Below are 72,089 nucleotides of genomic sequence, written 5' to 3'. Positions count from 1 at the left end.
ACTGACGGCCGGGATTTCTGACTAATAACATTATAGTTGATGCACACTTTTTAAACATTTTTGGCTTGCTTAAGTGACTTGAAAGTGACTTGAAAAGACTTGAATTTTCAAGTCAAGAGGGCTCAAGTCAAGTCAAGTCTCAAGTCTTTAGCGTTCAAGTCAAGTCAAGTCTCAAGTCTTTGGCATTCAAGTCCCAAGCAAGTCCAAGTCTATTTTTGATTTGGTCAAGCAAGTCTAAAGTCATCAAAATCGGGACTTCAAGTCAAGTCGAGTCTCGAGTCCCGAGTCCAAGTCCCCACCTCTGCCACCATCTCTTAAATAGTGTTAAATGAAAACAGTCACAGTTACCACTAGCTCACAGTTACCACCGGCTCTTAAAGCGTGTTAAATGAAAACAGTCACAGTTACCACCGGCTCTTAAAGCGTGTTAAATTATACAGTCACAGTTACCACCGGCTCTTAAAGCGTGTTAAATGAAAACAGTCACAGTTACCACCGGCTCTTAAAGCGTGTTAAATGAAAACAGTCACAGTTACCACCGGCTCTTAAAGCGTGTTAAATGAAAACAGTCACAGTTACCACCGGCTCTTAAAGAGTGTTAAATTAAAACAGTCACAGTTACCACCGGCTCTTAAAGCGTGTTAAATTAAAACAGTCACGGTTACCACCGACTCTTAAAGCGTGTTAAATTAAAACAGGCACGGTTATCACCGGCTCTTAAAGCGTGTTAAATTAAAACAGTCACAGTTACCACCGGCTCTTAAAGCGTGTTAAATTAAAACATTCACAGTTACCACCGGCTCTTAAAGCGTGTTAAATTATACAGTCACAGTTACCACCGGCTCTTAAAGCGTGTTAAATGAAAACAGTCAGAGTTACCACCGGCTCTTAAAGAGTGTTAAATGAAAACAGTCACGTTACCACCGGCTCTTAAAGCGTGTTAAATGAAAACAGTCACGGTTACCACCGGCTCTTAAAGAGTGTTAAATGAAAACAGTCACAGTTACCACCGGCTCTTAAAGCGTGTTAAATTAAAACAGTCTCAGTTACCACCGGCTCTTAAAGCGTGTTAAATTAAAACATTCACAGTTACCACCGACTCTTAAAGCGTGTTAAATTAAAACAGTCACAGTTACCACCGGCTCTTAAAGCATGTTAAATTAAAACAGTCACAGTTACCACCGGCTCTTAAAGCGTGTTAAATGAAAACAGTCACAGTTACCACCGGCTCTTAAAGCGTGTTAAATTAAAACAGTCACAGTTACCACCATCTCTTAAATAGTGTTAAATTAAAACAGTCACAGTTACCACTAGCTCACAGTTACCACCGGCTCTTAAAGCGTGTTAAATTAAAACAGTCACAGTTACCACCGGCTCTTAAAGACTGTTAAATTAAAACAGTCACAGTTACCACCGGCTCTTAAAGACTGTTAAATTAAAACAGTCACAGTTACCACCGGCTCTTAAAGCGTGTTAAATTAAAACAGTCACAGTTACCACCGTTTCTTAAAGCATGTTAAATGAAAACAGTCACAGTTACCACCGGCTCTTGAAGCGTGTTAAATTAAAACAGTCACAGTTACCACCGGCTCTTAAAGCGTGTTAAATTAAAACAGTCACAGTTACCACCGACTCTTAAAGAGTGTTAAATTAAAACAGTCACGGTTACCACCGGCTCTTAAAGAGTGTTAAATTAAAACAGTCACGGTTACCACCGGCTCTTAAAGAGTGTTAAATTAAAACAGTCACAGTTACCACCGGCTCTTAAAGAGTGTTAAATTAAAACAGTCACAGTTACCACCGGCTCTTAAAGCGTGTTAAATTAAAACAGTCACAGTTACCACGATCTCTTAAATAGTGTTAAATTAAAACAGTCACAGTTACCACTAGCTCACAGTTACCACCGGCTCTTAAAGCGTGTTAAATTAAAACAGTCACAGTTACCACCGGCTCTTAAAGAGTGTTAAATTAAAACAGTCACAGTTACCACCGGCTCTTAAAGACTGTTCAATTAAAACAGTCACAGTTACCACCGTTTCTTAAAGCATGTTAAATGAAAACAGTCACAGTTACCACCGGCTCTTGAAGCGTGTTAAATTAAAACAGTCACAGTTACCACCGGCTCTTAAAGAGTGTTAAATTAGAACAGTCACAGTTACCACCGGCTCTTAAAGCGTGTTAAATTAAAACAGTCACAGTTACCACCGGCTCTTAAAGCGTGTTGAATTAAAACAGTCACAGTTACCACTGGCTCTTAAAACGTTTTAAATTAAAACAGTCAAAGTTACCACCGACTCTTAAAGCGTGTTAAATTAAAACAGTCACAGTTACCACCGGCTCTTAAAGCGTGTTAAATGAAAACAGTCATAGTTACCACCGACTCTTAAAGCGTGTTAAATTAAAACAGTCACAGTTACCACCATCTCTTAAATAGTGTTAAATGAAAACAGTCACAGTTACCACTAGCTCACAGTTACCACCGGCTCTTAAAGCGTGTTAAATGAAAACAGTCACAGTTACCACCGGCTCTTAAAGCGTGTTAAATGAAAACAGTCACAGGTACCATCGGCTCTTAAAGCGTGTTAAATTAAAACAGTCACAGTTACCACCATCCAGAGGTGGGACAAAGTCCCTATGTTGCAAGTCCAAGTCGAGTCTCAAGTCTTTGCTCTCAAGTCCCAAGTCAAGTCCAAGTCCTCAGCTTTTTGTTTCGAGTCCCACACAAGTCCTCAGCTTTTTGTTTCGAGTCCCACACAAGTCCTCAGCTTTTTGTTTCGAGTCCCACACAAGTCCTCAGCTTTTTGTTTCGAGTCCCACACAAGTCCTCAGCTTTTTGTTTCGAGTCCCACACAAGTCCTTAGCTTTTTGTTTCGAGTCCCACACAAGTCCTAAGCATTTTGGTTCGAGTCCCACACAAGTCAAAATGTTAATTCAAGATATATAAAGATTTACATAAATCATGAGCATTTTTCACAATTTGCATTTGTTTTAAAACAAGGGTTCTTCCAGGCCAACAGAACGCAGATACTGTACTTTTAATTTCCTCCTTCAGGACAAGGTTTAAAAGGGCCCTTTTTAAGGAATATAATGTAATTTTGTACTACTTTTGTACTATTTTGTCTCCCTGCTCTTCTATTGAGACATTTAGATAATGTCAAAGGCCATGTCTCACCTAGACACAGGATCTGACACAAATTCAGTGTATCCTCTGATCAAGCAGGCAGGCTCTATTATCACGATGGTGAAATTTCAGCACTTGCACTGGAAACCGCGTTCAAATCCAGGGTAGAAGAGGAAATGTATATAGCGCTGAAGTGGTCAATGTATGTTTTGTATTAATAACCAAAATCTACAAAGTAATTGGTACCTAGAGTTTTCAAATAATTGTAGTGGAGTAAAAGTAGGCTAATATCTGCCTCTCATATGTAGTTGAGTAGAAGTGGGTAGCTGATATATTGCACTTTTACCTTAGCGCTAGGTATAGTTTTTCACCTGTCATGTACGTATGGGGGAAATAACAAAATGTGTGATAACCATGAAAAAGCTACTCCTGTGGAGAGGTTATCATATATTTATTTACTCGTATTGACCCTATGAACAATTTAATATAGGTTTGGTTTTGCCCACTCTTTCGATAATGAAATCTTGGCTCATGGACTACACCTTGTAATCTTTAAAACCGAAAGCTATAACTGCTGGAGTTGACATTTTATTCCACCTGGCTTCAGTTCCAGCAGCGACGGCAGGAGTGAAGCCGGTGTGTTGTTTGTTTGGTAACGTGCAACATGTGGGCCAGTGTTGCCAAGTATCGGGAGAGAAACAAGCGAACTGACTTCCAAAAACAAGCCAAAAACAAGCCAAATTTTGTCCAAAAGTTAGGGTAAATAAGCAGCTTTGGCAACACTACACTAGGTGTCACTGACGGCCGGGATTTCTGACTAATAACATTATAGTTGATGCACACTTTTTAAACATTTTTGGCTTGCTTAAGTGACTTGAAAGTGACTTGAAAAGACTTGAATTTTCAAGTCAAGAGGGCTCAAGTCAAGTCAAGTCTCAAGTCTTTAGCGTTCAAGTCAAGTCAAGTCTCAAGTCTTTGGCATTCAAGTCCCAAGCAAGTCCAAGTCTATTTTTGATTTGGTCAAGCAAGTCTAAAGTCATCAAAATCGGGACTTCAAGTCGAGTCTCGAGTCCCGAGTCCAAGTCCCCACCTCTGCCACCATCTCTTAAATAGTGTTAAATGAAAACAGTCACAGTTACCACTAGCTCACAGTTACCACCGGCTCTTAAAGCGTGTTAAATGAAAACAGTCACAGTTACCACCGGCTCTTAAAGCGTGTTAAATTATACAGTCACAGTTACCACCGGCTCTTAAAGCGTGTTAAATGAAAACAGTCACAGTTACCACCGGCTCTTAAAGCGTGTTAAATGAAAACAGTCACAGTTACCACCGGCTCTTAAAGCGTGTTAAATGAAAACAGTCACAGTTACCACCGGCTCTTAAAGAGTGTTAAATGAAAACAGTCACAGTTACCACCGGCTCTTAAAGCGTGTTAAATTAAAACAGTCACAGTTACCACCGGCTCTTAAAGAGTGTTAAATGAAAACAGTCACAGTTACCACCGGCTCTTAAAGCGTGTTAAATTAAAACAGTCACAGTTACCACCGGCTCTTAATGAGTGTTAAATTAAAACAGTCACGGTTACCACCGGCTCTTAAAGCGTGTTAAATTAAAACAGTCACGGTTACCACCGACTCTTAAAGCGTGTTAAATTAAAACAGGCACGGTTATCACCGGCTCTTAAAGCGTGTTAAATTAAAACAGTCACAGTTACCACCGGCTCTTAAAGCGTGTTAAATTAAAACATTCACAGTTACCACCGGCTCTTAAAGCGTGTTAAATTATACAGTCACAGTTACCACCGGCTCTTAAAGCGTGTTAAATGAAAACAGTCAGAGTTACCACCGGCTCTTAAAGAGTGTTAAATGAAAACAGTCACGTTACCACCGGCTCTTAAAGCGTGTTAAATGAAAACAGTCACGGTTACCACCGGCTCTTAAAGAGTGTTAAATGAAAACAGTCACAGTTACCACCGGCTCTTAAAGCGTGTTAAATTAAAACAGTCTCAGTTACCACCGGCTCTTAAAGCGTGTTAAATTAAAACAGTCACAGTTACCACCGGCTCTTAAAGCGTGTTAAATTAAAACATTCACAGTTACCACCGGCTCTTAAAGCGTGTTAAATTAAAACATTCACAGTTACCACCGACTCTTAAAGCGTGTTAAATTAAAACAGTCACAGTTACCACCGGCTCTTAAAGCATGTTAAATTAAAACAGTCACAGTTACCACCGGCTCTTAAAGCGTGTTAAATGAAAACAGTCACAGTTACCACCATCTCTTAAATAGTGTTAAATTAAAACAGTCACAGTTACCACTAGCTCACAGTTACCACCGGCTCTTAAAGCGTGTTAAATTAAAACAGTCACAGTTACCACCGGCTCTTAAAGACTGTTAAATTAAAACAGTCACAGTTACCACCGGCTCTTAAAGACTGTTAAATTAAAACAGTCACAGTTACCACCGGCTCTTAAAGCGTGTTAAATTAAAACAGTCACAGTTACCACCGTTTCTTAAAGCATGTTAAATGAAAACAGTCACAGTTACCACCGGCTCTTGAAGCGTGTTAAATTAAAACAGTCACAGTTACCACCGGCTCTTAAAGAGTGTTAAATTAGAACAGTCACAGTTACCACCGGCTCTTAAAGCGTGTTAAATTAAAACTGTCACAGTTACCACCGGCTCTTAAAGCGTGTTAAATTAAAACAGTCACAGTTACCACCGGCTCTTAAAGCGTGTTAAATTAAAACAGTCACAGTTACCACCGGCTCTTAAAGCGTGTTGAATTAAAACAGTCACAGTTACCACCGGCTCTTAAAGCGTGTTAAATTAAAACAGTCACAGTTACCACCGGCTCTTAAAGAGTGTTAAATTAAAACAGTCACAGTTACCACCGGCTCTTAAAGCGTGTTAAATTAAAACAGTCACAGTTACCACCGGCTCTTAAAGAGTGTTAAATTAAAACAGTCACAGTTACCACCGGCTCTTAAAGCGTGTTAAATTAAAACAGTCACAGTTACCACCGGCTCTTAAAGCATGTTAAATTAAAACAGTCACAGTTACCACCGACTCTTAAAGAGTGTTAAATTAAAACAGTCACGGTTACCACCGGCTCTTAAAGAGTGTTAAATTAAAACAGTCACGGTTACCACCGGCTCTTAAAGAGTGTTAAATTAAAACAGTTACAGTTACCACCGGCTCTTAAAGAGTGTTAAATTAAAACAGTCACGGTTACCACCGGCTCTTAAAGCGTGTTAAATTAAAACAGTCACAGTTATAGTCCAGTTCTATATGTCCAAAAAAGAAGGTTCGTTCAAAGTTTCGGGGGATTAGGAAAACTATACATTTTTGGAAACTTCAGAGTATAACAAATCAGAAAATCCATGATTCCATTTGCGCGGAAGCCAATATGGTGGCCATCTTGGATTTTGAAAAATGGCGACCTTTGAATATTCGTTTTTCAACATCTCGACTTCTAGATTACGTAGGATCTGGATTCTAGTGGCTAAATCTACATTTTTAGGGTCAGGAAATCCAATGGTGCTAATTGAAAAATATTTACAAATGATCAATGGCACAGATTTGGGTCATAATCCTTGATTTTAGGAAAAAAATGAAAAATGCAATATTCGTTTTTCCACTATTTTGACTTCTAGATTACATAGGATCATGATTCAAGTGGTTAAATCTACATTTTTCAGGAAATCCAATGGTGCTAATCAAAATCAGTGATCAATAGCACATATTTACATAACAATCTAGAATTGTAATATATGATTATCTGAAGAGACAGAGACAGATGATTTCTCTCATTGACACAAGGTTGCGTCATTTATTTAAACAAACACAAACTAGACCAGCCTATACATCATCCTCACTATCATCATTGCTGTCACTAGCCAATGTATCTTGACAGTCTTCATCATTTTGGCAGTCAGCAGTACACTGACATAGCTCCGTACAGGGTAGCCCCACTGATCTGCACGGACATCTAAGTGTAGAACAGTCTGCTTTACCATCTCAATGATTGCCTCTGGTGCTGGGGGGGGTTACATGTCGCCTTTCCGACATGTCGCCTTTCCGACGTTAACTAACCCTATACCTAACCCTAACCCTAACCTTAACCGCACGCGGAAGCCACTAGTCGGAGTGGTGAGATGTCGGAATGGAAGGAGCACCCCGCTGGGAGGGACTCAGTTGTAACTGGTTTCAGCTGGCCGTCCTTGTCCTTGTAGTAGCCATTGTTGAGTGGGTCAAGGAACTCCTGCTGAGCAATGTGTGCCTGACTCCACACTCTGGCCTGGATATGGACATGCTGCTTGAGAGCACCAAGGGTGGGTGGAAGCTTGTCCCCTTCTGCCATGTGTTTGCATAATAGATGCCATCTCAGCTCAGGGATGTTTTCGATTTTGATCCCCTTTGGTAAGTATGCAGTGCATACAAACTTAGCTACTGTAGTTAGTAGATCCTCTATCACATCACTGGTTTGAGAAAGCATCTTCAGAGCCTGGAGGACATCATCACCAGCTTTGAGGTAGCTGTTCCACCAGGTAGGTTTGCCTATCCTATCCCAGTGTTGTCTGCTCCTGTAAAGGCATGAAATGCAGGCAAAGCTTTGGCTCGGTCTGCACCCAGAATTTTCCACATTGATGCCACTTCCAAAATCCCAGATGTCAGATGTCAGTGTACTGCTGACTGCAAAAATGATGAAGACTGTCAAGATACTGTACATTGGCTAGTGACAGCAATGATGATAGTGAGTGATACTCTGCAAACACAAGGTAGAAGGGGACAAGCTTCCACCCACCCTTGGTGATCTCAAGCAGCATGTCCTAAGGATAAGGATAAGGATAATTCCTTTTAACAGGTCGTTCATGAAAGTCCTTGCGGTCTTGTTTCCAATGAGAACCTGTGAGCAATTAGGGGTTAAGAGTCTTGCTCAGGGACAAATTTCATTTCATCGACACATATGCTGACCTGGCCTGGAATCGAACTTGGGGCAACCAGGCCTCTGGCTCCCTAGGCGGGCTCACTAACCATTCAGCTATGGCCGCCCCATATATAAGAGTCCACATTGCTCAGCAGGAGCTCCTTGACCCACTCAACAATGGCTACTACAAGGACAAGGACGGCCAGCTGAAACCAGTTACAACTGAGTCCCTCCCAGCACCAGAGGCAATCATTGAGATGGTCAGATGTCACTGTAAAGCAGACTGTTCTTCACTTAGATGTTCATGCAGATCAGTGGGGGACTGCCCATAAGTCCGACATCCCCTTACTCCGACTACGTGGCTTCCGCGTGCGGTTAGGGTTAGGTATAGGGTTAGTAACCGTCGGAACAATGAGCCGTCGGAACAATGACACGGCACCGATCAGTGGGGCTACCCTGTATGGAGCTATGTCAGTGTATTGCTGACTGCCAAAATGATGAAGACTGTCAAGATACATTGGCTAGTGACAGCAATGATGATAGTGAGGATGATGTATAGACTGGTCTAGTTTGTGTTTGTGTAAATAAATGACGCAACCTTGTGTCAATGAGAGAAATCATCTGTCTCTGTCTCTTCAGATAATCAGATATTACAATTCGAGATTGTTATGTAAATATGTGCTATTGATCACGGATTTTAATTAGCACCATTGGATTTCCTGAAAAATGTAGATTTAACCACTTGAATCATGATCCTATGTAATCTAGAAGTCATAATAGTGGAAAAACTAATATTACATTGTTTCCCCCAAAATCAAGGATTATGACCAAATCTGTGCCATTGATCATTTGTAAAAAAATTTAATTAGCACCATTGGATTTCCTGACCCTAAAAATGTAGATTTAGCCACTAGAATCCAGATCCTACGTAATCAAGAAGTCGAGATATTGAAAAACGAATATTCAAAGGTCGCCATTTTTCAAAATCCAAGATGGCCACCATATTGGCTTCTGCGCAAATGGAATCATGGATTTTCTGATTTGTTATACTCTGAAGTTTCCAAAAATATATAGTTTTCCTAATCCCCCGAAAATTTGAATGAAATTACATATAGAACTGGACTATTACCACCGGCTCTTAAAGAGTGTTAAATTAAAACAGTCACAGTTACCACCGGCTCTTAAAGCGTGTTAAATTAAAAAAGTCACAGTTACCACCGGCTCTTAAAGCGTGTTAAATGAAAACAGTCACGGTTACCACCGGCTCTTAAAGAGTGTTAAATGAAAACAGTCACAGTTACCACCGCCTCTTAAAGCGTGTTAAATGAAAACAGGCACGGTTATCACCGGCTCTTAAAGCGTGTTAAATTAAAACAGTCACAGTTACCACCGGCTCTTAAAGCGTGTTAAATTAAAACATTCACAGTTACCACCGGCTCTTAAAGCGTGTTAAATTATACAGTCACAGTTACCACCGGCTCTTAAAGCGTGTTAAATGAAAACAGTCACAGTTACCACCGGCTCTTAAAGAGTGTTAAATGAAAACAGTCACGGTTACCACCGGCTCTTAAAGCGTGTTAAATGAAAACAGTCACGGTTACCACCGGCTCTTAAAGAGTGTTAAATTAAAACATTCACAGTTACCACCGGCTCTTAAAGCGTGTTAAATTAAAACATTCACAGTTACCACCGGCTCTTAAAGCGTGTTAAATTAAAACATTCACAGTTACCACCGACTCTTAAAGCGTGTTAAATTAAAACAGTCACAGTTACCACCGGCTCTTAAAGCATGTTAAATTAAAACAGTCACAGTTACCACCGGCTCTTAAAGCGTGTTAAATGAAAACAGTCACAGTTACCACCGGCTCTTAAAGCGTGTTAAATTAAAACAGTCACAGTTACCACCATCTCTTAAATAGTGTTAAATTAAAACAGTCACAGTTACCACTAGCTCACAGTTACCACCGGCTCTTAAAGCGTGTTAAATTAAAACAGTCACAGTTACCACCGGCTCTTAAAGCGTGTTAAATTAAAACAGTCACAGTTACCACCGGCTCTTAAAGCGTGTTAAATTAAAACAGTCACAGTTACCACCGGCTCTTAAAGCGTGTTAAATTAAAACAGTCACAGTTACCACCGTTTCTTAAAGCATGTTAAATGAAAACAGTCACAGTTACCACCGGCTCTTGAAGCGTGTTAAATTAAAACAGTCACAGTTACCACCGGCTCTTAAAGAGTGTTAAATTAGAACAGTCACAGTTACCACCGGCTCTTAAAGCGTGTTAAATTAAAACAGTCACAGTTACCACCGGCTCTTAAAGCGTGTTAAATTAAAACAGTCACAGTTACCACCGGCTCTTAAAGCGTGTTAAATTAAAACAGTCAAAGTTACCACCGACTCTTAAAGCGTGTTAAATTAAAACGGTCACAGTTACCACCGGCTGTTAAAGCATGTTAAATTAAAAAAGTCACAGTTACCACCGGCTCTTAAAGCGTGTTAAATGAAAACAGTCACTGTTACCACCGACTCTTAAAGCGTGTTAAATTAAAACAGTCACAGTTACCACCATCTCTTAAATAGTGTTAAATGAAAACAGTCACAGTTACCACTAGCTCACAGTTACCACCGGCTCTTAAAGCGTGTTAAATGAAAACAGTCACAGTTACCACCAGCTCTTAAAGCGTGTTAAATTATACAGTCACAGTTACCACCGGCTCTTAAAGCGTGTTAAATGAAAACAGTCACAGTTACCACCGGCTCTTAAAGCGTGTTAAATGAAAACAGTCACAGTTACCACCGGCTCTTAAAGCGTGTTAACTTAAAACAGTCACAGTTACCACCATCTCTTAAATAGTGTTAAATGAAAACAGTCACAGTTAACACTAGCTCACAGTTACCACCGGCTCTTAAAGCGTGTTAAATGAAAACAGTCACAGTTACCACCGGCTCTTAAAGCGTGTTAAATTATACAGTCACAGTTACAACCGGCTCTTAAAGCGTGTTAAATGAAAACAGTCACAGTTACCGCCGGCTCTTAAAGCGTGTTAAATGAAAACAGTCACAGTTACCACCGGCTCTTAAAGCGTGTTAAATGAAAACAGTCACAGTTACCACCGGCTCTTAAAGAGTGTTAAATGAAAACAGTCACAGTTACCACCGGCTCTTAAAGCGTGTTAAATTAAAACAGTCACAGTTACCACCGGCTCCTAATGAGTGTTAAATTAAAACAGTCACGGTTACCACCGGCTCTTAAAGCGTGTTAAATTAAAACAGTCACGGTTACCACCGACTCTTAAAGAGTGTTAAATTAAAACAGTCACGGTTACCACCGGCTCTTAAAGAGTGTTAAATTAAAACAGTCACGGTTACCACCGGCTCTTAAAGAGTGTTAAATTAAAACAGTTACAGTTACCACCGGCTCTTAAAGAGTGTTAAATTAAAACAGTCACGGTTACCACCGGCTCTTAAAGCGTGTTAAATTAAAACAGTCACAGTTACCACCGGCTCTTAAAGAGTGTTAAATTAAAACAGTCACAGTTACCACCGGCTCTTAAAGCGTGTTAAATTAAAACAGTCACAGTTACCACCGGCCCTTAACACATATACTGCCAATCCCGAGATATCTCGGGACATTAAATCCACCTGTTACCTGCGTATCCCGAGATATCTCGGGATCGTCTTTTTATGTGGTTTAATCACGAAAAAAAATTTTTTTGGTACCATCCTTGATTTTTTTTTTCCCCATGACGCTTCCGACCCATCCTATGAGAAAATTTCCGACAACCGTTTCCGGTTCGTTTTTTATCTTGAAAAAACAGTTATCCCTGGTTTTGGCTAAAGATCATGGTTTTCACACGGTTTAAAAAACGAATGGTAAGCTCCGGTTGTATTTTCTTTTCTTTGATCGACGAACAGTTATCCTCTTTGTGTTTAAAAACGATCTGATAGCCGATCGGAGGCTAAGCTAATCTAAGATGGCCGGTGGGGAAACGTCACAGCCACGTCACAGCCAAACGGATATGACGTTTGCAGCCTCTTTGGGCCGCTGATGTCACAGAAGAAGAAAAAGTAAAAAAAGTGTAAACATTATGAGGGCTCGTACGGCCGTCGTTGCTGTTTATAAAAACCATCCGATCGCGGATTTTAATGGATATAATTTTTTTGTGAACGGTTCAAAAGGCTATAAAACTCAAAAACGCTGGCAGTGGGTGAGTACCTTATGAATAAACTCACAGTCACGGTTACCACCGGCTCTTAAAGAGTGTTAAATGAAAACAGTCACAGTTACCACCGGCTCTTAAAGCGTGTTAAATGAAAACAGTCACAGTTACCACCGGCTCTTAAAGCGTGTTAAATGAAAACAGTCACAGTTACCACCGGCTCTTAAAGAGTGTTAAATGAAAACAGTCACGGTTACCACCGGCTCTTAAAGGGGCTACACCATGAATTAAAAAAATATATATTACATATAAATATTGCCCCCTAATACGTTTTAAACAGGTTGTAAGCCTAAAAAACATCCAGATATTTTTTCTCACAATCTGACTGTCTGTCATTCCAAGCTTTTTCAGCTGCAATACCAAAACGTCCTATTGGGCAGGGGGGAGCTACTGAGCAATTCTGTCTGGCCATCATCAATGCAAAATCAGGGCAAGTGACATCACTTGCCCTGCCATTCTGAAATGGCCTGTTCAGACACGCCCATTCAGGAAATCCATGAAATGAGCATGAATGACTGAATGTTAAAAAAAAATATTTTTTTGGGTACAAGAGACACTGGCGAGCCCAAAAAATACTAAAAACCTAAAAAAAAATGAAATTCATGGTGTAGCCCCTTTAAAGCGTGTTAAATGAAAACAGTCACGGTTACCACCGGCTCTTAAAGCGTGTTAAATGAAAACATTCACAGTTACCACCGGCTCTTAAAGCGTGTTAAATGAAAACATTCACAGTTACCACCGGCTCTTAAAGAGTGTTAAATGAAAACAGTCACAGTTACCACCGGCTCTTAAAGAGTGTTAAATTAAAACAGTCACAGTTACCACCGGCTCTTAAAGCGTGTTAAATGAAAACATTCACAGTTACCACCGGCTCTTAAAGCGTGTTAAATGAAAACATTCACAGTTACCACCGGCTCTTAAAGCGTGATAAATGAAAACAGTCACAGTTACCACCGGCTCTTAAAGCGTGTTAAATGAAAACAGTCACGGTTACCACTGGCTCTTAAAGCGTGTTAAATGAAAACAGTCACGGTTACCACCGGCTCTTAAAGCGTGTTAAATGAAAACAGTCACGGTTACCACCGGCTCTTAAAGCGTGTTAAATGAAAACAGTCACAGTTACCACCGGCTCTTAAAGCGTGTTAAATTAAAACAGTCACAGTTACCACCGGCTCTTAAAGCGTGTTCAATTAAAACAGTCACAGTTACCACCAGCTCTTAAAGCCTGTTAAATTAAAACAGTCACAGATACCACCGGCTCTTAAAGAGTGTTTTAAACAGTCACAATTACCACCGGCTCTTAAAGAGTGTTAAATTAAAACAGTTACAGTTACCACCGGCTCTTAAAGAGTGTTAAATTAGAACAGTCACAGTTACCACCGGCTCTTAAAGTGTGTTAAATTAAAACAGTCACAGTTACCACCGGCTCTTAAAGTGTGTTAAATTAAAACAGTCACAGTTACCACCGGCTCTTAAAGCGTGTTAAATTAAAACATTCACAGTTACCACCGGCTCTTAAAGCGTGTTAAATTAAAACATTCACAGTTACCACCGGCTCTTAAAGCGTGTTAAATGAAAACAGTCACAGTTACCACCGGCTCTTAAAGCGTGTTAAATGAAAACAGTCACAGTTACCACCGGCTCTTAAAGAGTGTTAAATGAAAACAGTCACGGTTATCACCGGCTCTTAAAGAGTGTTAAATGAAATGGTCACGGTTATCACCGGCTCTTAAAGCGTGTTAAATTAAAACATTCACAGTTACCACCGGCTCTTAAAGCGTGTTAAATTAAAACATTCACAGTTACCACCGGCTCTTAAAGAGTGTTAAATTAAAACAGTCACAGTTACCACCGGCTCTTAAAGCGTGTTAAATTAAAACAGTCACAGTTACCACCGGCTCTTAAAGCGTGTTAAATTAAAACAGTCACAGTTACCACCGGCTCTTAAAGAGTGTTAAATTAAAACAGTCACAGTTACCACCGGCTCTTAAAGCGTGTTAAATTAAAACAGTCACAGTTACCACCGGCTCTTAAAGCGTGTTAAATGAAAACAGTCACGGTTACCACCGGCTCTTAAAGCGTGTTAAATTAAAACAGTCACAGTTACCACCGGCTCTTAAAGAGGGGTGCATTTCTCCTTTCCGACATGTCGCCTTTCCGACGTTGACGAACCTTATACCCAACCCTAACCCTAACCCTAACCGCACGCGGAAGCCACTAGTCGGAGTGGTGAGATGTCGGAATGGAGAGTGAACACCCTTAAAGAGTGTTAAATGAAAACAGTCACGGTTACCACCGGCTCTTAAAGCGTGTTAAATGAAAACAGTCACGGTTATCACCAGCTCTTAAAGCGTGTTAAATGAAAACAGTCACAGTTACCACCGGCTCTTAAAGCGTGTTAAATGAAAACAGTCACAGTTACCACCGGCTCTTAAAGCGTGTTAAATGAAAACAGTCACAGTTACCACCGGCTCTTAAAGAGTGTTAAATGAAAACAGTCACAGTTACCACCGGCTCTTAAAGCGTGTTAAATTAAAACAGTCACAGTTACCACCGGCTCTTAAAGAGTGTTAAATTAAAACAGTCACAGTTACCACCGGCTCTTAATGAGTGTTAAATTAAAACAGTCACGGTTACCACCGGCTCTTAAAGCGTGTTAAATTAAAACAGTCACGGTTACCACCAGCTCTTAAAGAGTGTTAGATTAAAACAGTCACAGTTACCACCGGCTCTTAAAGCGTGTTAAATTATACAGTCACAGTTACCACCGGCTCTTAAAGCGTGTTAAATGAAAACAGTCACAGTTACCACCAGCTCTTAAAGCGTGTTAAATGAAAACAGTCACAGTTACCATCGGCTCTTAAAGCGTGTTAAATGAAAACAGTCACGGTTACCACCGGCTCTTAAAGAGTGTTAAATGACAACAGTCACAGTTATCACCGGCTCTTAAAGCGTGTTAAATTAAAACAGTCACAGTTACCACCGGCTCTTAAAGAGTGTTAAATTAAAACAGTCACAGTTACCACCGGCTCTTAAAGAGTGTTAAATTAAAACAGTCACAGTTACCACCGGCTTATTCTAGGAGCCACAAAGTAAGCCTTCATAGCCTACTGGGAATGCAGGGACGCGGAAGTGTGCACTCACACACGCGCACGCGCGCACACGCACACACACACACACACACACACACACACACACACACACACACACACACACACACACACAATCTTTAAATACACACTCCAAGGATTATGAGAAAATAGTCGTCAAGAAAACTAAGTATTTACTAAAAAGACAAATATAGATGTAATCTGAACATTGTTGGCTCTGTTTTTAAAAAATGCCCAAAATAGAGTCAAGATATGCTTAAGAATACCAATTTCATTCCTCGAGTCCAAATTGTATGGAATATGTGTTTGTATGTTGTATACTTCCAGATATTTGCTATGTTTCCCTTTTTGGGTGTAACATAGGGTTAAAAATGAATCCTGTGGGACATTATTTCAGTCTGGTACATGGCAGAATTTTAAATACACACGTCAAGGATTAAGAAAAAGCAGTTGGTAAGAACTATTTAGTAAAAACATAAATATATGATATGAACATTTTCAGCTCAGTTTTTTTGTGCTGTTTTTGTCCTGTAGCCTAATATAGAGTCAAGATGTGCTTGAATCTTAATAATAACCACTTTATTCCTTGGGTCCAAATTGTATGGGATTTATTTTATCTTGTCTCCGGATGTTTCCTTCAAAAGTTATGGCCGTGTGGCTCCTGGATTCTGACAGTCCAATGTTGGCAGCCCTGCAATTATGGCCTGATGATTCTGGTTTTACTTATGGATCTAGGCTGGCATCTATCCACGCGTTTCCTAGGGCGTTGTGGGCATCACTTCCTGTCGATTTCATTGGATATCATTGGATTTCGTTGCATCAAATCGACAGGAAGTGATGCCCACAACGCCCCAGGAAACTTGTGGATACACAATTGTCAAATTAATCACATGCACAGAATTACTTCAAATGATTATGAATATCCAGTTATAAATTGGTCATTGTAACCTACCTGGTGTATATAATTCTATGAGCAACAAAAACACACTTGAAAGAGGATATTTCTGTGTTGGAAATTGGGATAATGCATCTCTCCAATATGCCTAATAGTCCAGGGGCCAACACTGATATTTTCACAAATTGGTACCACCTGAGGTGGCCGTAAAGTTTTTGTATTTTTGTATTCCTACATGTCTCTAGTTTATATTTTGGTATGATACATCTTCCAATTCAGTAGCTTAATGGCAGTTATCACTACCTACCGGCTAATGTATCCGGTAGGAGACACAAAGTAGAATCTTTGTGTCTCCTACCGGAAATACACCCGGGCATCAAATTATTGCGACAAAAACCAAAATATATCCATGTATTCAAGGCTTCATGGGGTGTGCAATTGATAACTTCTCAGATTTTTGGTGTATGCAAAAAGACTGCTTTCCATAAGCTTGTAAAAGTTGACCCTCCTTCGGTCTAGGGTGGTCATAGCTGAATGGGTAGAGAGTCCCCCTGGGAAACTTAAAGGAGGAGTTCACCCAAAAAATGATTATTTTCTGTCAATTGCACACCCCATGAAGCCTTGAATACATGGATATATTTTGTTTTTTGTCGCAATAATTTGATGCCCGGGTGTATTTCCGGTAGGAGACACAAAGATTCTACTTTGTGTCTCCTACCGGATACATTAGCCGGTTTAGAGTGATTACTGTCATTAAGCTACTGAATTGGAAGATGTATCATACCAAAATATAAACTAGAGACATGTAGGAATACAAAAATACCAAAAATGTACGGCCACCTTAGGTGGTACCAAAATCTGCCTTGGCCCCTGGACTATAATGCCTGTTGAAGTTTTGCTTAATTGTTCAACCACCATCGTTAAGACACTGAATAGATTTGACTGGGTCGTTCACTTGCTGTGGTTGATGGCTTGTTAACGACCGTCATTGATTCTAAATAGACCAAGTTGTTACTTGATATCCTTTGAAATAGAGAGGGGTCATTGACCACTGTTCTGCTGTCTACTTAAAAGGTACCTAAAAAACGAACTATTTTATCAATTCAAAATTGCATGACCCTCCCTTGGATTCAAAGTCAAATTAGCTGACCCTCCCTTGGACTAAAATTAGAAAGCCATGACCCTCCCCTATTTTCCTCCAGGGACCCCCTTCTGTAAATTTCGACTGGTCCCTTAACATTAGTTTTGTCCACAGATATACAGAGACGTTTACCTCTCATGAGAATCCTCCATTTCTCTGAGGATTACCCATAGTCCCTTGCTAATATGAAGCTTGGTGCAGGCATGTTGAACAGCAGATGGCGTAGTTTCCCCATTTAGTGGGATTTTAACTACAACCTATTGAACTATGTTACATGCTTTCTAGCATGCTTTCTAGCAAGCAAACTGTCTAGTCTAAACTTTAGACTATAGACTGTTTGGTTGCTAGAAAGCATGTACGTTTATTTATCGTTTTGTATTTTTGGAATTAATTATTTTTTTAAAACAATTTTTTGAACATTATTTTTGGAAACTTATTCTGGATTTGGATTTGTCTATTCTGTCCACCTCGACCTCATCAGAACGAACTCTCTTACACTTATATAAAAACAATCAATGACCAAATGTCTAACAAACAAATAGCCAAACTGCAGTAGAAACTGCATCGACTAATTTCTTCTTTACAAAACACAATATGATATAATTACAGGCTACAAGAACACATCAATATTCCTTCATTATTAACCTCCTGGGGTGCAGCATCTGGGGTCCGGTTTGTTTTTGTTGCCAATCAACAATAAAGAATAGTTTGGAACAATTTGTATGTTTATTTAAATAAGTCCTGATAATTGTGCTACTTTTTTTTTTCTTTTTCTATTTTTGCGGGTTGGTGCAGGTTCCTCTCTGATTAACATATATTTTTTCATTTGCTGTAAATGGTGTTCAAGTTGGTCACACAGGGCTAATAACAGCCTGAGGTTGGTACTTGAATGCATGTTACAGATGACTAAACAGAGGTTACTGTCATAGTAGTCTCTCGAGACCGACTGTAGGTTCACACAATCTTCTAATGTTTCCACCTACTGCTTAATTTATGCTCCATCATACGACCTGGTGCCACGTGCCAAAAATAGCTGATCTACAAGCTCACAATAGGTTGCATCCGCTGTAACAGTACATGTTACATATGGCCTTACCGCCTTACCTTGCAAGTACATTTGCGAAAGCCATGCAGCATTTTGTTTGTAGGTGTAATGGTTTTCTGCTGGTGTTTGATTGATTGATTGATTGATTGATGTACTTTATTTAGTAAGACATGAGAACAGTACATGGCAGTACATAACAGTACATGGAAGTACAAATTCGCAATACAAGGTCTACTAAACTGGATAGCTCATTAAGCACTTAGCTTGTCACTCCAAATGGGGGCATAATTGTATACAAAGGGATTCTACCGTTGCGCCTCAGCCTTAAACGGCCAGTCTGATGCGTCACAAGGGTATGGAGAGAGAACGCTGGAGCAACACGGACAGTTTAGGCCTTTTATTTAGTTAGGTGCAAGTACAACAGAATGACTGACGTTTTGGCATAATTATATATTAGTTTCAAATATTTCAGACATGATTTCAATTCGTCCAATACAGCTTAATGTTATATTATATTTATTTTACCTTTTTAATTAAGGTTATTTCTCACCATCCAGCTTGATCATTAGACAGACAGACTTTTTTCATCGCCCAACATAAATGACTGATTTGAAAATGTTAAACACAACAGTTGTTAAAGCCAACATGGGCCTATATGACGGTGTGTGTTTGCCCAAGGAGTCCTAAATAAAGTCATCTGGAGAACGTTGCTCAAGGATCAGCATAATGCACGCCCAAATGAAATCAAACATCTGGTTATGCACATCAATCCACCATAGAACCGAGTAGGACAGAACACTGTATCAATCCACCATAGAACCGAGTATGAAAGAACACTGTATCAATCCACCATAGAACCGAGTATGAAAGAACACTGTATGTGCTGCAGAGACACATGAGGGAGTCAGGGAGAACGCACAGAACTCAATACGGGGTCCACTCGTCAGAAACTAATGAAACGGCAGGAGGAGTCGACAACAGATAATTACAATTAGCCATTAGCTTCACAGTTGCGTTCAGATGGTAATGGTCAATGGCTGTATTAAAGAATGAAGCTGTTCAGAGCTATAGACTGGCCAGTCTCCTCATCCACAGCGGCCTTCGGTCAAAAAGTGTACAGAGAGCAAGGGTGGCAGTTCACGGTTCTTTATATAGTATTGCACACACAGGTACAGGTCAGAATAGTAGTATCTGTAGATAATAACAAACAAGAATACAATGGTTCACTGTAAGCAATCACATAACATACAGGCACATCATATAGGCTAGCATTAGCTTAGTGATCAGACATGTGCTAAACAAACAATTCAGCTAGCATGGTCCATGTGCTCAACAAACAATTCAGCTAGCAAATAAGGGTAGCTGCTAGAATGAACTAAACATCCACAGGTGACAGAAATAATCAATAGTGCTTTAACAAAGGCATACATGTAACTTAACAACTTACATGAGCATTCACTCATCTGACTGCATCTGCCTGTCTGATGCAAAAGGGTGGGTCAAATGGTGCAGCACCTACTTATAGACTAAGCAAAAGGCAAAAGGTGTCCTACACTCTGCCTGACTGAAAATAACATGACATACATTGCATCACACAACACCACCTACTGGTGGGAAGGGGGAATTCTGCACAGGCTGTGTGCAAAATCAGAGCAATTGCTCCAGCCTGTGAGGAGAACCGGGTTGTGACACCACTACAGACAAACAGACGGATGGACACACACACACACGCACGCACGCACGCACACACACACACACACACACACACACACACACACACACACACACACACACACACACACACACACACACACACACACACACACACACAGAGGTTACTAGAATTATAGTAGGATACTCAACCCCTGTTCATTATAAAACTAATTTAGTTAAACTGATGGTAAGCCACATCTAAACAAGCATTTCAATGGTCCATGTTCTGCCAGCGAAAGGGCTTAACTTTTATATGAAACACATGTTAATGTTGGAGAAATCTGACACGTTAACAAAACAGTCAAAAAGGCAGGGACTTCAAATTGACACCAACATTATCCCTTATGCATACAATATCAAATAGTATACAGGCCAGTTGTTGAAGTATTTTGCATCCTGAACCATAATACATGGTACAAAATACACCCATACATAAACACCAAGGTAATTCTTCTTAGTATAGTAGAAAAGGTAACGTGGTGAGGTGCTGCATTCTCTGGCACCATATGAAGTTGTTTTTCATTAATTGACCTTTCGGCAGATAATCAATCAAATGACATGAAACAAATAGGCTATCATGCATTTCGTAGCTGTCGGGCATAAACCTCTTATATCCATATTTTATGTTTCTTTAGTAAATTAACGCCCTACTTGATCATACTACAGCGTCACACAAAAGTATCAAAAATAGCAGATCTGCAAGCTTGAAATGCTAGTAACTTTTGTTGATCTGTTCCATTTGTGGCAGCCAACCAGTGGTGGAAAAAAGTACTCACATTTTGTACTTAAGTGAAAGTATCTGCAATGTAGAAATGCTCTGTTACAAGTAAAAGTCCGGAATTCACAATTTACAGTAGCCTACAAAAGTATTGATATCAAAATGTACTTAAAGTACCAAAAGTAGAAAATACTCATTGTACAGAATGTCCCATTTGGCCATTTCATAATTTTTCAAATGTTATAAAATGTTTAAAAATAATTTGAAAATAGCAGATCTACAAGCTCACAATGCCTGCATTGAAGTGGGTTTGTAATAATAATCCAAATCTACTAAGTTATTATAGTAACTATGATCTTGGATGATCTTCAAAATAGTGTTTGCACTTTCTCAGTTTTTGGTCCGTGCATCTACATAAACAAAGTGCTTACCTCATGGACACGGATGTTACAATTATGTAGGGGCCCTCAAAAGTACCCGTATCTTCCGTATTGTTCAATAAAAAGCATTTTTATTCGATTGGTGGTCATTTTCTCATAGAGTTATAATGTATCTGAGTGCAATACACCTCCCAACCGATAGGGTCAAGTATTGAAAGCATATACGAAAATACAAAGAAAATGGCGAAATGGATTAAAATACTTTTTTTTATTGAACGATGGACGATACGGGTACTTCTGAGGACCCGTACATAATTTTAACATCCGTAACCATAGTGTAAGGGTTTATATTTGAAATCTGAAAGTTTAAGTAGATGTACGGGCCAAAATGGAAGAAAGTGCAAAATCAGGTTGAAGTTCATTCATGACGGTCGTGACAGACAGTCGTGTATCCATAGCTGCCCCTTATGCTGGAGTATGTTGGCCATAATAATCTGTTGTTGTTTCTCATTATGAATTCATTAAGGATCCATTCTTTTATGCTTATGCCTACCTGGAGGTTAATACTCTGAATTGTGGAAAACCCTAGAAACCCTGGCTACACCTCAAGGTGTTATTATTAGTAATAAAGAATTTCAATCACCATCATGTTCTCAATCTCATCATCTTCTACCCTGCTGTGTGTTCACCCCGCCCTCTAGTGGTTCTAAATTGCCATCTTAATAGTAATGTAGTGTTAATAGAATGGGGAGTTTGGATCAGCATTTGCACTAAGAATTGCTGTGTAGCATATTTGTAGCAATTATAGCTGAACCTGCTTTGATGTACACAGTGGTTCAATGTGTCACATGTACTTACTGTACTGTACCCACATACTAATAATAATAATTCTTGAACCGCTTGAACTGCTTAGGCCACAGTTGAGATTTAAAGCAAATTTCAGTATCCCTCTTCCAATGTAATAAAATGTGTATCACTTTTACTCTTTGTACTACTTTTGTTGAGGTGCGTGCATGTGTGCGTGCGTGTGCGTCTTTGTGTTCAGAACTGAAGCCATTCAGCTGCATCTGCTTTGATCTACAAAGATGCAACACACTATCAGGCTTACTGTATGTGGAGATGGACCCCTCACAACCTGCAGTTAGTTTTCTTAAAGTTTTCATCATAATTGCCTGTCAAAGCATATAGGACCCTGGATGACAAACTCTATTGATCCTTGTTTATAATGGTAAAGCTGTCAGAGAGCACTCACAACTCATGTGGTCATATTGCACCATTGTTTAATAACCAGGTTAAATTACATAATGATATCAACAACAGATATACAGCGAAGAGTCATGTTATACAGTACCTCCTAAACACACTGATACGACTACTTCTCATCCTTAAGCCCATGACCCACATCATTCCAACACACTTTGCTAGTTTGGGAGGCAGAACAGAGGCAGCTCCACTGATCACGTCCAACCCAGATTTGGCTCTAACAAGGGTTTGAATTCGTGCTATGCCACCAAAATGTGGAATGCCCTACCAAAAGTGGTGAAGGAGTGTAAAACCCTACTCTCCTTCAAAAATGCCCTAAAAGAGTACCTACAGGTGGCTGCAATTCTAAACTGGCCCCTGTAAAAGTCCAAACCTAAATATCACTGGGATTGCTATTTAAGACAGTCAAACTCAATACCCTCATACCTGTCTAACTACTTCTCCAAAGTGAGTGACACACCCACAGCCACAACACTAGAGGGAGCGACCATGATATGATCTGGTACCACACAAAGTTACAATGTGGAATGCCCTGACACCATCCAATAAAGGATGGGAAACACTGGTTTCTTTCAAAACTGGCCTGAAAATTCTTACATTTCTGACTAATAAAGTATTCAATCAATCAATCAATAATCATGTCCTGAACATAATCAACCCCTGCTCATTGTTCTCCATAAAAATCATATTATTAAATTGATGGTCAGCCACATCTAAACATCTAATTTGATGGGCCGTGTCCATGGAGAGAAAAGGCTTTATGAAACACGTGGTAATGTTAGAAAAATCACCCACGTGTACAAAAAGGCAGGAATTGTAAACTTACACTAAAATTAAGACTTAATATTTTTGGAGGTTGATGACTTTTAGGTCCTGTACTGTAACACATGGTACAATATACACCCATGCATAAACACCATGCTGTTCCTTCTTCTGAGAACACCTGCTGGCTTACTCCTCCTCAAACTGCTCCACCACCTGGCGCAGCTTGTCCACCAGCACTGTAGAATAGAGATAAATATAATTTATTTTGTGGGATGTTTACGACTACACCAAAAGGCATGAGTTGAAATGACCAAAGGGGTACAACAACAGTGACCAATGAGGTTAGGGTTAGAGGAACACAAGCACGCTCGCCCCGGGTCAAATCCGGCGACCTCGTAACAGTCACCATCAGGTATTCCTAAACGTAACCTCAGTAAAACAAATACAAGAATACAAGAACCGCTGAGGACGATCGGTCCGTGGAAAAAATGGGGGAGAGTGTTTTGGGGCGAGTGTTCCGGTTACCAGTTAGAGAGATAAAACCGGTGTTATTGATGTGAAACAATAAAATAAACTGTAATTTAATGCATTTTGACACAGTTTGCATTTCCGGTCTGGCGTGAGTAGACAAACCGGGATGAGACTCTTCACCCCATTGGAATAGTTTGCCCAGTCTACTCTAAATGGTAAATGGACAGAATTTATATAGCGCTTTACAATGTATTTCACATTCACCCATTCACACATTGATAGCAGAGGAAACCACGCAAGACACCAACCTGCTCATTGGGAGCAGTTAGGGGTTCAGTGTCTTGCTCAACACGTAGCCAGGAGGAGCCAGGGGTTGAACCTGGAACCTTCGGATTCCAAGACGCCCGCTCTACCTCCAGAGCCACTGCCGCCCCACTACTCTACTCTGTCTTCCCTGGGATAACACTGAACCTGGGTTTAAAGAAGCTGAACAGAATTACCTCCAGCTGTTGGCCTTTGGAAAGGATCATACCCACGACAGGCATCGATCAGTTCTCTCAGCTTTCTAGGACAGTCCTCAGGAAGTGGTTCTAGCACTCGCTTCTCCGCACACACTCTCTTAAAGATGTGGAGATCTGTGGTACAATCTGTTATGAGAGACATGTGTTATAATACACACTAAATGTAAAGAAAGTGTGCAAGGAAAGTGCAGTCTGCGTTAACCACTTTTTTCAGGACACATACCGTCAAAGGGTTTCTTGCGCGTTGCGATTTCCCACAGGACCATTCCAAGACTGGGAAAAGAAAAGAGAAATTCAGTGTGGTTTGGTTCATTAATTCATTTCAGTTATTGGCTCTAGGTCCAATTAGAATTAACTGGTCATCCTCTGAACTTTATTGTATTCATGCATTTTATTTGTTTGTATGTTTTATACTATGTTATTATTCTTATTACTGTCGAGGACTGACCTGTAAATCTCACATATCTTGCAGTATGGATGGTTGACACTGTCCAGCTCTTCAGGTGATCGGTAGCGCAGGCCGCACTTCTTTGGGCCCTTAGGGCTCCTTCTCAAGGACGTCTCTGTTTGTGCCAGCTCCAAACCACCCAGCTAGTGACAAAACAGACAGCCAACCAATGAATGACAATACAATATAATAATTACCATAGGAAATACAGAAAAAGGTGTTGGTATTAGTCTGTTGTCCATAAAACAAAAGTCACTAAGGAATATTTACTAGCTATATTAAAATAGTTTACTTTAAACCATTAAGACCGGGAAAGCATCTGTGTAGATTTTAGCTATATAGCAACAGATTTATTTCCAGAAAAATAGCAGACATACAAGCTCACTTGTACATCTGCTATGTTTGAAAAATGTGTTTGGAAGTGTTGCATTTGTTGCATTTTTAGCCTCCTTCTGGTTGTTTATGTTGAGTTAGCAAAATGTTTTTTTAATGGTAGTGGATAGAGAGAGAGGATATTTGTCCAGCCAAGCACAACAGCAACCAATGGGCGTGAAGAGACTTGACAAAGGGTCAATTAGCCGAAAGAATAAGATTAAAATTGTTACATTTGAAAGATTATATACATGCAGTGAGCTGTGAACAAAATCAATCAAGGCAAAATGTATAATTTTTAGTAATTTCATACCAACTTAATATAAAATATATGCTTTATATTTAACTTTGTCATACCTTAACTCTGTAGCCTTCAGCTACCATGAACTTGTCGCTGGTGATGCTCCCATGGACTTTGGATTTTTGTTCTGACTGATGTAATCTGAGAGGAAACAATAGTAGTCAGTGTGTCATTAATCAGAATCAACAAGAGATTCATCAGAAGTCAAAAGCTTTATTAGAATGACATTTAATCTCTGTCGGGTGGCTCATGTACAAAACGTCAAGTCATATTCTTACTTATTGAACTCATTCTGAATCTAATTGGTTTGTTTTGTTCTACCAAAGACTTTCCACTGAGAACTCACCTGTAGATGCCTTGGGCAGCATCCAGACACATGCGAGCCTTCTTGTCCCAAGTTAGTTTGAACTTCGAGTTGTTGTCCAAAACCTCTCTCAGACTTCCCTTGGCACAGTACTCCATCACTATCTGTCCTGCTGGCAGGGAAAAGGATATATCATATGTTATAGGACAGTGGTTCTAAACCTTTTTAGGCTGCGACCCCCAAAAATAATCACATTTGAACTGGGGACCCCCACCCCCCCCTGATAAGCACTTGGAATTGTAGGAGTTGAGGCATTACATTTAGTTTGACTCGTTTCCCACAGATACATTTTGTGAAAATAGCAGATCAACAAGCTCACAATACCTCGCAAAGCGAGACGTTTGCGAGGCGTTGTGAGCTTGTAGATCGTATTGTGAAAATAGCAGATCTACAATCTCACAATGCCTCGCAAAGTGAGGCGTTGTGAGCTTGTAGATCGGCTATTTTCACAATATTTGCCTCTTATATTATTTGACAATTTGGCCAATGTTTGACCAATTTTTTATAGTTTGTTGATGCATTGATGGTTTGTTTAATTTCTTTTTTTAATTTTTATTAAAAAGGTCTTAAAATCCTTAAATTGTCACTTTACTGTGATCTGGGGATCCCCTCAAAATCATGACCCTGGGGGTCCCAACCCACAGGTTGAGAACCACTGATATAGGAGACAGGCATTAAGTAGAAAAATGAAAGCAGATGATGACGTGGTTTCAATAATGCTTCTCAACAAGTAAAGCACAATTATAAAAATGACTCACCATTGGTACCCTCGAAACAGACTCCAAACAGCCGCAGTATGTGTGGTGATTCATAGCACATCATGGTTGCGATCTCCTTCTCGAATATCTTTATCACCTCGCTTTTAGGGAAATAATACAATACATAGATTAACACCCAGCCAGGCCCGCTCTCTCCCCACACTGTACCTGATTGACAGTAATGTTAATCTATTTTGCTCATTTACAGCAGTGGTTCTCAAACTTTTTCATGCCAAGGACCCCCAAATTGATATGTATTTGGCCACGGACCCCCTTTTGAAAATATTTTGTGCCAGGGACCCCAAGAAGAGAAGAAGTGTGTAAAAAACATTATTCAAACTTTTCCAAACATCTCCATATTTATATTTCCAAAATTATTTATCATCATCTATTTTAAGCCTAGAATCAAGCCATTCAGGCTCCTGGTGAATAATGACCATAAAACATTTAATTCTGTGAAGAATAAAGGGTATTTAAATGAGTAATTAAATATTCATTTTCTTCCTTCTTCACAGAATCATATATTGTATTATTATAGTATAACAATTTGTTCAATTCAAAACGTGTGCCGCAAACCTTGGTATAGTGGTCTGTGGACAGAGGTATCTTTTGATGGCCACAGGATATTTCCTGTATTCTCCCTTGTAGACTTCACAGATGTCAGTTTTCATGATGGGCGTTTTGGGATGATCAAAGGTCAGGTCTTCAGGGATGATCTTTCGGATGCCTTCAGGAATGATCTCAGACTTCTGAACTGATTATGGCAAAACCACCAATGAGATTAAAGAAGAAAACGAAAACATCAGACAGCTGTCAGTGAAACTAAATCCCTTTCTGGAATAAAAACATTGATAGCACAGTCTAAATCACTGAGGGATACTGCTGTGAACATATGACATGTGACAAAACTATCCTTATTTTACCACAGTGACTGGGGATTAGTTTTTCCTTAATTGTTTTATTCAAATTGAAAAAGTCTATATACAAAGCATAATGTGAAATGTCTAACAAATAAATAACCCTTCCTCTGAAGTCTGGGATGGAAATCATCCAGATGTATTATGGGTGAAATACAAAGTTGAATAGTTCACAAACCATGCACTATATTGAATGATATGTGGCAACTGACCTTCAAGTTGTTTACTTACGCATTTCAATCATTTGTTTCGCGTCTGCCTTAGCATCCGGTTTCAATGACATAGCATCCAGCTTCCCCTCCACAGTATCCTTTTGGTCCACCACATGTTGTAGAACTGTGAAATACATCCGATATTAAAGCCAATCACACAATCAACATTAACTTCATAAAGGCGTACCTACGTACAGCTTACATTTTAGACATTAGACACGGGTTCTGTAGAACCAGTGTCTACACTATTATACAGTCAACACTGGTAGACTAATAATAATAAAAATAATAATAATCATTAGACCTATTCCAAATTGAAATTCAGTTTTCAGCTCCCATACAACGCAAAAAAAGAAAGGCTGTACACATCTGGCTCAAAGAACAATGATAGACTTCTTGCACAAATGTATTTTATACAAAAGAAGACAAGACCCCCCTCCTCTCACTTTTCCGGATCTCTACACAATCCTTCTTCCTGTCTGCTTCATACTCTTTCCGTTGAGAATCTGCATCAAACAGCTTATGATCCATCTGCACCTGCAGATTCAGGCACAGCACCTGGAACGCGTCGTTGAGACGGTCGTTCAGGCTCTCAAACTCGTCCCCGTGGTTGTAGGTGTTCATGATTCGCTTGAAGAGAGTTTTCTTATCAGCGTTGTATTTTTTGACGACAACCCTAGCAGACTCCAGCGTGAGCTTGAGCTCCTTGAGGGCCGTGTACACCTTGGAGTCGGGAGAGATCTGGGCCCTTTTTCCCTGGATGGCCCTCAGCACTGGATCCAGCCCTTTCACACGGTCTTTCAGACGCGTGCATCGTTTCTTGTTGGCCTTGACCTCCTCGCAGAGAGTGTAGAGTGTAGTCGCTATGCCGAAGATGGGGTCTATGAAATCCATGACTGAAGGGAGAAACGGGGACAGATAGGTTGAACTGCAATAGACTGAATCAAAATGTTACACGCACAAACAACATTTTCACCATGTTTAAAGGGATCCCTGGCTAATAAGTTAAACATGCCTTACATGCATTCCATAAATTCCATAGGGCTAGCCCACACTTGGGCAAATGACATCATCAACTTGCGACGGGCATTGCCCATATTGAGTGAAAGATGAACTGTTTCTAAAATAAATACAATATTTAAACTAAGGGATAGTTCACCCCCAAAATGACTCGATCGATTAGTCAACCCATGGAGACTGGAATTCATGGATATTTTTTAGTTTTTGTCGCGTTCCTAAGCCAATAATTTGATGACCGGCAGCGGTTCCGGTAAGAGACACAAAGAGTCTCCTTTGTGTCTCCTACCGGAACCGCCTACCGGTCTGCTAGTCATAAAATGATTGGCTTAGGAATGCGATCAAAACAAAAAAATATCCACAAATTCAAGTCTCCATGGGGTGACTAATCGATAAAAAGAAAGTCATCTTTTGGGTGAACTATCCCTTAAAGGGGAATACCATTCATTTTGAACATTGAACTATGTCTTTAATACACCTTAGAGCTGTTGTGTGGAAATAAGAAAAAAGTCATGATTGAGGTCATGTGATCAGTGACATACGCACGGTGTACTTTTCATAGCATTCATTAGAATGGGGAATCTCACTTCCAGCTGATTCAGTGCGTATGTAGTAGTTTATAATGGTATTATGGTTACATATCACATTTAGCAAGACATAGTACTTGTAGATAGATATCAATTGGCTGAAAATGCTCTAATAAGTCTTAACTTTATAGTCAAGACACACTGTTTCAGCTGGAAGTCAGATTCCCCATTCCTATGAATGCAGCAGCATAGAGGGCGGAGCCAAAAGTAAACCGTGCGTATGTCACTGATCACATGACCTCAATCAATTCTCCAGTTCTAGGCAACATAGAGGGGGGGGGGGGGGGGGACTTTTTTCTTATATCCACACAACGGCTCTAAGGTGTATTAAAGACATAGTTCAATGTTGAAAATGAGCGGTATTCCCTTTAATGTGTGTTTTCCCTTCTTATTAGCCAGGGATCCTTTTAAACATGTTCTTCGGGTATGTATGATGTCATAGTTATACACTAATAAGGATACACATGCTGTCTAACTCGTCTAACTCAGCGGTGACAAAGATTGCCACAGAATTGGAGGCACAGCAGGTCCAAGGAGCCTCAGGCCACAGCTATACTATGTTATCCTATTAACCCATTAAGACCTGCATTCTACAAATGCCTTCTAAACCAGTAGTGCTTTCAAGATGTTTAAAAAAAAATCTTCTTTTTTTATAATAGCCATACCATTTTTTAATAGACACATACTTTAATTTAATGCATCAAATACAAAGACACCATTGTCACACATAACTGTATTGTGCAGATTCCATTATGTGTTGTACTTACAAATATAAAGCATACATTACAACTATCTGCACTTCTCAATCTCAGCTAATACTGCGGTGAGGACAGTCAACAGAGGAAGAGGCGGTCACTCACTGGAGGCCACAGGTATAACTACTTGTGTTTTCTCATGCAATGCATTGTATCCACTACACTGCCAGACTTTAATTTACTGCATGAATACAACAATATCATTATCAAAAGCACGTTGTTGGATGTGTATGGAACTCATTCTAATAAACAACCTATTTACAATAACAACGACCTTCACTTCTCAGCTGAGCGCAGAGAGGACAATAGACAGAGGATGAGCCAGTCAGAAGTGAACCAATCATTGGAAACAGCCGAGGCCCACAGGTCACTCATTTTAATCCCATAACCCTGTTATGCCTTGTAGCCACTACACTTACATATTGTCATTCAACATGTATACACAACATCATAATTGTCACAAACATTGTCATTTACAGTATATGACGTGCTGTATATACCATCAGTTGTAATATTTTTCTACATAGTTTAGGCCTACTACATGCAGAAAATAAATGATGATTTCTAATCTATATTATGCACACATTTGGCAACTTCCATCATAACTGTATTGATAAGTCATCCATGGTGTCCTATCCATCTTTGCAGAACCACTCTATGAGGTCCATCAATACGCATTGTAAAAGGACCTCAAAAAAGGACACACACTTCAGAAAAGCCTGGACACCTCCACTACAACTCTCGGAAATACGTTTTTCACACACAGAGTACGGATAGCGTCTGCATTTCATGCAATGCTGTCATGTTCCCTTGGGAAACATCAAAAGGTTCTGTTGGTAACAACTAACAAGTGCTTCCGTGCCTGTTGCCATTATGGAAGGATCCAACTCCAGCCATTCATTCATCACAGCCCTTCCTAAACTAAAATCTCTGTTTAACAGGAACTCTAACAAATCCATGCAATTCCAAGAATGTCACTGGTAATGGAGTTCAAACAAGGACCAAAGATGAGGACAGATGTACCACATAACTCCCTCTGCAACATGACAACAAAGCGTCTACTCTAACACCAAATGCTACCTCGTGTCCATTGTCACCTACACTTCTGCATGTATACACATTTGTCATTGCTACATGCACGCTCCTGAAGGGTGCTTTTTTCTAGTGTAAAGAACAATGAAATGGTGAAACTTTTGGTTTAGAGCGGCAGCTCCTAATACGGGTCAGCTTTGGCGAATGTGCTTTCAAAGGACTCTGCTGTGCAGTACTTTAGACATTCACATTCAAGCACCGAAGGCTGGTTTGTACTTAGTGCTTGTGCACCAGTGACGACAAGCTGTGAGCAAGTTTCTTTTAAGGGTTATAGGTTTCTTCAGGTCATAATACCAGTAGCACAACAAGTCTATGTTGTTTTTTCTCTTTCTTTTGTATTTCTTCGGACTGCCCCCTCGGGCTATAGTGTAATAACTGGCCCTACAAATACCCAACCTCTGAATCTCTGAAATCTAGACAAGACAAACTGGTCCTGTTGTCTCCCTGCTGTCAAACTATTTCAAAAATCACTTCTTAATAAACTGGATCATGATTCTATGTCTCTAGTAAAGCAGTTCATTTGAAAAGACTTAATACATTACTACACTTTTCATCTTTATGAATATGCTACAGCAGTAATACCTCTGGGTATCTTGTATTGTTAAATGCCACAGATGGCCCTGACTGAAAAATACTGTTAATGTAACTCAGAGAGTGTAAAAGGGAACTGACACTTATACAAAGCAAAATCCTCTACACTCTCACTGTTAAATGAACAGTGAGCGTGAGGATTGATCTGAGTTCATTTATATTGATACAGACACAGTGCACATATCATACTTACTGCAGTCAGACTCAGTGCTGTAGCAGGCCTACAGTCTGCTCTGTACTGTAGAGAGAACTGTGGACAGAATAAACAGGAAGCAGGAAAAGGAAATTACCATTACACGTAAACTTAGCAACAAACTGATTTCAATAAAACACATTAAAGAACTTAAGGAGCTCATTTACCTGTAGTGAGTGTCGATGCAGGACGCCTGTTCACACCGAGGACACTGAACTGAAACTCGACTACAGCTTGTTTTTACAAGACTCTGCTCCTCCTATTTTCTCAACTTCCTCTCTGCCTGACAGTCTGACATACCTTTGTTGTTGGAACTCAGAGTGAGCCAATGGCTCCATGTCTGACACACCCAAGCACAGATTGCTGACTTACTATATGATTTGATCAATAGAGCACCGAAGTCTGTAATTTACACATCCTACCTGGTTCGTGGTTTTCCAGCCCCGCTCTGAATCCCCATAGACGTGTTTAATATCGCGTCAAATAAGAACTGTGTTCCAAAAATAAACAAATGATCCCGGCGGTTTGACTCTTATGGATATGAAGCATCAACTGACGGTGAGAAAACGATAATGTTACTTCCGCCGAATTAGTTACATTTCCGCCAGAAACAGACTGTATCAAATATGAGTGACTGACTATGATAAACGATACAGAACCTCCTCCCTGATAGTATCGCTGAGACAGTTTGTTTATTTTTGGACCACAATTCTGAGACGATTCTAAGATGACCCAATGTTATTCTCCATAGAGAAATTACTTTACGAACCAGGGGATGAACAAGTGACGTCACACACATTGACAGGGGTTCCCCAGGGCTCTGTACTTGGTCCACTCCTTTTTACCCCATCCACGCCAAATCTCTTCGGCGTAATTACCTGATGTACAAGCCCATAACACGTTATGAGCTTGTACACGAAGGGAACTGACACTTATACAAAGCAAAATCCTATAGCCCATAACACGTTATGAGCTTGTAGATCTGCTATGTTCGCTGAATGTAATAGGGACACTATGGGGTTCATGTGGTTAATCGGTTAATGGGTAACCGGAACGCTCACCCCAAAACACACTCGGCTCGATATATTTTGCGGAACGCTCGCCCCCTAGTGACGCAACAATCGCCCCGTTTGACGTGGAATGTTCGCCCCCCAGCGGGGGACCACTCGCCCCACTTGACGCAGAACCTAACCCAAACAATCAAAAAAAGAAACATCCACAATCAAAAGAGAAGAGAGAATACTTCTCTCTGTAAGCGGTCTCTGTCCACTCAACTTTTCAAGGCATTCAACTGTCGAAATAACTGCTATTTATCATGGGAAACAATTATTCATAATTTTATGAGGAAAGAAATACAAAAATAAATCATGGGCATAATCACATATTACCAGTTTTATTCACATGCCATTGTTCTTCTCCCAAATCCTAGAGTCAGTTGGTGGTTGACACTGTGAAGTCATCTTATCTCGTGTGTATGTCAGTGGGGGGGAAGGACCTTTCACCATCGATGGACTCAGGGCACTCCATGAAGTGTGTCCTTAAGGGGGTTATAAGAACAGTCTAACAGAAGACATTGTAATGCATCTTTCTGTGTTCATAACTGTCATATTGGGCGATAAGGCTACACAACACCTCAATTCTCTGAAATGTCAGCCTACAAACCTCATATCCTGAATATAGATGTTTGTCTCCGTGGGTAGAGCTACAGTGAAGGGGGAGGACACAGAGGGAGCTAATGACGAGCCAGAGGTTGGTACGGTGAACGAACGCATGTTACAAATGACAAACCACCAGTGGTGGAAGAAGTACTCACATTTTGTACTTAAGTAAAAGTACCAATACCACAACGTAGACATACAAAAGTCCGATATAGAAAAGATTACTTACAAAAGTATTTGCATTAAAATATACTCAAGTACTGAAAGTAAAAGTACTGGATTCAGCCCCGCCCCTCTGCTTCAGCTGCTAAGTTGGCATATCGCAGCCTCTTCCGTTCTAATGCCTCATCGATGGCGTCCTCCCATGGGACCGTCAGCTCAACGATGAAGACACGCCGGCAGGATTTGGACCATGCAGAGGACCAGGATCTGGGTGCAGGTTGGTCGCTGCAAATTCGGGTGGGAAAGTAAGCCTCTGGCTGAGGTCTACCCGCATGTTGCCCGGGCTGCATTCAGTGGGCCTGAGTCTGAGGCGATGGCTTGGTCCGCCGTGTCTCCCCTTCCCGGATGAAGGTTGTTTTCCGTGGTAAGGTTGTCTAGGCATTTAGAGGCACGGCGTTGGTGGTTACTCTCTTGTTCTCAAGTTCGGCAGCCACAGCACTTGACTTCAGTACCTGGTTATGGCGCCAGGTGTATCTTCCTTGAGTTAGGAAGATACACCTGGCCATAAATGGGTTGCTGGGGCTGCACACTGGAGACAGGCTGGGTCCTCTCCATACCAGAGATGGTTGGCGTGGGCAAACTTAGCCTATTAGACTCCATGCTCCACAGTTCCTTCCATGGAATTTTCCTCCTCTCCACGCCCTCCCACTTCATCCAGCGGCCTTGCTGGGCTTGGCACACCTGGCTGCTTCCTCCTGGTGGCGCACAACACATTGCGTTGTGAGCTTGCAGATCAACTATTTAAAAAAAAAGGTACACACGCACAGTGCCCTTTTTCAGTTTACAGCAGGGGTCTTCAACAGGGGGTCCGGGACCCCTAGGGGGTCCTCAGAGTTACTACAGGGGGTCCGCCAAATCTTTATGTGATATGATTTATTTTTTTACCATAACCACTCGAAACCTAGCATCCCTTTTCTGAGGAGAACTTTAGCCAAAAATAGCAGATCTACAAGCTCACAACGCCTCGCGCTGCGAGGCGTTGTGGGCTTGTAGATCGGCTATTTTTGGCAAAGAGGTATAGGTGTGTAGAGGGAAAAAAGAGCAGACCAAGTAAAAAAAAAAAAAGTATAATTTACTTGAGCACCTGCCCCTCAAAATGTCTGTGTACGCCACTGCACATGCAGTGCCCGGATGGGACCGATCTATGTCTGTGTTTGGAATACATGAAATAAGATCACAGACATTCTAGGGCTAGCTCTTCTCTATCTAGCCTTGGATCAAGACGGTCATAATATTATGACAGTCTTATCAAGGCTATTCTCTATCCTTCCCATTCCCGAAAACTAAATGACGAACTCGTACAATAGTAGCAGTGATGGAAGAAGTAGGCTACTCACGTTTTACTTAAGAAAAAGTATCAATACTGCAAGGTAGAAATACTCTGTTACAAGTAAAAGTCTGGAATTCAAAATGTACTTGAGTCGTACAAAAGTAGGCTATTGGTATTAAAATGGTACTTAAAGTACCAAAAGTAGGAAGTAGCTTACTCATTATGCAGAATGTCCCATTTCACAAGTTTTGAAATGTATAAATTGTATAAAAGTCTTTTGGAAATCTACAAGCTCTGTATATAGAGTTGAAGTGGTTAATGTAGGTACAGGTAGCCTATGTTTTTTTATAGTAATCAAAATCTACAAAGAAAGTAACTGGTAACTAACATTTTAAAATAATTGTAGTGGAGTAAAAGTACATTATATTTGCCTCTGAGATGTAGTGGAGTAGAAGTAAAGCTACTGAAAACTGGAAATACTCCAGTAAAGTAAAAGAATACCTCAAAATTGTACTTAATATAGCAAATAGAGCTTTGTTCTTGTGTATTGTTGTTTGTGGCCCCAGTGGGGAGACACTAAATGTAATTTCTCTTCCAGGTCTCGAGCTGAAAAAGTTTAGAAACCTCTGCAGGGTGTTAGGCCAGACAATGGGCAGCAGTCAGTGTTGCCATGTCCCTTTATTATAAGCGACTTTGGGCTTATTCTTCTGTGAAGTTACGGGTTGCGTTTTTTTGGGCATGTTTCTATGTTCTAAAGTGTAGTTGCTTATTTGGGCTTGTTTCACAATTTTTTTAATATGTATTTTATATAAGTAGTTCTCAAATATTTTCATGTCAAATACCCCCAAATGAATATGTATTTGTCCCTAACCCCCATCTGTTTTGTGCCCGTGATTTGTGTTGTTAGAATAAAAAATAAAAAAACTATTATTTCAAGATGTTTTGAAAATAGCAGATCTACAAGCTTACAACTCATCGCAATGCCTTGTGAGCTTGTAGACCGGCTATTTTCAAGCTACGTATAGCTATGTTTAAAGTACTCATGTAGTCACTTCTTTTGGGCTTGTTTTCCCCAGACCTGGTTGCTTATTTCTCTCACAAAACCTGACAAGTCATGGCAACACTGGCAGTCTCCCACGGCAGCAGCTGCGTTCATAGTTGAACGTTCTCCTTATTTCAGGTCAGATTCCTTTTGTGTCACTTAATAACAACGTTTATATTGTAGCTCACACAATAAGATAAGATAACAATAGGTCTTAGGAGAGTGTGTTAGCATAGCCATGGTTCACATGACGCTCGTTAAGCTGACAGTCATGTTTATGGGCTAGTGTTAGCATAGCTGCTAACGCTAGTGTTAGCATAGCTGCTAACGCTAGTGTTAGCAAGCAAGTCAAGAGCTATATATATGACCGTCTTCATCCAAGGCTTTGCAAGAGCAGATGTGTTGTTGTTGTTGTTGTTGTTGTTGTTGTTGTTGTTGTTGTTGTTGGAATGTGTTGTGGAACCTCATGATCATTTTACACCATGTTGTTAACCGATAACTCATTAGAACTACATTTAACATATGCAATACTTACAGAAGGGGAGCTAAATGCTAAAAGTAGAGGAGGTTAACCTCTAGCCCATAGTAACGTCGCGTCACCAGTCTTTCCACGTCGGAGGAAAGCCTGGTATGCGTTATTAAAGATCCGTGTGATCCGGTCTAGGCCACGCCTACTGAAATAAATAAATAATACTAATTATCTTTCCGGATTTTGCCCATCCGGTTTTGCGGAGCCGCTTTGTTTTGGTTCCCCAATCCCTATTTAAATGGAATAGAATTTCCGGTAAACAGACATTTCGCCCTAAATCCATTTCGCCCGTGTTTTGAGCGGACATTTCGCCCACCCCCAGACATTTCGCCCATATATTTCGCCCACCCCCAGACGGTTTTCCCAGACATTTCGCCCACCCCTGACGTTTCGCCCAGACATTTCGCCCGACATTCATTATAAATATTTATTACACGGCTTGGTTGAATGCTCGATTCTGATTGGTCAGTCATCGGTCATTATTTCTGGATAATGACCGATGATAATGACCGGTGAGACCGACGGGGAAACTGTGTAATCAGAGACTCAGAACACCTGCTCATATCAACCTGCGCTGCTTGGTTTTATGCTTTATCCAACATGACAGCCATGTAAACAAACAAACAATGTCCTTTACAACTAAACGTTGCTCTCAACAATGTTTTTGAAAACATTTGAAGTGAGAAATAGACGATGCAATGAATCATAAGTGATTCTATTTGATCCACTACACTTCCTTGTTTATCGTGGCACAACAACGGGGGAATACCAAAACACTCGCCCCAAAACATAGTCGCCCCGGGGCAAATCCGGCGGTATTACAGGCAAATTGGCAGTAAATAGAATGGGGGGCGAGTGTGTTTTAGGGCGAGTTTTTTTCCATTTCGTCATTTGTTTTTGCGAGGCGAACTTGTCCGCCCAGCCCAATACTTATGGAATACTTTCATTGCCGTAAGCAAGGAAATACTTCGTTTTGTTGTTACTTTTGGGTAAATGTATTTATGTATTTATTAAGTAGCCGTGTAATAAGCGGGATAATGCATGGGGAGGTAGTCATTATTGAAATTTAAAGCCCTTCAGGGCGATTAACCACCTCGGCTTCGCCTCTGTGGTTAATCGCCCTGTCGGGCTTTACATTTCAATAATGACTACCTCCCCATGCATTATCCCTTGCATAATCAATCAGTTGTGCGAGATTCATTAGAAATGGCCTTATTTAAGAGGGGAATTTCCAGTCATCCGCGGACTAGTTTTTTTCGCCGATAAAGTATAGTTTTGGACCATAACGGAGGCGCGCCGACTCAGCAGACCTTGAGGCTGAGGAGTTGCGCCCAAGCGCCTCCAGGCGCGAGTGCCCGCAACGACCACCCGATGGTCCTGCTAGTCGACTACGCGCCGTCCGAGTTATGTACCGATAGGGACAGAATCGTAAATATTTTTCGTGGGGACTGCGTTTGCCCCACTGACTGCGTCTCTCACACACACACACACACACACACACACACACACACACACACACACACACACACACACACACACACACACAGAGAGAGAGAGAGCTTTTATCTAACCCTAACCCTCTCTCATTCTCGCACACAAACGGCCAGCTAGCTTCACTATCTATGGGCGAAATGTCTGGGCGAAATGTCCGCGAAAATGGGCAATATGTATGGCTGAAATGTCCGAATTTTTGGGCGAAATGTCTGGGCGAAATGTCCGACTTTTTGGGCGAACTGCGGAATGGGCGAAATGACTGGTATTCGAATTTCCCAGTGGGATAATACAGACGCTATGAATAGTCTCCGGAAGTACACTCACATTTATATTTTAAAATAAAAAGCAAAACTACGCCGCATCAAGGATTTTATTAGGACAGACTTATTTTGGGGTGAAGTCTTTCCGGATCTGCCCATCCGGCCGCCTGATGCCGCGGATGATGCACCTGGTGACGTAGGGTTACTTCCGCCCGCGACCGGATCATAGACCCGAAAACCCTAGATTAGAAGGAGTTCTCCTTAAGGCTATGGGACTTTCGAGCCTTTAAAAATACACTTTCGCTACTCACCGAAACAAAGACGGTTTTATGGAGTTGAAAGCCAACTCTACCAAGTGGGAACACTCTGATGCCCTCAACTCAAGTTTAAAATACACTTTTTGGCCAAATTGTAATATATTTAACTGTAAAGAGAACATTATTTAGTTACTCTAATGCGCCATCAATGGAATTTTTCTATTGACCGGATCTGTAGTGGGCACAGCGGAGTAACTAAAGAGAGAGATGCGAGTGTGTGCCACACACACACATACACACTGAATAAGCAAGGTAAGGAGCGCAATTTCTTAGCAAGTAAAGGAAATAAGGCAACGCCATTAAATAGTCAGCTGTTGCTCGAGGCAGGCGTTTTCGCGTGGCGTCGCTTATGCCAAAGTCCAGTGATGTTTTTAAGCCTTTTTTTTGGTCTTTTTTTTTGTGCGACTCAGGCATGTGTGCAGTAGAAGCCTAAAGCTGTACAATCAGTGTTCCCAGGTCTGCTTATTATAAGCAGACCTTATTTTCCTGTAACGTCGCTTGTAAATATTCATAGTTGCGGTTTGGTTGTGTTTGGGCTTGTTACGGAAGTGTAGTTGCTTATTTGGCCTTGCTTTCAAGAGGTGAGATCTTCAAGGCAACAATGCGTCGAGGCGCGACGCGTTGTTAGCTTGTAGATCTGTTCTCCAAATTTGTGACGTAAGTGACGTCAGACCACTTCCGGTGCTTCTGGAATATTATTGCATAATAATGGCGTTTCATATAAACTGTACGTTGTGCAATGTACGCAAAGGTGGAAAAGAAGATGGCTGCCAAGCCAGAGCCATGAGCAATTCTTGTAGCAAGTTGGGAGAGAATTGGACAACTGCTTGGCTCTGATCTAGTAGTCCGTAAGCAGAAATACAGGCTGCCGGGCTTCAATTATTGTAGCAAGATGGGATGCATAGCAGCAGAAACATCAAGAACAGATGGGCTACTTTCACCTTATTTACTTAAGACCATTGTTTGCATTGTAGGAGTCCATCTTTTGATACTTTTATTTCCTTTTTTAATCTTAAATGAAGTGTGATTGCTTCCCTAATATATAAATCCCACGATCTTTGAACCCAAGATTCATATTTTGGAAAGTTGACTTCAAATGGTTATTTTTTACACCACTGCTGGGTCTCCAGTAATTTAAGTCATTATTCAATTTGTTCATTTCAGACCCAGTGTGTGGAGTCCAGACTGCAGGTGAAGATGAACTCTCCAGACTCAGCCAGGGACATTTCTATTAAACAGGAGGAACCTGAAGACCACCCACACCTCAGTACGTATTTTAACTACACGATAATCTTGGCAAAAAATATGACAATTATAATATCCGGATATTATAAGTCCCAGGACTTTTTGTGTCATCATCCTTTTGGCCTAAATGTTTTACTGTACCTCTGTGCTATTATTATTTTTAGACTAATAAAGTATTCAATCAATCAATGACTCAATCAATATGCATAGGCATCATTACATATGCAATACAAAAGAAAAACTGCACCACATTGTACATTTTTGGTTTCCAAAAACATTTGAGGTGAGAAATAGTGCAGTAACATACACTTGATTCGGCACTGCCTTGTTGCAGTGACAGTGTACAACGTAACGTTTAGATCACATACTTTAAATCACATTATGTACGCTGTGTGACTGTTGTAAACATTGAGCTGGAAAACTCAGTTGTGATTGCCTCAGAGCCACCCAGCCTGTTTCACTGGAAATTAGGTTAAAATATGGTTGCAAAAGGCCATTTCAGCTGGTCTTTAAGTGGCTAACAACATTCAACTATTATTACATACATACTACTATTCTTCTTCAAGTATTTCCATATTTCAGTCTATGGCACTTCACTAGAAAGCTTACAGGCTGCACTTTAGTACATTGTGCTGCAAGTCATGGTCATGTTTCAGTCTCTTACAGATTATTAGATGTTCTTGGCCTACTGGCAGCATACAAAATAAATTTGGCGCTGGTCGGTACAGTGGTTTGTTAAATTAGCCCCAGACACAGACGGATTCTTATTTAGTAACTGTTTGGTCAGTCTTAGTAGATAATAGCTTTGTACATGGAACATGGAAGATAGAAAAATAGATTTACATTTTAAGAATCCAGTGTTGACTATCATGTTATTTTTCTGCTCCTAGCCATCCTGCACATGGTTGTGTGTAAAGAGGAGGTTTCTCCTAAACAGGAGAGGAGCCCCAGTCTGCTCCAGGAGGAACCAGAGCCTCCAAAGATTAAAGAGGAACAGGAAGAGCTACTTCAAAGACCAGAGGACCCTGTTGGGTCAATGTTGACATTACTAGCAGTGAAAGCTGAAGTTGATGAAGACATCACTTCACACTGCTCTGAAGTTGAAGTTGAGCTTGAATCTGACACTGAAGTCACTGAAGACAGTGATGATTGGGGGGAGACAAGTGGGGGTGTCCACACTGGAGAAAAAACGTTCCAGTGTAAACTGCGTAACTGTAACAAGATTTTCAGAGGTTTACATCGTCTCAACATACACCAGCGTGTCCATGCTGGAGAAAAACCTTTCCAGTGTGAGCTGTGTAACAAGAGTTTCAGCTTATCATGTCTTCTCAAGACACACCAGTATGTCCACACTGGAGAAAAACCTTTCCCCTGTGAACATTGCGACAAAGGTTTCACACGGTCAGATGACTTGAAGAGACACCAGTATGTCCACACTGGAGAAAAAAAACCTTTCCACTGTAAAATGTGTAACAAGAGTTTCTGCCGTTCATATTATAAGATACACCAGCGTATCCACACTGGAGAAAAACCTTTCCACTGTAAACATTGTGACAAGAGTTTCATTGACTCAGGTTCCCTCAAGATACACCAGCGTATCCACACTGGAGAAAAGCCTTTCCACTGTAAACATTGTGACAAGAGTTTCATTGACTCTGGTTCTCTCACGATACACCAGCGTATCCACACTGGAGGACAGCCTTTCCACTGTAAACATTGTGACAAATGTTTCAGTGTGCCAAGTAGCCTGAAGATTCATCAGCGTGTACACACTGGAGAAAAACCTTTTCAATGTAATCGGTGTGACAAATGTTTCAGTGTGTCAAGTAGTCTGAAGAGTCATCAGCGTGTCCATGTCTGGAGAAAACCTTTCCAATGTAAACATTGTGACAAGAGTTTCAATGTGTCAAGTTCCCTCGAGAGACACCACCAGCGCATCCATACTGAAGTTGAGTTTGAATCTGAAACTGCAGTCGCTAAAAACAATAATATTTGGGGGGAGAGAAGTGGGGGTGTCCACACTGGAGAAAAAACGTTCCACTGTAAAATTTGTAACAAGAGTTTCAGCCGTTCATATTATACGATGCACCAGCGCATCCACACTGGAGAAAAACCTTTTCAATGTAATCGGTGTGACAAATGTTTCAGTTTTTCAAGTGCCCTGAAGAGTCATCAGCGTGTCCATGTCTGGAGAAAACCTTTCCAATGTAAACATTGTGACAAGAGTTTCAAAGTGTCAAGTTCCCTCGAGAGACACCAGCGTATCCACACTATAGAATAAACCTTCCCACTGTAAACATTGTAACAACATTTTCAATACCCCAGGTGACCTGAAAAAACATCAGCTTATCCACACTGGAGAGAAACCTTTCCATCCTACACAATGTGATAGGAGTTTCAGTAGGTCAGGTGACCTGGACAGACACCAGCGTGTCCACACTGGAGAGAAACCTTTCCAATGTAAATTTTGGATGATTATTGGAAAGAAGAATGCAAAAGATTTTTTAAGACAACACAATCCAAGTATTGGAAAGACTTTGCTTGGAAAATGAATATGGGGATTTCTGTAACAACCAAAATGTTATCAAAATACCGACCAGCAGGCAGTGCTGAATGCTGGAGGAAATGTGCAGAACTGGAAGCCAATCATACACACATTTTCGGTTTTGGGAGATGAAAATAAATATAACTAATACATTTTCCTTAAGGAAACCCATACACCCAATCAATATTTTATTAGGTATTATTCCATCATAAATATACAGGGATAAATATCTGTATACAATATTACATATCGCTGCCTTAAACCCACCATCTATTAATAATTGGAAGATAACAGTCGAAGAGATTAAAGAGATGGAAATAATTACTTAAAAAATTTGAAACCATGAAGATGAATTTGAAAGAAACTGGAGTAAATGTGACTCAGAAATACATAGTAGTACTACAGGAAAGCTATCCCTGTCCCCCTCCCTTTTCTTTTGTTTTATTTGTTCTCTCTTATATTACCTTCTTTATTCCACCCCCCCCCCCCTTTTTTATTTTTTTGTATTATTAATTTCTGTTTGTATATGTATTAAAACAAATAAAAATGATGCAGGATGAATTAAACAAGTAAAGGAAACTTGTAAGATAATTAAATGAAATCAATAACATGTAATATACGAACCTGTTTGTAAACAAATAAATGGTGAATATTGTAGAAGATGAATGTGTTCTCTCTCCTTTAATATTGGATTAAATTTGTAACCCACCTGAAAATGTATTTTCTGTTTGCTAAAGAGCAAGGAGAGACAGGGACAGCACTGTTACTGAATATAGCAATGAATACTTTAAGAATATACTTTAGGTCTTTAACTTTAACAAAACCCTTTTGTTTAACAGCACCTTAAAGGGAGACTTACATCATATATGGTTTATTCTGTCCAGTTTTACATAACTAAGTAAAAGTCATAACCTAAACCCCCCCTTTTTTCTTCTCAAACTTTTTACTGTACTATTACGTTTTTCTTATTTTTCATTTTGTGACATTAAGGGTGCGTTCGGAAATTACGCACCGGAGCACACTTGCCTATTAGTTTGTATTGGCCAGTGCGCTCAGTGCTGTATTTTCGAACGCACCCTAAATGACAGACAGATATACACTACTATGTGTATATCTGTCTGTAATTTAACACTATATGAGTACATGAGGACCCCATTTGAAACAAGCCATTAGGCTTTCATGGGTTTTTCAATCTTATTTAGTTGACCTTGTATTTAAACTATACTTTCATGTGCTTTTTTTCTGCAAACTTAAAGTATTCAATCAATCAAACAACACATTCCCTGCCATTGATGCAGATCTACGTCATTTAAATCATTATTTTTTAATATTACGCTAGAGGGCGCTCTTCCCCTGGTCTAGGTCAAGTTCAGCCCCCATGGTCACACTAAAGCCGGCGCCACTGGTTGAGGGCGATATCTTTTGAAAAAACATTTTAAAATAGTTCAAATAGCCGATCTACAAGCTCACAACGTTCCACATGTATACATAATAGGAATTGAAGGATTAATATGACTGTGTGTGTGTGTGTGTGTGTGTGTGTGTGTGTGTGTGTGTGTGTGTGTGTGTGTGTGTGTTTAAAAGTGTGTGTGTGCACTTACGACTTCTGGTGATTAGTTGTTTCGTTCCCTACCTATGTTGAATGCACTTATTGTAGGTCGCTTTGGATAAAAGCTCTGCTAAATGACTGTAATGTAATGTGTGTTATAAGGACAGCCAGGGAACTACATTTTGCTAGGTCTTCAATGCGATGGTGACACCTGGTGGTTAAATAGAAACAACACAACGTTGGTTTATGACAATAAATGCCTTCTTTGCTGCTCTGTGCTCTCTGTATTGCCAAATACATATCAGACAGGCTTGCATTCTCACACATCACCTTAAAATGTACACATTTGTACCAAGGATGTGTGGGTGGTAGTTATGTCCATCTGTGATTATTATCATTTGATTACCTGTTTCTGTCGTTTCCTTGCTCTTCTCTATCTAGCCTCAAACTGGTCATAATATGTTGACAGTCTAATGCTGCGTTCACACCAAAGGAAGCTGAACACAAACAAAAAGCAGCTTCAAGGATGAGATCTGGGTTCTCTGGGTTCTTTCTCAAAAAGCACACTTTTCTATTTAAGCTTTTAAAAGCTCATCAAAACATGTAAGAAGCTGATTTGCATAGAGATAACATTGAAAATATAAGCTGATTCATTGTTCGGTTTCTTTTGTTGTGAACGCAGCTTACTCTTATCAAGGCGACTCTGTCCTTCCCTTTCCCGAAAACAACAAATGATGAACATGTACAATAATAGCAGTGATGGAAGAAGTACTCACATGTTATACTTAAGTAAAAGTATCAATACTGCAAGGTTCCATAATATTATGCATTATAAGATGCAATTCAACATTTGACCAGTAGGGGAATCAAATCAGTAATGTTATCTCTACGGGCGCACCTCTTGCGTAATGTCTTAAAAACATGTAACCGGCTGAGGACAGAGGCGAATTAAACGCTTTTTTCAACTCGTTGGATAGATTTTATGGTACGTTAAAATTGCAAACATCTGAGAGCATTTCAGAAAACCTTTACTTTTTGGATACGATGTGCAGAAAGGGGTAAGAAACATGTAAAGTGCGGAAACTTTTCACCCAAACGGCACCGGGCCACGTAGGACCTCATCTCGGAGCTACATAGCGGAGGGAGAGGTTCTAAATGGGTCTAGGTCTCGAGCTGAAAAAGTTTAGAAACCCCTGCAGGGTGTTAGGCCAGACAATGGGCAGCAGTCAGTGTTGCCATGTCCGCTTATTATAAGCGGCTTTGGGCTTATTCTTCTGTGAAGTTGCCGGTTGCGTTTTTTTTGGAGGAACTAGGAGGAACTGTCATTTGAGATATCCGAAACGTCATTCTTCCTAGGAGGAATGACGTCACTTTTCCCATTCATGTGTATTGGGCTTTGAGTTTCGGATATCCGTAACTGCATTCTGGATATCTAAAACCAACATTCTGGATATCTGCAATAGAATTCTTACTAGGAGGATCTACTCTTTCAGATATCTACAATGCAGTTCTTACTAGGACAAACTACCATTTTAGCTATCCGAAATTAAAAAATCATTCCAGACCTCCGTAATTACATTTAGTATATCCATTAATTCATTGTTACTAGGACAAATGGAATTATGGATATCCACAATTCATATTATTACTAGTAAAAATGTAATTTCAGATATCTGCAATTAGTATTATGACTAGGAACAATACAATTACAGATATACATAAATATGTTATGGATATCTGGTGACAGGTAGATAAGACGCCATTTTAACATAAAAGGGTTGATTGACTATCTACAATTATATTTTAGATATCTCAAATAGCATTTCTCCTAGTAAAAACTGTATTCTTACTAGTCATAATGGTAATTAAATATATCCAAAATACATTCTTACTAGTAGAAATTGTATTTCACGATATCTAAAGCTGTATTTGTCCTAGTCAAAATTAATCTTGAAATCCTTAAAAAAAAATAAGTAGCCGGTTTAACATTTAATAGCTAGACTGAATATGTATAATAGATATCTATAATTCAGTTCTTCCTAGTCAAAACTAACGTTTCGGATATCCGTAATGAAATTCCTCCTAGGAGGAACTGTCATTTGAGATATCCGAAACGTCATTCTTCCTAGGAGGAATGACGTCACTTTTCCCATTCATGTGTATTGGGCTTTGAGTTTCGGATATCCGTAATTGCATTCTGGATATCTAAAACCAACATTCTGGATATCTACAATTGAATTCTTACTAGGAGGATCTACTCTTTCAGATATCTACAACACAGTTTTTACTAGGACAAACTACCATTTTAGATATCCGAAATTAAAAAAATCGTTCCAGACCTCCATAATTACATTTTGTATATCCAAAATGTAATTAAATATAACCACAATTCATATTATGACTAGTACTAATCGAATTATGGATATCCACAACTGCAATTGTGCTAGGAACAATACAGTTCAATATATCTGTATTTATATTATCGATATCCGTAATTGTAATTCTTCCTATCCATAATGCAGTTTTAGATATCTATAACTGTAATATGATCGCTTTCCTTCCACCTGCAGAGGGCGCTGTTTTCCTATTTTTTTATGGGTTCCCAAGATCGAACGCTCATTGATGCTTCAGTATAATCCTATACAAGCAAATGACCACGCTGATTGTCAAATACATTGTCGCCATTGTCTGAAATTAGTCCAATCCTCACCTTTGTTTAGGGTTACACATGTCCTCTCCATATCCAGATCACACTGGAGCCATGTTGGTTAATTATATCAATGTCAGTTGTTGCCTAGGTCAGTGGTTCTCAACATGAGGTCCGGGGAACAACAAGGGCCATTAAGGGGCTCCCCAGCAAATTGATAATTAAACATGCCAGAATATCATAAATTAACACAATTAGACAATTTAGACAGATAGATATACACTACTCTGCAGAACATCATCTAAGCAATTTAAAAAAATAGGAGAAAAATCTGACAATGAAATTCTTTCTTAATCACTTTATTTTTGGTGAATGTTCACCTAGTGCAGTGTTTCTCCCAGTCCTTCCTTAAGGGGGTTCCAGGGGGTCAGTTAGGAACCAAATGGATGAATGGATGAACAGGGGTCTTCAACAGGGGGTCCGGGACCCCTAGGGGGTCCTCAGAGTTACTACAGGGGGTCCGCTAAATATCCCTTTTCTGAGGAGAACTTGACGTCTCGCAGCGCGAGGCGTTGTGAGCTTGTAGATCTGCTATTTTTGGCAAAGAGGCGTAGAGGGAAAAAAGAGCAGACCAAGAGAACAAAAAAAAGTTAATCTGAAACACAATTTTATACAATATAGAAGAGGGGGTCCCTGCTTAATCTCTCTCTCAGCTAGGGGGTCCTTGGCCTGAAAACGTTGACGGCCCCTGCCCTACGGGGGAGGCATGCGTTAATCCGACAGACCTTTTCTCCGACTATGTGGCATCCGCGTGCGGTTAGGGTTAGGGTGCGGGTTTGGTTCGGGTTTACTGTTTAATGTCGGAGCACTGCGCTGTCGGAGGAATGCGCTGTCGGTATTGCACCCGCCCTACGGAACCTCTCCCTCCGCTGTATAGCTCCGAGATGAGCTATATAGCGGGGGGAGAGGTTCCGATTGGATTTATTATACACATTGATTCTTGAATAGGCCTTTGGCATTAGGCATTGTACTACATTGACTAGAGGGTGTATGAAACGAAAGACTGCCAGCCAGGTAGCCTACTTATAACAAGGCGTTAATAAAGTGACCAACATGGCAGAGGAGTATTCTCATTGGGGCCAACGAGGCCATGGCCCGGTCTGTAAAACCCCCAGGGGGAAAAAATCAACATAACAACATTAGCAGCCCCTCACCCTTTAAGTCGCCTTTGTTTTCAAATGGGGCTCATTTGCATTCGGCCGAATTGTTAATGAGTGGCCATTAGGAAACCAGTTTCGCCGTCAAACTGGTTCTCCATTGCGCAGAGACAAGCACCTCTCCATTCAGAAATGCAATAGAAGAAGAACCGTCGTCCTGAAACACCCTGCCCCGCATCTAAACCGGCGGCCTCGGTCTGCGGAAAAAAAATGGGGCAGTGTGTTTGGGACGAGCGTTCCATTTTCCACCCGGAATGGCTCGGTAATTCTCAATAGACTTATCAGCCGTTGTTGTGCTTACCCCCCCCCCAGATTTAAGAATCTGTCCCGGTCAACGTCAGAACCATAGGCCAGTGCAACATGGATGGAACTCTCTCTTTGTTCTCTGCTCTGCAATGCAGGGGTTAACGAGTATATCATTTGCACTATATTAGCCATACTGGTGAGTGGTGACAGGATAAAAGTGTTGTCTCTTGACAATTTGTTGATCTGTGAGCCCAGGCCACCTGCAATTTACAGAGAATACAGGATAGGTGGGCACTAGGGACATCTGGGCACCCTGATGTAAAATTGGCTATTTTGTCGAAAATTTAAAAAAAAATGAAATTAAAAAATGGTCCTAAGTAATGTAGATATGCACGTTATCTCAAACGTCCTTCCTTCAAATTCTTGTTTATGTCCATAAATGATATCGGTACTGGTTTTGTAGAAATTTTATAAATATTAGAGCTCATGTATACCTTATTTTACTTACAAACGTTTTCCAATTTAATGTTTTCTGGTACATATGGTAAGTTATCACTTAGCCTACATATAGTCTTCATCCTTGGTATGAAAACAATGGTCGTGAATGAAGTATAATTGAAAACGATTTGTTTAGTGATGTTTTTTAGCAGCGTAACAAGGCATTAGAATTGTATCTCAAGAATTAAAATTTTTAACATATTCGGTTTAATAACTCACACCCTGTTAATGAATTAAAAAACTTTGTTTATGATAGCAGACGTGTGTACAGTAGGTCCTTTGCTTGAAAATATTACATGTAGGTAAAAAAAATGGATGATTAAAAGAATGAAAAGAGAGAAAACTGTACAATAAGCCTCGCCCCCCCTTTAAATTACGTAGTTATGGATATCTAAAATGCCGTAGTTTTGGATATCTACAATGGTAGTTTGTCCTAGTAAGAACTGCATTGTAGATATCTGAAAGTTTAGATCCTCCTAGTAAGAATTCTATTGCAGATATCCAGAATGTTGCTTTTAGATATCCAGAATGCAGTTACGGATATCCGACACTCAAAGCCCAATACACATGAATGGGAAAAGTGACGTCATTCCTCCTAGGAAGAATGACGTTTCGGATATCTCAAATGACAGTTCCTCCTAGGAGGAATGTCATTATGGATATCTGAAACGTTAGTTTTGACTAGGAAGAACTGAATTATAGATATCCAGTCTAGCTAGTTCCTCCTAGGAGGAATGTCGTTATGGATATCTGAAACGTTAGTTTTGACTAGGAAGAACTGAATTATAGATATCCAGTCTAGCTAGTTCCTCCTAGGAGGAATCGTTATGGATATCTGAAACGTTAGTTTTGACTAGGAAGAACTGAATTATAGATATCCAGTCTAGCTAGTTCCTCCTAGGAGGAATCGTTATAGATATCTGAAAGGTTAGTTTTGACTAGGAAGAACTGAATTATAGATATCCGGTCTAGCTAGTAAATGTTAAAACGGCCCCCCCTTTAAATTACATAGTTATGGATATCTAAAATGACGTAGTTTTGGATATCTAAAATGGTAGTTTGTCTTAGTAAGAACTGCATTGTAGATATCTGAAAGAGTAGATCCTCCTAGTAAGAATTCTATTGCAGATATCCAGAATGTTGCTTTTAGATATCCAGAATGCAGTTACGGATATCCGAAACTCAAAGCCCAATACACATGAATGGGAAAAGTGACGTCATTCCTCCTAGGAAGAATGACGTTTCGGATATCTCAAATGACAGTTCCTCCTAGGAGGAATGTCATTATGGATATCTGAAACGTTAGTTTTGACTAGGAAGAACTGAATTATAGATATCCAGTCTAGCTAGTTCCTCCTAGGAGGAATGTCGTTATGGATATCTGAAACGTTAGTTTTGACTAGGAAGAACTGAATTATAGATATCCAGTCTAGCTAGTTCCTCCTAGGAGGAATCGTTATGGATATCTGAAACGTTAGTTTTGACTAGGAAGAACTGAATTATAGATATCCAGTCTAGCTAGTTCCTCCTAGGAGGAATCGTTATAGATATCTGAAACGTTAGTTTTGACTAGGAAGAACTGAATTATAGATATCCGGTCTAGCTAGTAAATGTTAAAACGGCCCCCCTTTTAAATTACATAGTTATGGATATCTAAAATGACGTAGTTTTGGATATCTAAATGGTAGTTTGTCCTAGTAAGAACTGCATTGTAGATATCTGAAAGAGTAGATCCTCCTAGTAAGAATTCTATTGCAGATATCCAGAATGTTGCTTTTAGATATCCAGAATGCAGTTACGGATATCCGAAACTAAAAGCCCAATACACATGAATGGGAAAAGTGACGTCATTCTTCCTAGGAAGAATGACGTTTCGGATATCTCAAATGACAGTTCCTCCTAGGAGGAATTTCATTATGGATATCCGAAACGTTAGTTTTGACTAGGAAGAACTGAATTATAGATATCCAGTCTAACTAGTTCCTCCTAGGAGGAATCATTATGGATATCTGAAACGTTAGTTTTGACTAGGAAGAACTGAATTATAGATATCCAGTCTAGCTATTAAATGTTAAAACGGCTTGCCATACAATTTCTACTAGTAAGAATGTAGTTATAGATATCTGTAATAAGGATTTTGACTAGTCAAAATGCAGTTTTGACTAGTCTAAATGTAATTACAGATATCTGCAATTACTTTATGACTAGTAAGAATAAAGTTTTAACTAGGAAAAATTCTATTTGCGATATCACAAATATAATTCTGGATAGTCAATGGCCATCTACGCAGGGGACTTCAACTGCCAGCACACTGACTGGGGATACTCCCACACAACATCTGATGGAGAAACGCTGTGTGAGTGGGCCTCCAATGCCAACGCCCAGCTCCTGTTCGACCCCAAAGAGCCACCAAGTTTCCACTCTTCGAGATGGAACACCTTCACCAACCCAGATCTCGCATTTGCTGTATGCTGCAATGGAGACCCAGTTCCGGAAAGACAGGTCATCGATAGATTCCCCCGGTCACACCACCGACCATCTGTCATCAAAGTCCCCTCACTGGTTCAGCCGGTGGAGGGTAAACCTGTCCGTAGGTGGAACTTCCGGAAGGCCAACTGGCAGGCATTCACCGCGGAGACAGAGAGAACATCAGCCAGTCTCCCGGACCCAGGCTTCACTGACGAGGACGCAGCATATGCAGCCTACTGCAAAGTGCTCCTAAGTGCAGCAAAAAAGACCATCCCCCGTGGCTACAACGCGAGCTACATCCCGGGTTGGGACGAAGAATGCAACCAACTCCTGCATGAACATCAGCAGGCTGGCTCGAGGCAGGACGTGGACGCAACAGCAACAGCACTACTCCACAAGCTGGACGCCACCCGAAGGGACAGATGGACTGAAACAGTTGAAGCAATTGATTTCACCCACTCCAGCCGTAAGGCATGGCAGATCCTGAACCAGCTCACTGGCAGGAAAACAACACCCTCCAAGTGCCCTGTGACAGCAAATGCTATTGCAGCCCAGCTACTGAAGAGCAGCCAGTTCCAAGGCGCAGACAAGAACTTTGCCCGCCTAATATTGAGCGAGGTGTCCTCCCTCTCTAGGGCACCCAGTGTTGATGCCGACATGTCCAGAGACTTCACCACTGCCGAACTTAGGGCGGCTATCGGCAACCTTAGGCAAGGCAAGTCCCCAGGGCATGACAACATCCACCCAGAGTTCCTGATCCACCAGAGTGAAACAACATCAGCCTGGCTATGCTCCTTTTTCAACTCCTGCTTTCAGAGGTCCAAACTGCCTAAGACCTGGCGCCGTGCCACTGTGATCGCCCTGCTGAAACCAGGCAAACCTGCGGATGACCCTAAGGCCTACAGACCCATCTCGCTGCTCTGCGTCCCATTCAAGACCCTGGAGAGGATGATCCTCAGTCGCATAGAGCCAGTAGTGGACCCACAGCTTCCAAAGGAACAGGCCGGTTTCAGACGGGGCAGGTCAACAGTAGACCAAGTAACCCTGCTCACCCAGGACATCGAGGACAGCTTTCAGGCCAACGAGAAGGCTGGAGTTGTGTTGCTTGACCTAATGGCCGCTTATGACACCGTCTGGCACCGTGGACTTCACCTGAAGCTCCTGAGGACCATCCCGGACCGGCACATGGTGAGGTTCATAATGGAGATGCTGTCAAACCGCAGCTTCACCCTTCGGACCAGCGATGACCAACGAAGCAGACTGAGAAGGTTGAGAAACGGGGTGCCACAGGGGTCTGTCCTCTCACCACTGCTCTTTAACATCTATATCCACGACCTCCCGGAGACATTATCCAGGCAATACGGTTATGCAGATGATCTGGCCATCATGCTGCGTCAACCAACGTGGCCAGCGGTGGAAGAGGGTCTCAATCGGGACATGGGCATCTTGGCTGACTATCTGCGCAAGTGGCGTCTGCAGCTGAGTATGGGGAAGACTTTGGCGGCCGCATACCACCTCTGCAACAAAGAGGCAAAGAGGGAACTGTCGGTGTCCGTCGATAACCATCATCTGGAACACCAACAAGCCCCCAAGTACCTCGGGGTTCGGCTGGACAGGACGCTGTCCTACAAACAACACCTGGAAGACGTCAGAGCCAAAGTAACATCTAGGGTCTCACTTATCCGCCGCCTCGCTGGCACAACCTGGGGTGCCTCTGCCAGGACACTGCGCATCTCTACGCAAGCCCTGGTGTTCTCTGCCGCAGAATACTGTGCCCCAGTCTGGAGTAGAAGCACGCATGTGAAGAAGGTTGATCCTGTTATCAACAATGCCCTTCGGATCATAACAGGCTGTCTAAAACCCACCCCTGTGCCCTACCTGTCAGTCCTAGCGGGAATTGCCCCAGCCAGCCTAAGACGAGAGGCCGCTACCCTCGCGCTTGCTAGGAAAGCCAACGAACATGACTGGCATATCCTGCACGAAACAACAACTAAGGCAGTGCCCCCAAGCAGGCTGAAGTCCCGCCACCCCTTCAGCAGGACAGCACAACAGATGCTTGGAACCATCCCTGAGGACATGTCTGTAAGTGCATGGCTGGAAAATGCCTGGAGACGGGAGTGGGAGTCGGCTGAGCCGTCACGGATGCACCATCACATCCTAGACCCTGGGGATGGAGTCCAAGGAGAACACCTACCACGCCGGCAGTGGACACTGCTGAACCGCCTCCGTACTGGGGTTGGCCGGTTCAAGTCGCCCATGAAGAAGTGGGGCCTGACAGACAGCGCAGTATGCGAGTGTGGCGAGCCTGAGCAGACTGCCGACCACATCATCACCACCTGTCCTCTGTACAGACCTCCTTCAGAGGACGGCCTCTTCCAAGTGGGACCAGAGACATTGGCGTGGCTTTGCGACACTGAGCTGGACATATGACGATGATACACGAAAGAAGAAGAATGGACACTTTTTATATTAAAATGGCGTAATATCTACCTGTCACCAGATATCTGTAATTGTATTGTTCCTAGTCATAATACTAATTGCAGATATCTGAAATTCCTTTTGTACTAGTAATAATATGAATTGTGGATATCCATAATTCCATTTGTCCTAGTCAATATGTATTTATGGACATACCAAATGTAATTACGGAGGTCTGGAATGATTTTTTAATTTCGGATATCTAAAATGGTAGTTTGGCCTAGTAAAAACTGCATTGTAGATATCTGAAAGAGTAGATCCTCCTAGTAAGAATTCTATTGCAGATATCCAGAATGTTGGTTTTAGATATCCAGAATGCAGTTACGGATATCCGAAACTCAAAGCCCAATACACATGAATGGGAAAAGTGACGTCATTCCTCCTAGGAAGAATGACGTTTCGGATATCTCAAATGACAGTTCCTCCTAGGAGGAATTTCATTATGGATATCCGAAACGTTAGTTTTGACTAGGAAGAACTGAATTATAGATATCCAGTCTAGCTAGTTCCTCCTAGGAGGAATCATTATGGATATCTGAAACGTTAGTTTTGACTAGGAAGAACTGAATTATAGATATCCAGTCTAGCTAGTTCCTCCTAGGAGGAATGTCGTTATGGATATCTGAAACGTTAGTTTTGACTAGGAAGAACTGAATTATAGATATCCAGTCTAGCTAGTTCCTCCTAGGAGGAATCGTTATGGATATCTGAAACGTTAGTTTTGACTAGGAAGAACTGAATTATAGATATCCAGTCTAGCTAGTTCCTCCTAGGAGGAATCGTTATAGATATCTGAAAGGTTAGTTTTGACTAGGAAGAACTGAATTATAGATATCCGGTCTAGCTAGTAAATGTTAAAACGGCCCCCCCTTTAAATTACATAGTTATGGATATCTAAAATGACGTAGTTTTGGATATCTAAAATGGTAGTTTGTCCTAGTAAGAACTGCATTGTAGATATCTGAAAGAGTAGATCCTCCTAGTAAGAATTCTATTGCAGATATCCAGAATGTTGCTTTTAGATATCCAGAATGCAGTTACGGATATCCGAAACTAAAAGCCCAATACACATGAATGGGAAAAGTGACGTCATTCTTCCTAGGAAGAATGACGTTTCGGATATCTCAAATGACAGTTCCTCCTAGGAGGAATTTCATTATGGATATCCGAAACGTTAGTTTTGACTAGGAAGAACTGAATTATAGATATCCAGTCTAGCTAGTTCCTCCTTGGAGGAATCATTATGGATATCTGAAACGTTAGTTTTGACTAGGAGAAATTAAATTATAGATATCTTGAAATATAATTTCTACTAGTAAGAATGTCAATATGGATATCTTTAATTACATTTATGACTAGTGAGAATACAGTTTTGACTAGGAGAAACGTGTTTTTGGCTATCTAAAACATATATTACAGATAGGAGCATGGTTCGATTAAATGTTAAAACGGCTTGCCATACAAGAAAGCCATTGCCTTGTTTCCATTGGGGTCCTTTGTACTCAATTCATAGTGACATTAAATGACAGACAGATATACACTACTCTGCAGAACATCATCTAAGCTATTTAAAAAAATAGGAGAAAAATCTGACAATGAAAATGAAAAATTTCTTAATCACTTTATTTTTGGTGAATGTTCACCTAGTGCAGTGTTTCTCCCAGTCCTTCCTTAAGGGGGTTCCAGGGGGTCAGTTAGGAACCAAATGGATGAATGGATGAACAGGGGTCTTCAACAGGGGGTCCGGGACCCCTAGGGGGTCCTCAGAGTTACTACAGGGGGTCCGCTAAATATCCCTTTTCTGAGGAGAACTTGACGCCTCGCAGCGCGAGGCGTTGTGAGCTTGTAGATCTGCTATTTTTGGCAAAGAGGCGTAGAGGGAAAAAAGAGCAGACCAAGAGAACAAAAAAAGTTAATCTGAAACACAATTTTATACAATATAGAAGAGGGGGTCCCTGCTTAATCTCTCTCTCAGCTAGGGGGTCCTTGGCCTGAAAACTTTGACGGCCCCTGCCCTACGGAACCTCTCCCTCCGCTGTATAGCTCCGAGATGAGCTATATAGCGGAGGGAGAGGTTCCGATTGGATTTATTATACACATTGATTCTTGAATAGGCCTTTGGCATTAGGCATTGTACTACATTGACTGAGGGTGTATGAAACGAAAGACTGCCAGCCAGGTAGCCTACTTATAACAAGGCGTTAATAAAGTGACCAACATGGCAGAGGAGTATTCTCATTGGGGCCAACGAGGCCATGGCCCGGTCTGTAAAACCCGCAGGGGGAAAAAATCAACATAACAACATTAGCAGCCCCTCACCCTTTAAGTCGCCTTTGTTTTCAAATGGGGCTCATTTGCATTCGGCCGAATTGTTAATGAGTGGCCATTAGGAAACCAGTTTCGCCGTCAAACTGGTTCTCCATTGCGCAGAGACAAGCACCTCTCCATTCAGAAATGCAATAGAAGAAGAACCGTCGTCCTGAAACACCCTGCCCCGCATCTAAACCGGCGGCCTCGGTCTGCGGAAAAAAAATGGGGCAGTGTGTTTGGGACGAGCGTTCCATTTTCCACCCGGAATGGCTCGGTAATTCTCAATAGACTTATCAGCCGTTGTTGTGCTTACCCCCCCCCCCAGATTTAAGAATCTGTCCCGGTCAACGTCAGAACCATAGGCCAGTGCAACATGGATGGAACTCTCTCTTTGTTCTCTGCTCTGCAATGCAGGGGTTAACGAGTATATCATTTGCACTATATTAGCCATACTGGTGAGTGGTGACAGGATAAAAGTGTTGTCTCTTGACAATTTGTTGATCTGTGAGCCCAGGCCACCTGCAATTTACAGAGAATACAGGATAGGTGGGCACTAGGGACATCTGGGCACCCTGATGTAAAATTGGCTATTTTGTTGAAAATTAAAAAAAAAATGAAATAAAAAAATGGTCCTAAGTAATGTAGATATGCACGTTATCTCAAACGTCCTTCCTTCAAATTCTTGTTTATGTCCATAAATGATATCGGTACTGGTTTTGTAGAAATTTTATAAATATTAGAGCTCATGTATACCTTATTTTACTTACAAACGTTTTCCAATTTAATGTTTTCTGGTATATATGGTAAGTTATCACTTAGCCTACATATAGTCTTCATCCTTGGTATGAAAACAATGGTCGTGAATGAAGTATAATTGAAAACGATTTGTTTAGTGATGTTTTTTAGCAGCGTAACAAGGCATTAGAATTGTATCTCAAGAATTAAAATTTTTAACATATTCGGTTTAATAACTCACACCCTGTTAATGAATTAAAAAACTTTGTTTATGATAGCAGACGTGTGTACAGTAGGTCCTTTGCTTGAAAATATTACATGTAGGTAAAAAAAATGGATGATTAAAAGAATGAAAAGAGAGAAAACTGTACAATAAGCCTCGCCCCCCCTTTAAATTACGTAGTTATGGATATCTAAAATGCCGTAGTTTTGGATATCTAAAATGGTAGTTTGTCCTAGTAAGAACTGCATTGTAGATATCTGAAAGAGTAGATCCTCCTAGTAAGAATTCTATTGCAGATATCCAGAATGTTGCTTTTAGATATCCAGAATGCAGTTACGGATATCCGAAACTCAAAGCCCAATACACATGAATGGGAAAAGTGACGTCATTCCTCCTAGGAAGAATGACGTTTCGGATATCTCAAATGACAGTTCCTCCTAGGAGGAATGTCATTATGGATATCCGAAACGTTAGTTTTGACTAGGAAGAACTGAATTATAGATATCCAGTCTAGCTAGTTCCTCCTAGGAGGAATCATTATGGATATCTGAAACGTTAGTTTTGACTAGGAAGAACTGAATTATAGATATCCAGTCTAGCTAGTTCCTCCTAGGAGGAATGTCGTTATGGATATCTGAAACGTTAGTTTTGACTAGGAAGAACTGAATTATAGATATCCAGTCTAGCTAGTTCCTCCTAGGAGGAATCGTTATGGATATCTGAAACGTTAGTTTTGACTAGGAAGAACTGAATTATAGATATCCAGTCTAGCTAGTTCCTCCTAGGAGGAATCGTTATAGATATCTGAAAGGTTAGTTTTGACTAGGAAGAACTGAATTATAGATATCCGGTCTAGCTAGTAAATGTTAAAACGTTAGTTTTGACTAGGAAGAACTGAATTATAGATATCCAGTCTAGCTAGTTCCTCCTAGGAGGAATGTCGTTATGGATATCTGAAACGTTAGTTTTGACTAGGAAGAACTGAATTATAGATATCCAGTCTAGCTAGTTCCTCCTAGGAGGAATCGTTATGGATATCTGAAACGTTAGTTTTGACTAGGAAGAACTGAATTATAGATATCCAGTCTAGCTAGTTCCTCCTAGGAGGAATCGTTATAGATATCTGAAAGGTTAGTTTTGACTAGGAAGAACTGAATTATAGATATCCGGTCTAGCTAGTAAATGTTAAAACGGCCCCCCCTTTAAATTACATAGTTATGGATATCTAAAATGACGTAGTTTTGGATATCTAAAATGGTAGTTTGTCCTAGTAAGAACTGCATTGTAGATATCTGAAAGAGTAGATCCTCCTAGTAAGAATTCTATTGCAGATATCCAGAATGTTGCTTTTAGATATCCAGAATGCAGTTACGGATATCCGAAACTAAAAGCCCAATACACATGAATGGGTCATTCTTCCTAGGAAGAATGACGTTTCGGATATCTCAAATGACAGTTCCTCCTAGGAGGAATTTCATTATGGATATCCGAAACGTTAGTTTTGACTAGGAAGAACTGAATTATAGATATCCAGTCTAGCTAGTTCCTCCTTGGAGGAATCATTATGGATATCTGAAACGTTAGTTTTGACTAGGAGAAATTAAATTATAGATATCTTGAAATATAATTTCTACTAGTAAGAATGTCAATATGGATATCTTTAATTACATTTATGACTAGTGAGAATACAGTTTTGACTAGGAGAAACGTGTTTTTGGCTATCTAAAACATATATTACAGATAGGAGCATGGTTCGATTAAATGTTAAAACGGCTTGCCATACAAGAAAGCCATTGCCTTGTTTCCATTGGGGTCCTTTGTACTCAATTCATAGTGACATTAAATGACAGACAGATATACACTACTCTGCAGAACATCATCTAAGCTATTTAAAAAATAGGAGAAAAATCTGACAATGAAATTCTTTCTTAATCACTTTATTTTTGGTGAATGTTCACCTAGTGCAGTGTTTCTCCCAGTCCTTCCTTAAGGGGGTTCCAGGGGGTCAGTTAGGAACCAAATGGATGAATGGATGAATGGATGAACAGGGGTCTTCAACAGGGGGTCCGGGACCCCTAGGGGGTCCTCAGAGTTACTACAGGGGGTCCGCTAAATATCCCTTTTCTGAGGAGAACTTGACGCCTCGCAGCGCGAGGCGTTGTGAGCTTGTAGATCTGCTATTTTTGGCAAAGAGGCGTAGAGGGAAAAAAGAGCAGACCAAGAGAACAAAAAAAGTTAATCTGAAACACAATTTTATACAATATAGAAGAGGGGGTCCCTGCTTAATCTCTCTCTCAGCTAGGGGGTCCTTGGCCTGAAAACTTTGACGGCCCCTGCCCTACGGAACCTCTCCCTCCGCTGTATAGCTCCGAGATGAGCTATATAGCGGAGGGAGAGGTTCCGATTGGATTTATTATACACATTGATTCTTGAATAGGCCTTTGGCATTAGGCATTGTACTACATTGACTGAGGGTGTATGAAACGAAAGACTGCCAGCCAGGTAGCCTACTTATAACAAGGCGTTAATAAAGTGACCAACATGGCAGAGGAGTATTCTCATTGGGGCCAACGAGGCCATGGCCCGGTCTGTAAAACCCGCAGGGGGAAAAAATCAACATAACAACATTAGCAGCCCCTCACCCTTTAAGTCGCCTTTGTTTTCAAATGGGGCTCATTTGCATTCGGCCGAATTGTTAATGAGTGGCCATTAGGAAACCAGTTTCGCCGTCAAACTGGTTCTCCATTGCGCAGAGACAAGCACCTCTCCATTCAGAAATGCAATAGAAGAAGAACCGTCGTCCTGAAACACCCTGCCCCGCATCTAAACCGGCGGCCTCGGTCTGCGGAAAAAAAATGGGGCAGTGTGTTTGGGACGAGCGTTCCATTTTCCACCCGGAATGGCTCGGTAATTCTCAATAGACTTATCAGCCGTTGTTGTGCTTACCCCCCCCCCAGATTTAAGAATCTGTCCCGGTCAACGTCAGAACCATAGGCCAGTGCAACATGGATGGAACTCTCTCTTTGTTCTCTGCTCTGCAATGCAGGGGTTAACGAGTATATCATTTGCACTATATTAGCCATACTGGTGAGTGGTGACAGGATAAAAGTGTTGTCTCTTGACAATTTGTTGATCTGTGAGCCCAGGCCACCTGCAATTTACAGAGAATACAGGATAGGTGGGCACTAGGGACATCTGGGCACCCTGATGTAAAATTGGCTATTTTGTCGAAAATTTAAAAAAAAATGAAATTAAAAAATGGTCCTAAGTAATGTAGATATGCACGTTATCTCAAACGTCCTTCCTTCAAATTCTTGTTTATGTCCATAAATGATATCGGTACTGGTTTTGTAGAAATTTTATAAATATTAGAGCTCATGTATACCTTATTTTACTTACAAACGTTTTCCAATTTAATGTTTTCTGGTACATATGGTAAGTTATCACTTAGCCTACATATAGTCTTCATCCTTGGTATGAAAACAATGGTCGTGAATGAAGTATAATTGAAAACGATTTGTTTAGTGATGTTTTTTAGCAGCGTAACAAGGCATTAGAATTGTATCTCAAGAATTAAAATTTTTAACATATTCGGTTTAATAACTCACACCCTGTTAATGAATTAAAAAACTTTGTTTATGATAGCAGACGTGTGTACAGTAGGTCCTTTGCTTGAAAATATTACATGTAGGTAAAAAAAATGGATGATTAAAAGAATGAAAAGAGAGAAAACTGTACAATAAGCCTCGCCCCCCCTTTAAATTACGTAGTTATGGATATCTAAAATGCCGTAGTTTTGGATATCTAAAATGGTAGTTTGTCCTAGTAAGAACTGCATTGTAGATATCTGAAAGAGTAGATCCTCCTAGTAAGAATTCTATTGCAGATATCCAGAATGTTGCTTTTAGATATCCAGAATGCAGTTACGGATATCCGAAACTCAAAGCCCAATACACATGAATGGGAAAAGTGACGTCATTCCTCCTAGGAAGAATGACGTTTCGGATATCTCAAATGACAGTTCCTCCTAGGAGGAATGTCATTATGGATATCCGAAACGTTAGTTTTGACTAGGAAGAACTGAATTATAGATATCCAGTCTAGCTAGTTCCTCCTAGGAGGAATCATTATGGATATCTGAAACGTTAGTTTTGACTAGGAAGAACTGAATTATAGATATCCAGTCTAGCTAGTTCCTCCTAGGAGGAATGTCGTTATGGATATCTGAAACGTTAGTTTTGACTAGGAAGAACTGAATTATAGATATCCAGTCTAGCTAGTTCCTCCTAGGAGGAATCGTTATGGATATCTGAAACGTTAGTTTTGACTAGGAAGAACTGAATTATAGATATCCAGTCTAGCTAGTTCCTCCTAGGAGGAATCGTTATAGATATCTGAAAGGTTAGTTTTGACTAGGAAGAACTGAATTATAGATATCCGGTCTAGCTAGTAAATGTTAAAACGGCCCCCCCTTTAAATTACATAGTTATGGATATCTAAAATGACGTAGTTTTGGATATCTAAAATGGTAGTTTGTCCTAGTAAGAACTGCATTGTAGATATCTGAAAGAGTAGATCCTCCTAGTAAGAATTCTATTGCAGATATCCAGAATGTTGGTTTTAGATATCCAGAATGCAGTTACGGATATCCGAAACTCAAAGCCCAATACACATGAATGGGAAAAGTGACGTCATTCCTCCTAGGAAGAATGACGTTTCGGATATCTCAAATGACAGTTCCTCCTAGGAGGAATTTCATTATGGATATCCGAAACGTTAGTTTTGACTAGGAAGAACTGAATTATAGATATCCAGTCTAGCTAGTTCCTCCTAGGAGGAATCATTATGGATATCTGAAACGTTAGTTTTGACTAGGAAGAACTGAATTATAGATATCCAGTCTAGCTAGTTCCTCCTAGGAGGAATCGTTATGGATATCTGAAACGTTAGTTTTGACTAGGAAGAACTGAATTATAGATATCCAGTCTAGCTAGTTCCTCCTAGGAGGAATCGTTATGGATATCCGAAACGTTAGTTTTGACTAGGAAGAACTGATTTATAGATATCTGTTATACATATCCAGTCTAGTTATTAAATGTTAAAACGGCTACTTATATTTTTTTTACAGATTTTAAGATATCTGACATAGAATTTTGACTAGGAGAAATTAAATTATAGATATCTTGAAATACAATTTCTACTAGTAAGAATGTCAATATGGATATCTTTAATTACATTTATGACTAGTGAGAATACAGTTTTGACTAGGAGAAACGTGTTTTTGGCTATCTAAAACATATATTACAGATAGGAGCATGGTTCGATTAAATGTTAAAACGGCTTGCCATACAAGAAAGCCAATGCCTTGTTTCCATTGGGGTCCTTTGTACTCAATTCATAGTGACATTAAATGACAGACAGATATACACTACTCTGCAGAACATCATCTAAGCTATTTAAAAAATAGGAGAAAAATCTGACAATGAAATTCTTTCTTAATCACTTTATTTTTGGTGAATGTTCACCTAGTGCAGTGTTTCTCCCAGTCCTTCCTTAAGGGGGTTCCAGGGGGTCAGTTAGGAACCAAATGGATGAATGGATGAACAGGGGTCTTCAACAGCGGGTCCGGGACCCCTAGGGGGTCCTCAGAGTTACTACAGGGGGTCCGCTAAATATCCCTTTTCTGAGGAGAACTTGACGCCTCGCAGCGCGAGGCGTTGTGAGCTTGTAGATGGCTCCCCGTAGCGGCTCGCATTCAGTTTAAAACCCTGGTGCTAGCCTATAGGGCAGTGAAAGGAACAGCTCCTTCTTACCTCCGGGTTTTGGTCAATGCCCACACCCCTGTCCGACCACTCCGGTCTGCCACCTCGGGGCGACTGACTCCCTCCCCACTCAACGGTCCTTCTGGTCGATCGACACGGTCACGACTTTTTTCTGTTCTGGCCCCACAGTGGTGGAATGAACTTCCCAATGATGTCAGGACAGCAGAGTCACTGCCCATCTTTCGCCGCAGGCTGAAAACCCACCTCTTCAGGAAACACTACCCTTCCTCTTTGCCTGGCCTACTTGTTGTTAACTAGTTGTAGGAACTATTGCTGTATTGTTGTATTGGATCTATTAGCTCGTGCTCATTTGATTTGGCTATTTTATCTCATGTGTTTATGAAAGTAGATAGCTGATATATTGCACTTTTACCTTAGCGCTAGGTATACTCTTGGTTGCTTGCTTTTACAGGAAATGCTCTTAAGACCTCTGGTGATTAGTAGTTTCGTTCCCTACCTATGTTGAATGCACTTATTGTAAGTCGCTCTGGATAAAAGCGTCTGCTAAATGACTGTAATGTAATGTAATGTAATGTAATGTAATGTAGATCTGCTATTTTTGGCAAAGAGGCGTAGAGGGAAAAAAGAGCAGACCAAGAGAACAAAAAAAGTTAATCTGAAACACAATTTTATACAATATAGAAGAGGGGGTCCCTGCTTAATCTCTCTCTCAGCTAGGGGGTCCTTGGCCTGAAAACTTTGACGGCCCCTGCCCTACGGAACCTCTCCCTCCGCTGTATAGCTCCGAGATGAGCTATATAGCGGAGGGAGAGGTTCCGATTGGATTTATTATACACATTGATTCTTGAATAGGCCTTTGGCATTAGGCATTGTACTACATTGACTGAGGGTGTATGAAACGAAAGACCGCCAGCCAGGTAGCCTACTTATAACAAGGCGTTAATAAAGTGACCAACATGGCAGAGGAGTATTCTCATTGGGGCCAACGAGGCCATGGCCCGGTCTGTAAAACCCGCAGGGGGAAAAAATCAACATAACAACATTAGCAGCCCCTCACCCTTTAAGTCGCCTTTGTTTTCAAATGGGGCTCATTTGCATTCGGCCGAATTGTTAATGAGTGGCCATTAGGAAACCAGTTTCGCCGTCAAACTGGTTCTCCATTGCGCAGAGACAAGCACCTCTCCATTCAGAAATGCAATAGAAGAAGAACCGTCGTCCTGAAACACCCTGCCCCGCATCTAAACCGGCGGCCTCGGTCTGCGAAAAAAAATGGGGCAGTGTGTTTGGGACGAGCGTTCCATTTTCCACCCGGAATGGCTCGGTAATTCTCAATAGACTTATCAGCCGTTGTTGTGCTTACCCCCCCCCCCCCCCCCCCAGATTTAAGAATCTGTCCCGGTCAACGTCAGAACCATAGGCCAGTGCAACATGGATGGAACTCTCTCTTTGTTCTCTGCTCTGCAATGCAGGGGTTAACGAGTATATCATTTGCACTATATTAGCCATACTGGTGAGTGGTGACAGGATAAAAGTGTTGTCTCTTGACAATTTGTTGATCTGTGAGCCCAGGCCACCTGCAATTTACAGAGAATACAGGATAGGTGGGCACTAGGGACATCTGGGCACCCTGATGTAAAATTGGCTATTTTGTCGAAAATTTAAAAAAAATGAAATTAAAAAATGGTCCTAAGTAATGTAGATATGCACGTTATCTCAAACGTCCTTCCTTCAAATTATTGTTTATGTCCATAAATGATATCGGTACTGGTTTTGTATAAATTTTATAAATATTAGAGCTCATGTATACCTTATTTTACTTACAAACGTTTTCCAATTTAATGTTTTCTGGTACATATGGTAAGTTATCACTTAGCCTACATATAGTCTTCATCCTTGGTATGAAAACAAAGGTCGTGAATGAAGTATAATTGAAAACGATTTGTTTAGTGACGTTTTTTAGCAGCGTAACAAGGCATTAGAATTGTATCTCAAGAATTAAATTTTTTAACATATTCGGTTTAATAACTCACACCCTGTTAATGAATTAAAAAACTTTGTTTATGATAGCAGACGTGTGTACAGTAGGTCCTTTGCTTGAAAATATTACATGTAGGTAAAAAAATGGATGATTAAAAGAATGAAAAGAGAGAAAACTGTACAATAAGCCTCGCCCCCCCTTTAAATTACGTAGTTATGGATATCTAAAATGCCGTAGTTTTGGATATCTAAAATGGTAGTTTGTCCTAGTAAGAACTGCATTGTAGATATCTGAAAGAGTAGATCCTCCTAGTAAGAATTCTATTGCAGATATCCAGAATGTTGCTTTTAGATATCCAGAATGCAGTTACGGATATCCGAAACTCAAAGCCCAATACACATGAATGGGAAAAGTGACGTCATTCCTCCTAGGAAGAATGACGTTTCGGATATCTCAAATGACAGTTCCTCCTAGGAGGAATGTCATTATGGATATCTGAAACGTTAGTTTTGACTAGGAAGAACTGAATTATAGATATCCAGTCTAGCTAGTTCCTCCTAGGAGGAATGTCGTTATGGATATCTGAAACGTTAGTTTTGACTAGGAAGAACTGAATTATAGATATCCAGTCTAGCTAGTTCCTCCTAGGAGGAATCGTTATGGATATCTGAAACGTTAGTTTTGACTAGGAAGAACTGAATTACAGATATCCAGTCTAGCTAGTTCCTCCTAGGAGGAATCGTTATAGATATCTGAAACGTTAGTTTTGGCTAGGAAGAACTGAATTATAGATATCCGGTCTAGCTAGTAAATGTTAAAACGGCCCCCCCTTTAAATTACATAGTTATGGATATCTAAAATGACGTAGTTTTGGATATCTAAAATGGTAGTTTGTCCTAGTAAGAACTGCATTGTAGATATCTGAAAGAGTAGATCCTCCTAGTAAGAATTCTATTGCAGATATCCAGAATGTTGCTTTTAGATATCCAGAATGCAGTTACGGATATCCGAAACTAAAAGCCCAATACACATGAATGGGAAAAGTGACGTCATTCTTCCTAGGAAGAATGACGTTTCGGATATCTCAAATGACAGTTCCTCCTAGGAGGAATTTCATTATATCCGAAACGTTAGTTTTGACTAGGAAGAACTGAATTATAGATATCCAGTCTAACTAGTTCCTCCTAGGAGGAATCATTATGGATATCTGAAACGTTAGTTTTGACTAGGAAGAACTGAATTATAGATATCCAGTCTAGCTATTAAATGTTAAAACGGCTTGCCATACAATTTCTACTAGTAAGAATGTAGTTATAGATATCTGTAATAAGGATTATGACTAGTCAAAATGCAGTTTTGACTAGTCTAAATGTAATTACAGATATCTGCAATTACTTTATGACTAGTAAGAATACAGTTTTAACTAGGAGAAATTCTATTTGCGATATCACAAATATAATTCTAGATAGTCAATGGACACTTTTTATATTAAAATGGCGTAATATCTACCTGTCACCAGATATCTGTAATTGTATTGTTCCTAGTCATAATACTAATTGCAGATATCTGAAATTCCATTTGTACTAGTAATAATATGAATTGTGGATATCCATAATTCCATTTGTCCTAGTCAACATGTATTTATGGACATACCAAATGTAATTACGGAGGTCTGGAATGATTTTTTAATTTCGGATATCTAAAATGGTAGTTTGGCCTAGTAAAAACTGCATTGTAGATATCTGAAAGAGTAGATCCTCCTAGTAAGAATTCTATTGCAGATATCCAGAATGTTGGTTTTAGATATCCAGAATGCAGTTACGGATATCCGAAACTCAAAGCCCAATACACATGAATGGGAAAAGTGACGTCATTCCTCCTAGGAAGAATGACGTTTCGGATATCTCAAATGACAGTTCCTCCTAGGAGGAATTTCATTATGGATATCCGAAACGTTAGTTTTGACTAGGAAGAACTGATTTATAGATATCTGTTATACATATCCAGTCTAGTTATTAAATGTTAAAACGGCTACTTATATTTTTTTACAGATTTTAAATATATCTGACATAGAATTTTGACTAGGAGAAATTAAATTATAGATATCTTGAAATATAATTTCTACTAGTAAGAATGTCAATATGGATATCTTTAATTACATTTATGACTAGTGAGAATACAGTTTTGACTAGGAGAAACGTGTTTTTGGCTATCTAAAACATATATTACAGATAGGAGCATGGTTCGATTAAATGTTAAAACGGCTTGCCATACAAGAAAGCCATTGCCTTGTTTCCATTGCGGTCCTTTGTACTCAATTCATAGTGACATTAAATGACAGACAGATATACACTACTCTGCAGAACATCATCTAAGCTATTTAAAAAATAGGAGAAAAATCTGACAATGAAATTCTTTCTTAATCACTTTATTTTTGGTGAATGTTCACCTAGTGCAGTGTTTCTCCCAGTCCTTCCTTAAGGGGGTTCCAGGGGGTCAGTTAGGAACCAAATGGATGAATGGATGAATGGATGAACAGGGGTCTTCAACAGGGGGTCCGGGACCCCTAGGGGGTCCTCAGAGTTACTACAGGGGGTCCGCTAAATATCCCTTTTCTGAGGAGAACTTGACGCCTCGCAGCGCGAGGCGTTGTGAGCTTGTAGATCTGCTATTTTTGGCAAAGAGGCGTAGAGGGAAAAAAGAGCAGACCAAGAGAACAAAAAAAGTTAATCTGAAACACAATTTTATACAATATAGAAGAGGGGGTCCCTGCTTAATCTCTCTCTCAGCTAGGGGGTCCTTGGCCTGAAAACTTTGACGGCCCCTGCCCTACGGAACCTCTCCCTCCGCTGTATAGCTCCGAGATGAGCTATATAGCGGAGGGAGAGGTTCCGATTGGATTTATTATACACATTGATTCTTGAATAGGCCTTAGGCATTAGGTATTGTACTACATTGACTGAGGGTGTATGAAACGAAAGACTGCCAGCCAGGTAGCCTACTTATAACAAGGCGTTAATAAAGTGACCAACATGGCAGAGGAGTATTCTCATTGGGGCCAACGAGGCCATGGCCCGGTCTGTAAAACCCGCAGGGGGAAAAAATCAACATAACAACATTAGCAGCCCCTCACCCTTTAAGTCGCCTTTGTTTTCAAATGGGGCTCATTTGCATTCGGCCGAATTGTTAATGAGTGGCCATTAGGAAACCAGTTTCGCCGTCAAACTGGTTCTCCATTGCGCAGAGACAAGCACCTCTCCATTCAGAAATGCAATAGAAGAAGAACCGTCGTCCTGAAACACCCTGCCCCGCATCTAAACCGGCGGCCTCGGTCTGCGGAAAAAAAATGGGGAAGTGTGTTTGGGACGAGCGTTCCATTTTCCACCCGGAATGGCTCGGTAATTCTCAATAGACTTATCAGCCGTTGTTGTGCTTACCCCCCCCCCCCCCAGATTTAAGAATCTGTCCCGGTCAACGTCAGAACCATAGGCCAGTGCAACATGGATGGAACTCTCTCTTTGTTCTCTGCTCTGCAATGCAGGGGTTAACGAGTATATCATTTGCACTATATTAGCCATACTGGTGAGTGGTGACAGGATAAAAGTGTTGTCTCTTGACAATTTGTTGATCTGTGAGCCCAGGCCACCTGCAATTTACAGAGAATACAGGATAGGTGGGCACTAGGGACATCTGGGCACCCTGATGTAAAATTGGCTATTTTGTCGAAAATTTTAAAAAAAATGAAATTAAAAAATGGTCCTAAGTAATGTAGATATGCACGTTATCTCAAACGTCCTTCCTTCAAATTCTTGTTTATGTCCATAAATGATATCGGTACTGGTTTTGTAGAAATTTTATAAATATTAGAGCTCATGTATACCTTATTTTACTTACAAACGTTTTCCAATTTAATGTTTTCTGGTACATATGGTAAGTTATCACTTAGCCTACATATAGTCTTCATCCTTGGTATGAAAACAATGGTCGTGAATGAAGTATAATTGAAAACGATTTGTTTAGTGACGTTTTTTAGCAGCGTAACAAGAATTGTATCTCAAGAATTAAAATTTTTAACATATTCGGTTTAATAACTCACACCCTGTTAATGAATTAAAAAACTTTGTTTATGATAGCAGACGTGTGTACAGTAGGTCCTTTGCTTGAAAATATTACATGTAGGTAAAAAAAATGGATGATTAAAAGAATGAAAAGAGAGAAAACTGTACAATAAGCCTCGCCCCCCCTTTAAATTACGTAGTTATGGATATCTAAAATGCCGTAGTTTTGGATATCTAAAATGGTAGTTTGTCCTAGTAAGAACTGCATTGTAGATATCTGAAAGAGTAGATCCTCCTAGTAAGAATTCTATTGCAGATATCCAGAATGTTGCTTTTAGATATCCAGAATGCAGTTACGGATATCCGAAACTCAAAGCCCAATACACATGAATGGGAAAAGTGACGTCATTCCTCCTAGGAAGAATGACGTTTCGGATATCTCAAATGACAGTTCCTCCTAGGAGGAATGTCATTATGGATATCCGAAACGTTAGTTTTGACTAGGAAGAACTGAATTATAGATATCCAGTCTAGCTAGTTCCTCCTAGGAGGAATCATTATGGATATCTGAAACGTTAGTTTTGACTAGGAAGAACTGAATTATAGATATCCAGTCTAGCTAGTTCCTCCTAGGAGGAATGTCATTATGGATATCTGAAACGTTAGTTTTGACTAGGAAGAACTGAATTATAGATATCCAGTCTAGCTAGTTCCTCCTAGGAGGAATCGTTATGGATATCTGAAACGTTAGTTTTGACTAGGAAGAACTGAATTATAGATATACAGTCTAGCTAGTTCCTCCTAGGAGGAATCGTTATAGATATCTGAAAGGTTAGTTTTGACTAGGAAGAACTGAATTATAGATATCCGGTCTAGCTAGTAAATGTTAAAACGGCCCCCCCTTTAAATTACATAGTTATGGATATCTAAAATGACGTAGTTTTGGATATCTAAAATGGTAGTTTGTCCTAGTAAGAACTGCATTGTAGATATCTGAAAGAGTAGATCCTCCTAGTAAGAATTCTATTGCAGATATCCAGAATGTTGCTTTTAGATATCCAGAATGCAGTTACGGATATCCGAAACTAAAAGCCCAATACACATGAATGGGAAAAGTGACGTCATTCTTCCTAGGAAGAATGACGTTTCGGATATCTCAAATGACAGTTCCTCCTAGGAGGAATTTCATTATGGATATCCGAAACGTTAGTTTTGACTAGGAAGAACTGAATTATAGATATCCAGTCTAGCTAGTTCCTCCTAGGAGGAATCATTATGGATATCTGAAACGTTAGTTTTGACTAGGAAGAACTGAATTATAGATATCCAGTCTAGCTATTAAATGTTAAAACGGCTTGCCATACAATTTCTACTAGTAAGAATGTAGTTATAGATATCTGTAATAAGGATTTTGACTAGTCAAAATGCAGTTTTGACTAGTCTAAATGTAATTACAGATATCTGCAATTACTTTATGACTAGTAAGAATACAGTTTTAACTAGGAGAAATTCTATTTGCGATATCACAAATATAATTCTAGATAGTCAATGGACACTTTTTATATTAAAATGGCGTAATATCTACCTGTCACCAGATATCTGTAATTGTATTGTTCCTAGTCATAATACTAATTGCAGATATCTGAAATTACATTTGTACTAGTAATAATATGAATTGTGGATATCCATAATTCCATTTGTCCTAGTCAATATGTATTTATGGACATACCAAATGTAATTACGGAGGTCTGGAATGATTTTTTAATTTTGGATATCTAAAATGGTAGTTTGGCCTAGTAAAAACTGCATTGTAGATATCTGAAAGAGTAGATCCTCCTAGTAAGAATTCTATTGCAGATATCCAGAATGTTGGTTTTAGATATCCAGAATGCAGTTACGGATATCCGAAACTCAAAGCCCAATACACATGAATGGGAAAAGTGACGTCATTCCTCCTAGGAAGAATGACGTTTCGGATATCTCAAATGACAGTTCCTCCTAGGAGGAATTTCATTATGGATATCCGAAACGTTAGTTTTGACTAGGAAGAACTGAATTATAGATATCCAGTCTAGCTAGTTCCTCCTAGGAGGAATCATTATGGATATCTGAAACGTTAGTTTTGACTAGGAAGAACTGAATTATAGATATCCAGTCTAGCTAGTTCCTCCTAGGAGGAATGTCGTTATGGATATCTGAAACGTTAGTTTTGACTAGGAAGAACTGAATTATAGATATCCAGTCTAGCTAGTTCCTCCTAGGAGGAATCGTTATGGATATCTGAAACGTTAGTTTTGACTAGGAAGAACTGAATTATAGATATCCAGTCTAGCTAGTTCCTCCTAGGAGGAATCGTTATGGATATCCGAAACGTTAGTTTTGACTAGGAAGAACTGATTTATAGATATCTGTTATACATATCCAGTCTAGTTATTAAATGTTAAAATGGCTACTTATATTTTTTTTACAGATTTTAAGATATCTGACATAGAATTTTGACTAGGAGAAATTAAATTATAGATATCTTGAAATACAATTTCTACTAGTAAGAATGTCAATATGGATATCTTTAATTACATTTATGACTAGTGAGAATACAGTTTTGACTAGGAGAAACGTGTTTTTGGCTATCTAAAACATATATTACAGATAGGAGCATGGTTCGATTAAATGTTAAAACGGCTTGCCATACAAGAAAGCCATTGCCTTGTTTCCATTGGGGTCCTTTGTACTCAATTCATAGTGACATTAAATGACAGACAGATATACACTACTCTGCAGAACATCATCTAAGCTATTTAAAAAATAGGAGAAAAATCTGACAATGAAATTCTTTCTTAATCACTTTATTTTTGGTGAATGTTCACCTAGTGCAGTGTTTCTCCCAGTCCTTCCTTAAGGGGGTTCCAGGGGGTCAGTTAGGAACCAAATGGATGAATGGATGAACAGGGGTCTTCAACAGCGGGTCCGGGACCCCTAGGGGGTCCTCAGAGTTACTACAGGGGGTCCGCTAAATATCCCTTTTCTGAGGAGAACTTGACGCCTCGCAGCGCGATGCGTTGTGAGCTTGTAGATGGCTCCCCGTAGCGGCTCGCATTCAGTTTAAAACCCTGGTGCTAGCCTATAGGGCAGTGAAAGGAACAGCTCCTTCTTACCTCCGGGTTTTGGTCAATGCCCACACCCCTGTCCGACCACTCCGGTCTGCCACCTCGGGGCGACTGACTCCCTCCCCACTCAACGGTCCTTCTGGTCGATCGACACGGTCACGACTTTTTTCTGTTCTGGCCCCACAGTGGTGGAATGAACTTCCCACTGATGTCAGGACAGCAGAGTCACTGCCCATCTTTCGCCGCAGGCTGAAAACCCACCTCTTCAGGAAACACTACCCTTCCTCTTTGCCTGGCCTACTTGTTGTT

At 40.3% G+C, this 72,089-nt stretch overlaps 2 protein-coding genes across 4 annotated transcripts; one reads left to right on the top strand and one right to left on the bottom strand.

Annotated features, from left to right (window-relative positions):
* Positions 1 to 23,267: 23,267 nt before the first annotated feature.
* Positions 23,268 to 32,183, bottom strand: LOC311047728 (mixed lineage kinase domain-like protein). 2 transcript variants are annotated; one of them, XM_084060552.1, is made up of 12 exons: positions 32,068 to 32,183; positions 31,901 to 31,957; positions 28,112 to 28,561; positions 27,685 to 27,789; positions 27,113 to 27,290; positions 26,537 to 26,637; positions 25,761 to 25,890; positions 25,471 to 25,555; positions 24,742 to 24,884; positions 24,517 to 24,566; positions 24,273 to 24,419; positions 23,268 to 23,537 (listed from the first exon to the last, which is right to left on the bottom strand). In XM_084060552.1, exons 3-12 carry the CDS (start codon positions 28,557 to 28,559, stop codon positions 23,488 to 23,490), a joined length of 1,437 nt encoding a protein of 478 aa, XP_083916678.1. In that variant the 5' UTR covers positions 28,560 to 28,561; positions 31,901 to 31,957; positions 32,068 to 32,183; the 3' UTR covers positions 23,268 to 23,487. The 2 variants fall into 2 exon arrangements, with proteins under 2 accessions (XP_083916678.1, XP_083916679.1); XM_084060553.1 differs by having other exon boundaries at positions 25,761 to 25,887.
* A 4,000-nt stretch (positions 32,184 to 36,183) lies between these two features.
* On the top strand, positions 36,184 to 43,320 carry LOC311047530 (uncharacterized protein). Of its 2 annotated transcripts, XM_084060275.1 has the most exons (3): positions 36,184 to 36,230; positions 39,857 to 39,959; positions 40,828 to 43,320. In XM_084060275.1, exons 2-3 carry the CDS (start codon positions 39,890 to 39,892, stop codon positions 42,216 to 42,218), a joined length of 1,461 nt encoding a protein of 486 aa, XP_083916401.1. In that variant the 5' UTR covers positions 36,184 to 36,230; positions 39,857 to 39,889; the 3' UTR covers positions 42,219 to 43,320. The 2 variants fall into 2 exon arrangements, with proteins under 2 accessions (XP_083916401.1, XP_083916402.1); XM_084060276.1 differs by lacking the exon at positions 36,184 to 36,230 and having other exon boundaries at positions 39,824 to 39,959.
* Positions 43,321 to 72,089: the final 28,769 nt, after the last annotated feature.

Source organism: Gymnoscopelus microlampas (assembly GCF_963454915.1).
Source record: "Gymnoscopelus microlampas genome assembly, chromosome: 6".
Taxonomy (NCBI): domain Eukaryota; kingdom Metazoa; phylum Chordata; class Actinopteri; order Myctophiformes; family Myctophidae; genus Gymnoscopelus; species Gymnoscopelus microlampas.
The sequence above is the reverse complement of the archived record's forward strand: the minus strand, read 5'-3'. Positions and strand labels throughout refer to the sequence as shown.

Bases quoted from the DNA above. Each gene is read 5' to 3' on its own strand.
- LOC311047728 (XM_084060552.1), bottom strand. From the start codon at position 28,559: ATGGATTTCATAGACCCCATCTTCGGCATAGCGACTACACTCTACACT. The intron at 27,291-27,684 runs GTAAGTAAACAA...TGCCATAATCAG, and splicing joins GAAACAAATGATTGAAATGC to TTCAGAAGTCTGAGATCATT. The intron at 24,420-24,516 runs GTATGTGTCCTG...CTCTCATAACAG, and splicing joins GCGCAAGAAACCCTTTGACG to ATTGTACCACAGATCTCCAC.
- LOC311047530 (XM_084060275.1), top strand. From the start codon at position 39,890: ATGAACTCTCCAGACTCAGCCAGGGACATTTCTATTAAACAGGAGGAA. The intron at 39,960-40,827 runs GTACGTATTTTA...TTCTGCTCCTAG, and splicing joins TGAAGACCACCCACACCTCA to CCATCCTGCACATGGTTGTG.